This window comes from Balaenoptera physalus (assembly GCF_965194825.1).
Source record: "Balaenoptera physalus genome assembly, chromosome: 1".
Lineage (NCBI taxonomy): Eukaryota > Metazoa > Chordata > Mammalia > Artiodactyla > Balaenopteridae > Balaenoptera > Balaenoptera physalus.
Window position 1 is genome coordinate 128,171,471 of NC_138882.1, and position 72,089 is coordinate 128,243,559.

At 38.6% G+C, this 72,089-nt stretch overlaps 2 protein-coding genes across 2 annotated transcripts in view; both read right to left on the reverse strand.

Annotated features, from left to right (window-relative positions):
- Nucleotides 1–10,926: 10,926 nt before the first annotated feature.
- On the reverse strand, nucleotides 10,927–52,302 carry LOC309641369 (uncharacterized protein). The gene is made up of 4 exons (XM_082421301.1): nucleotides 49,300–52,302; nucleotides 30,311–30,519; nucleotides 21,806–21,875; nucleotides 10,927–13,173 (listed from the first exon to the last, which is right to left on the reverse strand). The coding sequence occupies exons 1-4, from the start codon at nucleotides 49,418–49,420 to the stop codon at nucleotides 13,130–13,132; spliced, it is 444 nt and encodes a 147-aa protein (XP_082277427.1). The 5' UTR covers nucleotides 49,421–52,302; the 3' UTR covers nucleotides 10,927–13,129.
- A 5,575-nt stretch (nucleotides 52,303–57,877) lies between these two features.
- GIPC2 (GIPC PDZ domain containing family member 2) overlaps nucleotides 57,878–72,089 on the reverse strand; it is a 93,601-nt gene continuing 79,389 nt past the window's right edge. The window contains exon 6 of the mRNA XM_082421100.1: nucleotides 57,878–59,392. Within this exon, the coding sequence (XP_082277226.1) occupies nucleotides 59,247–59,392 (146 nt within the window). The 3' untranslated portion in view covers nucleotides 57,878–59,246. The remainder of the gene's footprint in view (nucleotides 59,393–72,089) is intronic.

A 72,089-nucleotide genomic window follows, 5' to 3' on the forward strand; every position in this document is an offset into this window, starting at 1 on the left:
TGGCATGTGACATCCATTTCTACCATCTTTCAGGGGAGTTTTGCATCAATGGGCAGAGCCCTCCCAGGGAAACACCGAGTCAAGGGTAAAAATCATCTCTTGTCTCCAACATTGTTACCCACTGTTACCCTGAGGAAATCAGTGTAAAATGAACATTCAGGGCAGCCTTAAAAAGTTGCCTCAGAGACTCCCAGGGTAAAATGGCAAAATGAAGCCAGAGCCCAGGCCCTTGCCCACTCCGAACCTAACAAAATGAACAGCAGATGAATGTTGAGAACCAGCGGCGCTCAAAGGAGGGAACGCCACTTCAAGGCAACGTTTGAAATAGTGACTGGACAAAGAGAAATAGAAGATTCCAGGGATCAGGGTATGTCTCCTCCCCCTGCACGCCCTCTCACCCTCACCCATCCCCCGCCCCGCACTCCTCAAGCAACCTATGGGACAAAAGGTGAGGTGACAGAGTCCTGGAGAAAGTTCACTACTGTCTTCAATGAGGCAAGAAGTAAATGGAGAGGGAAAATAGCAGCCAGAGAAATACCAGGGGCCCCGTTGGTATGAGAATCTTCTTCCCCACAAGCTCACCATTTTCTTCTTTCTAGCCAAAAGCAAGCAAGCAAGCAAATGAGGATTCTACTCAAAATAGATAAATAACATTGAAAAAGCTTTAAGAAAGATAAATAATCCAGTAGAAAGATGGATAATATTCACAAACAAATGTCTCAAAAGAGAGGGAACAAAAATTATAAATATGTAAAAACGATGTTCAGCCTCATTAGTAATCAGTAAAGGCATTAACACCACAGTGAGGTTTTATTTTACACCCAACAGATTGGTAAACACTAAAACGCATGGCAATAACAAGCATGGGTAAGGGTGTGAATAACAAGCATGGGTAAGGGTGGAAAGGAATGGGGATTTTCATAAACTGCCAGGGTGGGTAGAAATTATAAGCCCTGGAAAGCAATTCAGCTTTGTTTTGGACTGGAACTAATACCACATCTGGGTGTGCTGCTCTGATCATTTTACCGAATAACCCTTAGGCTGCTAGTTTTGAGCGGAGCCCAGAATTAAAGCAGTCTCTGCAGCAACCACTACAGAAAACAGTATGGAGTTTCATCAAAAATTTAAAAACAGAACTATCATATGATCCAGTAATTCCACTTCTGAGTATTTATCCAAAGGAACAAAAACACTCATCAAAAAGATTTATGCACCCCATGTTCAATGAAGCATTATTCACAATAGCCAAGATATGGAAGCAACCTAAGTGCTTATAGAAAGATGAATGGATAAAGAAGATGTGCAATATATATATATATATATATATATATATATTACTCAGCCATAAAAAGAAAATGAAATCTTGCTGTTTGTGACAACATGAATGGACTTTGAGTGCATTATGCTAAGTGAAATAAATCAGAAAAAAAAAAGACAAATACCACATGATCTCACTTATATGTAGAATCTAAAAAAAATTTTTTTAATTTAAAAGAAACGAACTATAGATTAGATACAAACAGGTGCCAGAGACAGGAGAAGTTGTGGACAAAAGGTATAAACTTTCAGTTATAAGTGAGTCTTGGGAATGTAATGTACAGCATGGTGACTACAGTTAAACAAAAAGGAAAAAAGTCTCTGCAGGAGGTCCAAGTTTTGATGCACTCCCTCCTTCTATTTACTGCTCATCACCAGTAAATCCAGGGAACTCCAAGTGTCTGTGGTTAATAAAGGCACAGTATGAAGTTGCTGGCAAGCCCTAATAAAAGAGTCACGACAAAGACCCCTAGGACCCTCCTCTGCTGGTAACTACTCACCTTTTAAGAAACAGTCCCTTTGGGATCAGCAGATACACACTAGTATATATAAAATAAACAACGAGGTCCTACTGTATAGCATAGGCAACTATATTCAATATCTTGTAATAGACTATAATAGAAAAGAATCTGAAAAATAATAGATATAGATATAGATACATATGTATAACTGAATCACTTTGCTATACACCAGAAATTAACATAACATTGTAAATCAACTAAACTTCAATTTTTTTTAAATTAAGAAAAAAAAAAAAAAAAAGAAACAGCTCTTAACTATTGGGCCAGTTGAGAATAAGTGCTCAACAAGACACCAGCTGCCCATCATGAACTATTTGATCCAGTTTCAGTTATCTATTGCTGCATAACAAATCATCCCAAAACAGTGGATTAAATCAACAATCCAGATAACAGAGTTTACTATGCAACAATCAGAAAGGTGAGAGATGCTCAAATGGTGATTTTTTTAAATAAATAAATAAATGTATTTAAAGAAAAAAAAAGAAAGGAATCAAGGCATGTCACTACAAAAAAAATCAATTAAAGAAGGCAGCAAACGAAGAAAAGGAGGACAAAATAATTACAAGATATACAGAAAACATTTTTAATGGCAATAGTATGTCCTTCCCTATCAATAATTACTGAAAATATAAATGAATTCCCCATTCAAAAGACATAGAGTGGCTGAGTTGATTAAAAAACAAAACAAACAAAAAACAAAAACAAGATCCATCTATATGCTGTCTATTGCTGTCTATAGGAGTCTCACTTTATTTATTTATTTTTTGCATGCTTTTCTTTTTTATTTTTTTTCACACACACACACTGTATTTTATTTTTACAAGAGATAAAATAGACTGACACCAAGCATTATAAATGGATGACCACAACAAAAGCAACAATGATTGCAACTACCAAACACGAAACACACTCATACTATGTCATAATATTGACATTCAGTCCAGTAATCCTCCACTGTAACAGCTCCTTTACTTTGCAGTGAAAATTGATTTGTATATTCTTTGCCTCTGAGCAAATCCCCTGATGATTTTTAAATTATGTTCACAGGTTTGAGTAATTAAATTTAATAATTTTAATAATTATTAAAATTAAAAGTGAGTACCTTCTGCCTCACTCTGCAAATAATTTCCAGATTTTTACTGACTTAAATAGTTCTGTCTGTGAACTGTAGGAATGGGAAACTGTATGAATTATAGGAATAAACTGTAGTACAAAATCAGTGAAGTATTACCTATATAAATCCTCACTTTCCCAGAATTACAATACTTGAGAACATTTTGGAACACAGTTATTCTGAAATCATAATGTCAACACAAGTTAGCGTTGCTGCTTATTCTCAACTGAATCCTTACTAGGAAACCAACCTGACAAATCTTGGCTGCAGAGAAAGATGGTAAATACCTCTAGTCTCTCCAGCATAACTCTCCCAGCTGCATCTTCCCCCAGACAGTCACAGAAATGGGCCTTCTGAGAGTGCATTTTAAAGGAAAGGAGATGAATAGAATGCCACAACCAGAACTGAACAAATGACCATTTCCCAGCTCCCACAGATGAGCGATGTGCTCTCTGACATATCAGCATCTGGAGGCACATTCATGCTACCTCTGTACAGCCAGACACTGTCAGACAAGGTGAACAGAACAGCCCAGTTTATATAACCTCTGAACCCTCACAACCACCAAAACAAAATTTTTGGTGAGATTTCCAGTTAAGATTTAGAATACTTAGCCAAGTTTCAAAACTATTCCCAAGCACAGCGGTCCACTAGAATTTCCAGGGTAAAAAAAGTAAGAGGTTCACTGCCGTTTCTCCTATCCCATAAAATCAGCAGAAATTTTGATTACTCTCTAGGTAAATCTTATCCTGCTCTGGGCTACATCCAACAGAAATTACGTAGGAACTACTTCAAGTCACTAGAATCGTTTGAATCATTTGTGCTTCAAGTTAATGAAAGCAAGGTCAAGTTCTCAGCCCCCTGTTGGATCAGGCAGCACCTCTCTGCTCTTTGAGCAGTGTTCAACCCTCCAGGGAGCATCCCCCAAGTACTGTCAGAACAAACCTCAGCATCTCACTTCTTTGGTTCCTTGTGTGGTCCCTTTAAGTACCAGAAACATCAATTCGGAACCCGTTCTTCACCATTTGACCCACAACTTACCTTCCCATCCTTGTTATTGTTAAACTACTGATTTCATTCTTGGCTCAGATGTAGGTTTCTTAAACTCTTTGTCTCCCATCCCTCTTCTGGAAGTATAACTGGTCCTATCTCCTTCAAACTCCCAGACCCCTGTACCCTTTCCCCGCTCAGCACCACTATGACAGCACTTACCTCACTGCAGCATCATTGTGGGGCTCTACACCAGAAGCCCCATGGCACTGTGTTTTGGTCACATTGGTGAGCTCAGTGCTTAGCATAGGGCCTGACACATGGCAGTTTCTCAATCAGTGTTTTCTGAATGAATGACCTGGCTTCTTGATTATAGCCCTGGATTGCACGTTTCAATTTAGCTTCCAACCACACTTTCTTCCCCACGGTTGGAACCTTTTACTTAAACCCTGGCCTGGACTTCCCTTAGGAGCCCACCGCAGCTGCAGAGCCTTCAGACCAAGAGAGTGTGACCGTCTGCTTCTCCCTCCTGGCCACAGCCAGCCTTGTGCCACCCAGCAACTTTTCCTCTATCCCAAATGAGAAATAGATGTATCCTTGGACACAAAGGGACTAGGTAGAAGAACACAGAAGAACCAAGCAAATCTATGTCCACTATTTGTAATACAATTCTAAGTAGTCTGCCAAAGACCACATACACAGTTGTGCGCCTACCAAGTGATAGGCACTGTGCTATGCTTTACACACGTCCATTCATTTAATCCTGTCAACTCTTTGAGGAAGAGATCATTATCTCCATTCTACACATGAGAAAAGTAAGATTCAAAAGTTTATGTAACTAAAAAAAAAAAAAAAAAAGTTTATGTAACTAACCAAAGATGACATAGCTAAGTAAACAGCGGGGTTGGGATACACACCCAGGTTTGCCCAACTTCAACACTAAGGCCAATGCTATTTCCACTATACTGCTAAGCCATACTATGGTGCTCTTAAAAATTGGGCTCTACTAAGTATACCTAATGCTCTTGAAACAATGAAAAACATCTTCAGATAGAAGACACCAAGACTAAGAAAAGGGTAAAGCTTGGTACATAAAGAAAAACAAAGTCCTTCGGTCAAAGGAATTTGATGACAGTTAAGATAGACATAGCAATGCAAAATGTTGTAACTATGGATGAATTGAATTAATGATGGTACAACACGTTAATGGATCATAGTAAGATTTAAAATAATTAGGAAAATCAGACTAGACTTCATAAATGAGAATCTCTGATTTTTTTAAACAGCACTATTTGAACAAAGGGAACACTACAGAAGAGCCAAGAGTTATTTATAAAATTGTAATAGTTTTTCCCACTCTGCTTTTTCAAGCACACAAACTGTCTCATTACTTGTTGTGAATACCAAATAACCCAGGTCAGAAGTCGGCTAGCACACAGATAACCGTGCAACACAAAATGTTCTCCTACAATCAGATGACTGAGCAAGATTAATCAGAGAAAGCATTTTCACTTTCACATAATCTTCGAATACTTACCTAGAGCAAGTATTTAACTATTTCCTTGATCAGAGGACAGATAATCGTACAGACAAAATTTACATGAGGGGAAAAAATGATGTTTTAGAAAAAGCCAGAGTTTTCATATATAAATCTGGGCTCCTCAGACTAGCTCCAAGTCACCTCTGATATGCCTCCTCTCCCAGCACCCCTCCCCAACTGGCTGCCTTGATTTATTGCCACCATTAAAAAAAAAAGTTCACTTACACAAAACTTCCAGCCACACTGACCATCTTTTAGTCTGTCAAACTTGCCAGATCTTTCCCATGTCAAAGCCGTCATTCCATCTGCTTCAGTCTCCCCAATATATCCCTGGCTCAGATACCTCCACATCCTTCAGTCCCAGCCTAAGGGTGTTACTTCCTTGGAGAGGCCTTTCCTGACCACTGGACATGAAGCCATCTCTCACACCATTTTCTCTTGTGGCACCCATCTCTTTTCCCCCAAAGTACCAGCCAACCTTTAGAAAGATACATTCCCGTGTGAATTTACTTGCTTAACTCTCTCCTTCACTAACTCCATGAGGATAGGAACCTGGGGATTGTGTACATCAGTGTTTATCCAAGATCTAGCCTAGTGTCCAGTAGTTAATGGGAACTCAAAAATATTTGCTAAGTAGTGGATATACAAGTGTCAAATTCAGGGGAGGTGTTTGGGTTATAGATTTGACTTTAAAAATCATTATCATACTGATGGTATCCAAAGCCACAAGGCTTACATTACAGAAATGTTCCTGAAATGTGTATAAAATATTTGTTTTTGTACATTGTGCTCCTCCCCTCTGCTCTGAGCCCACCAGGGACCACTGATGGATCTCAGGTCCCCTAGATAGGGAAAGCTGTTGCTTCCAGGGCATCTCAGAACAGAGATGACTACGGAGCAGGCCACACATCCTTTCACTGCCCCGTCCCTTGATTCTCCACTGTGCTGATAGATCAGACTTTACTCACAGGTTAGGTGAGTAAATAGCCAAAGGGAATTACTACGTGGAGGGTGAATGCTCTTAACTATATGGTAAATAAGACTGCCTTTAATATCCAAGGGAGGGACTTCCCTGGGTGGCACAGTGGTTAAGAATCCACCTGCCAGTGCAGGGCACACAGGTTTGAGCCCTGGTCCAGGAAGATCTCACATGCCACGGAGCAACTAAGCCCATGCACCGCAACTACTGAGCCTGCGTTCAAGAGCTCGCAAGCCACAGCTACTGAGCCCGCGTGCCACAGCTATGGAAGCCCGCGCGCCTAGAGCCCGTGCTCCACAACAAGAGAAGCCACTGCAATGAGAAGACCACGCACCACAGCAAAGAGTAGGCTCCACTCGCCGCAACTAAAGAAAGCCCGGGTGCAGCAACGAAGACCCAATGCAGCCATAAATAAATAAATAAATAAATAATCCAAGGGAAAACCAGAAAAAAAGTTAAAACCCTTCACAGTGCTGTCCTGTTGGTCACGTCCCAGTTTCTAATCTTGCATCCTTGTCTTCATCGAATCTCCAGAATGGGACTCTCCACCCCCCTTTAGGATAACCTCACCCTCTACCCACCGGGAATTTGTCTTACTCTAGAGTTCATCCTCCAATTCTCTACCTACCCCAGCTCTGAGTAATCTGTAGGATACAGTAACCACTCAACAGAATAGTTCCCTAAATCTGAGTTATTCAAACTAGAATATCATCACCGGAGGCTACTTTAAGGCAGTTCAAGGTAGGCTTTGGCCTGGACTTCTGGAGTCTTGTGACCACTGTCAGAGACAACTGTGCCTACTTGATCATCCAGTGATTAACTACTGGCTCCGACATTTACACATTCACCTTCTGATGACAAATGTTAAGCCTCAGAGTCAATATAGTCCAAGTCTAGAAAAAAGAAGACTCATGCTTTTCCCAATGTATACAATCTGCACCTCTGTCTGTCCACAACAGAGATAGCAACTTGCATTATTGTGCAAAGTAGTAGGAATTCCCTTTGCTCATCCTCTCACTTTCATCCTATGCCCTGATCTTACCAATGAACAAGAGACATCTAAGAAACAAAAGCCCTTGTAGGTACTCCTTGGCTAAACAACTCTCTAGCTGGAATCATGAAAATAAAATTTTTTAATTTAATTTGTGGATCAAATTTTTGTGACAGGGACTTCTCGGGTGGCTCAGTGGTTAAGAATCCACCTGCCAATGCAGGGGACACGGGTCCAAGCCCTGGTCTGGAAGATTCCACATGCTGTGGAGCAACTAAGCCCCTGCACCACAACTACTGAGCCTGCACTCTAGAGCCCGCGAGACACAACTACTGAGCCTGCACTCTAGAGCCCACGCACCACCACTCCTGAGCCCGTGCACCACAACTACTGAAGCCCGTGCACCTAGAGCCCGTACTCTGCAACAAGAGAAGCATCTGCAATGAGAAGCCTGCATACCGCAGCAGAGTAGCCCCCACTCGCCGCAACTAGAGAAACCCTGCACGCAGCAACGAAGACCCAACCCAGCCATAAATAGATAAATAAATAAATAAATTTATTAAAAAAAAAGAAGTCCCTATGTAATTGTCCTTAAGTACTCTGTCTCTTCTCTCTGGAAGACTTTAAGATTTTTCTTTGTCTTTGATCTACAGGTTTTCCACAATGTTTCTAGATATAAATTTGACTTTATTTATCTTGACCCAGACTGATAGTCACCTTTAATCTGAAGACTTATGTCTTTTATTTTAATTCTAAAAATTGTCAGCCATTTCTTTTCAGATATTGCCTCTTCCCCATTCTATTCTGTTCTTTTTGATCCTATTAGATATATGTAGAAACTTTTCAGTTTAATCCGTCTCTCAGATTCAGTATCTCTTCTCTGTATACTGTACTGAGTGATTTTCTCAAATCTATCTTCCAGTTTACTAATGTTATATTCTACTATTCCTAATCTACTATTTAACCTAACTATTGAGTTTTCATTCCAATGCTTATTCCCCAAAAGTTCTTAGTTCTTTTTCTAATCTCTCAGTTCATTTTTCATACTCTCCTGTTGTTCTGTGGGCTTTTTCCTTTTTTCTTCTCCTTAAGAACATTAAATATAATAAGTATTAAGTCTATTTTAGCTAGTTCTACTATCTTCAGTTCTTGTGGTGTTACTTCTCCTCCTAGTTGCATCTGCTGCCTCCCTCTCATGATGATTCCGTTCCTTGTCTGATTTGCAATTTTTTATCTTCAGCAGAGTTGTTTCTCTGGGAGTCCCATGTATGATCTCTGGTTATCTCTGGAGAACAATTTCCATTTGTCTCTACCGGACTATAGGTTCTATATCAGTGTATATATAAATTTTTTATTTGGCATCCCACAAGAATGATAAATCAGGATGCTACCTCCAGCATTCCTGGGCTGGTGAGCCACATTTTTCTAATTCCTATTCTATGTATTGGGCAGTCTTACAAGGCTTCTGCTTCTATTCATTTGTCTCAGTTCCAGAGCCCTACCTTACACAGTCCTGAGGCCTCATCTCCTGACTTTGTGTGAGTGTTAAAATTCCAGAAAAATTACATACCTCTACCCTTTACTGTACATAACGTTTGTACGTGTGCACACACACACATGAGCCAGCCTTCTACCACCCCCCCCTCAACTCCCCAACTATACAATAAACCCTAGGGAGAAAACGCTTTTCCAATCCATTTGTTTAATACCTGGCATAGAGCCTATAACAGGTACTCAATAAATATATGATGGACAAATGAATGGATGGATGGAGAGATGAAAGAATGAATAATACGAATTAATAACAGAATATACAGTCAGACCACCAAGGATAGATTCACCACATCTGCTTAAGTGGATATTATTTCTATTTCTAATTTTTTTTAATTTCCTTAAAATAGTGCAGTTTCTATTATGGTAGGGATTTTTCTCTACATTATTACTAAGCTGTCTTTTAATCTTACTCTCAATCTTTTAACAAAGATATCTAATTATATAGAAGTATTCGAGTTTCCCAGAATCTGTGCTTTTACTGCTAAGGGCCCCCACAACCAAAAGAAAGAAAGTTTTATTTAGTCTGTAGAAGGTACTCAATAAATATTTATTTATTGAACTTTTTTTTAAAAGATTTTATTTATTTATTTATTTATTTGTTTGTTTGTTTATTTATTTATTTATTTTTGGCTGCGTTGGGTCTTCGTTGCTGTGCACGAGCTTTCTCTAGTTGCAGTGAGTGGGGGCTACTCTTCGTTGCGGTGTGCAGGCTTCTCATTGTGGTGGCTTCTCTTATTGCAGAGCACGGGCTCTAGGTGCACGGGCTTCAGTAGTTGTGGGACGTGGGCTCAGTAGTTGTGGCATGTGGGCTCTAGAGCGCAGGCTCAGTAGTTGTTGTTCCGTGGCATGTGGGATCTTCCCGGACCAGGGTTCAAACCCATGTCCCCTGCATTGGCAGGTAGATTCTTAACCACTGTGCCACCAGGGAAGTCCACAAGACACAAATTATTATCTTCTCTTCCTATTCCTTTCCACAATCTCCCTGGACAAAAAATATTTGTGTATGGGGGGAGGAGGGTCTATGTATTTCTTACATCATATCCTCCTGCTTTTTGATGTTAATCCTGTTAAGCCCTAACTGTGTACAAGGTGCCTTCTCTATATGATGGGGAGCCCTTTATGATCTGAGCTTTCTGGGCTCAGCTAGTGATGTGTGAAATGGGAAATAAAGTAATTAGCAAACGCTCTATCTCTGTAACAACTGGCTAAGAGGTCAAGAGCTCACCTTCTCCTTCTCTAGGACAATAAACCTCATGGCTCCCCATTAGAGGTCTGCCCTTTGCAATAAAATATGACATAAGAGAGAAATTTAAATGCATCCATTTAACATTTGCAAAAATATTAAGCCAACAACATTTGACAGGTTGGTTTTGAGTTTTGGTTTTTAGGTTCCTTCCCTTTCACCAATCCCACCTTTTCCTTTTACAATTAATTCTTGAGTACATACACTATCCAAAGCAATCAGAAAGAGAGCCTGCACATGAGTATTCAGAGATGCATTTAGCTTGATTCCAAATCTCCTATCTGAATCCTAGTTCTGTGTCTTTCCCTGAATGGTCCATTAGGTCCTCAGACTCAGCAATAACCAAAATTGAATCCATTCACCTTTCCCCAAAACTAGTTTTGCTTCTTGACTTTCTTCTTTTATCAGCAGTTTAAAAAACAGAAAAGAAAAAAGAAAAAATGAGTTTAGAGCAGCAGTTCCCAACCTTTCCTGGTTCACGGCATCCTTAGTGTCTAGTTAATTTTATCACAGTGCCCCTAGACCAAAAGAAATACTTAATAGTTCCATTCATTAAGTAGCTAGGTCCAAACAAATTTGTAAGTTGTATGTACTCACAACTTAATTATATTTGAAAAGTAATACACATAAAATTTTAAATGATATCTTATTTCTTAACCACATTTACTTAATAATGGTATATATGCACACATTAGGCACCACACAACCTCTGCAATCTTGGAACCGAATTGGACACCACTACCCTCACTTCCTGCTTCACAATCATTTTCATGCGGTACTTGCTTTCCATCACAGCAACCACCAAAAATCCAGCTTTGCAAAGATACAACAGCACCAAAAGGAATGTATCATCATGATACTGACATTGTGACCTACATCAAGCTAGTAGTTCTTGTGATGTCCAGTAGTCACAGAATAAAATTATGTTTCCCTCAAAATTGTAAAATATCCTGCAACAGTCCCTGCGAATTCACTCTGGTGTCCCAGGGCACCTGAGCCACAGTTTGGGGACTGAAGGGTTAGAGTGATAGTTTGGTACGTGCTTTGATAGATCATTGCAGTGATGACTCCCATGAATCATGCCTCCTGTATCCATGCTCTCAAGCCAATATGACTTGCTTTGGCCAATGGGACATTAGTAAATGTGACACAGGCTGAGGCTTGAAAAATATATGTACTTTGGGGTTTTCCCTCTCTTGCTGCTGGAAACCCTTCTGCTGCCATATGACACACTCAGGCTATCCCCCGGGGGATAAAAGACCTGGTGGAGAGAGGGCCTAGTCATCCCAGCCATCCCAGACATGTGGGTGAGGCCAACCTAGACCATTCAACTCAAGCCAAGATGACCCAGACTGAAAGAGCTGCCCACTGACCCACAGAATCATAGAACATAGTGAAACTTTTTTTGTTTTAAACCATTATGTTTTGGGTGTTTTTTAGGCAGCCAAACTAAATGATAGGATGTTAAAACAATTGCACTTTATACTTTAGGCAATGGAAAATCAATGAGAATTTCTTAATTAAGTTGAGTAGAGTTATTAAATACATGAATGCTTGATCATTCAATTATCCCCTTAAAATTCTTTTAGAAAAAACTCGTGATTTCCAGTCATAGCCTCAGGAACAGATCCTGAAGTTCATAAACATTTCATTGCCAATGAGATTAGAAAATTGACTTCATTTGTTTGAACCACAGTTCCTAAAATTATAATATAAGTGATCACTAATCTATAAGGAAGCCTGATTGTAAAGGAAAATGTGAATTTTAACTTGGTTGTCAAAAAGGTGACTAGAAACCTTGATGCAAAGTATAAGAATAGCCCCTTCAACAAGAGGTCAGACCACTGACTACTATAACTAAGTGGCCAAAACCCAGCTGCAAACTCAGAACCAATGGAAATGGCCTCACAGTGGCAGAAATGTCTGCCACAAGATACTGAGTCTTGCTTCTAATCAGAGCCATTCCCAACCAAATGCTATTTCAATATAGCAGGGTCTCAACCAGAACGCACAGATTGTCAGATGGAACAGCTGTCAGCAGGGAAAGTAGGCCAATCATCTAAAAAAACACAGGCATGGCCTTGAAAGTACAACCAGGAGCTGCTCTTTGGGACTACATGTTTCAATGTGCTCAGAGAACATCACCATTCAACAGCACAATAAAACATGTTCTTTATAAGAATGAGACCGCATCATCAAGAAAATATTGAATGCTTGTGGAAATAAATTGAAAGCCCTTCAGTAAGATTTCCACTAAAAATGATGAAGAAGGAGGCTTCCCTGGTGGCGCAGTGGTTGAGAATCTGCCTGCCAATGCAGGGCACATGAGTTCGAGCCCTGGTCTGGGAAGATCCCACATGCTGCGGAGCAACTGGGCCCGTGAGCCACAACTACTGAGCCTGCGCGCCTGGAGCCTGTGCTCCGCAACAAGAGAGGCCGCGATAGTGAGAGGCCCGCGCACCGCGATGAAGAGTGGCCCCCGCTTTCCGCAACTAGAGAAAGCCCTCGCACAGAAACGAAGACCCAACGCAGCCAAAAATATAAATAAATAAATTTTTTTAAAAAATGATGAAGAAAAATAGTATAAGTTCTTAAGGTAGTAAATGCTAGTTATCTAGAAACTTCACTTGTGTGGAAAATTCCATTCCCCAGGAGCCATTGCGAATGATGCTTTTGGCATCTCCATGAATTAGAGGTAACTCTGTGTACCAGCTCACCCCGAGCTTGTTAGTATCTACGGTTTTATTCTCTTGAGTGGGAGAATTCTCCCAACCCTCAATGGCCCCAGGATGGTTGAGGCACTGCCTCTCCTCACACATCAATCCTGCTTCCTGGGAAGAAGACCACGTGGGACACTGGAGGAAGAGGATGACCATCGCCTCATTTGGGCCCACAGGTGAGCTCCTTTCTGACCAGGCGAGGCTCTGCAGAAAAGAGAGAGGGATGGAGTCAGTAGCCACAGATCACAAGGGGGCCGGTCCTGTGCAAGAATCCATGTAAAGAGGTGTCCAGCAGAGAAAAGCTGACCCAATTCCAGGTGTACTGCCTGTGGCCAAGACCCTGCTCCCCCCACCAAGGAAACAGACAAAAGAAGAAGGGAAAGCACACACCAGCCTCCATGAGCACCGGAAACACAGCGGTGAAAACAGCCTATACAGAAGCAAACACGTATTTAACCTATTTTGTGTAGTTACGGAAGCTTTAGAAAATATGGATGAGGAAAGAAAGAGAGAGGAAAAGAACAGACTATGTACATATATAATAAGTGTGTTCATACGCAGAATGCTATATTAGAATCTTTTCTACAGGTATCAATATGTGCATCAATGAATTGTTTTGAATTGCTGCATCATATCCAATTTTGTTGACACATCTTTCTAATCAATCCCATGTTTTTGAATATCCAAATTCTATTTTGCCGTTGTTGTTATTCTTGGGGGTGTCAGGAAGCCCCAGTTCAAGGCTAACTGAGCCATAGAGAGGAGACTGACAAGTGGAAATCAAAACGTCAGCCTTATTTCTGATAAAAGTTGGATAGAGGACATGGATCAGTTATGCAGCCCACTGAGATTCCTAACGCGGTAGCTGGAATTAAACAGAATTTCCCAAACATGCACAGACAGACCTGGAAAACCGCGGGCCTCCCCAGTGGAGGGAGGCCTTTCCCATAAAAGCTCCACCTGCAGGAAGCTGATGAGAGCGCATGCTCTCCACAGGCAGACATCCCAAATCGCCTAAAAGTAGTCAACGCTACTATTGAATTGCAGAGAAAGACGATATACACTCCCAATAGCGATGGATCAAAGTGCTCTTTCTTCACATCCTTTTCTACTGTGACAGGTTCAAATGGTATCTCACTGTTGTTTGGTTTGCATTTCTCCATATGCAAATTTTTCTATATATATATTGACCATTTTTATTTCTTCTTTACTGACTGCTTTGATATGCCCTTTGCCCACTTCTCTAGTGAGATCTTCATATTCTTATTCATTTGTAAGATGCAAAAATATTTAAGCAAGTCACTCTTCTTAATCTTAGAATCGTGATGCATTGGGTAGCAGTTAGAATCATAAGCCTGACAAAGCACGACATTGATGTTGAGAGTGATCGTTTCCATATTTATTAAAACTTTTACTTATGCCAAAACAGGAACCTATTTGAAGAAAAGATGGGTTTTTGGAAAAGGTCAAGGTCTATTGCCCACAGAAGTGCTTAGATTTAATATCTTCTGATATTAAGTCCATGCACTGACATTTTTATTCCAAATTTTAAGAAACTTGATTATTGATCCAGAAATTTCTAATGTGAAAAAATCCTTATGGATGTACCTTATTTCATCACATATTCAATACATGGAAATTTGAAATTTTGGAGAAAAATGTAACTACTTGTTCTCTTTATTAAAAGTGCCATCAGAAACTTCAGGTGTAAACTACTGACTGAGGCAAGGTGCGGTGTCAAAATGATTGAACTCATACAGACGTTATAGAACAAACTGATAGTTCCAAGATTTTGATCCATAACTTGCCAAGAATAGCTACTTTATATTTTTAGGTATTACCATTGACCACTGACAAACAGAATACTCTTCAAAGAACTTTTATAGATTATTCAATAATATTTTTATAAAAGGTCTTAAAGCAATGGATATTGAACAACTGCTAGTAAACAATGCTTTCACCAAAATGTCTTTAGCTATTCTTTCTATTAAGAGAATAACCAAATCACTAAATTTCAGAATTCTAGAATTCCTGCTATTATGCTTTGTCCCAAAATCTTCCCTCCATCATCCTTATATTTCTCCATGAAGTATAAAAATGCCTGTTAGAGCCCTTATCGTTCATCACCATTCATTAATTCAACAGACATTTTTAAGAACCTGCTAACAAACATTCTTAAGAACTTAGCTATATTTGGAGCTAAGGATAAAGACAGGTAAAACAGTTTCTACCCTCAAGGAAAACATGGTCTATAGCTTACATAATGGGGGAGATAGGCAAGTAACAGAAAAAGAGAATTCACTGTGGTATAATCAAGCACTGACTGCTGAGACAGCCCAATGGAGCAGCTACTAATCAAGTCTGAGGGAAGCAGAGGAGACTTCCAGGAGGAAGTGATGAGTCACTGAGTCCTGGAGAATGAGCAGATTCTATCCAGGGGAAGAAAACGAGAGTAATTCAGGGGGCTGGTATAAAGGCACAGAGGCAGGATGGGTCACAACGTGGAGAACTTCTATAAGGAGTTTAGCTGAAGCATAGAGTTGGGGTAGGGACAGACAATGGTGAGAGACTGCACTACAGAAGGAATATTCCATCTTTACCTCTCAATGGATGCTGACAGAAATTGATGACAAAAAGAGTATTCATACCCTCCTCCTCCATTTCACAGTTAAAGAAACAAGCCCAGTGAGATTAAGTGACTTGCCCAAGGTCATATATTTCTCAAATTACTAAGATAAAATTCCAATTTAGAAATTCTGATTCCAGAGCTTAGACTCATCAGCTAGTCATGAATGGATTTTATGCTATGCTAAGGAATTAAAATTTTACCTTGAGAAGGTCACGGGAGGCCAAGGATTTTAGGCAGGAGAATGACATGGTCAGCTGTACCTTTTAAAAGGAAGGCCCAGGTTACTGGCGGGGAATAAACGGGGCTACATGTGATATGGAACTACTGCATACAGTTCTGCAAGTTGTATCCTCTACAACCTAGGGAGGGTCATGAAATGTGGTCTGTGAATGGCACCCCAGAGTGGTGCAGTGCTCGACCTACATGGCCAGATTGAGTGTAATTGCAAGTAAGGAGGCTAATACAGTACTTCAGACATGAAACGTAGGAAGCGTTGCGCTAAAGAAGGGTAATAGCAGAGAAAGGAAGGGGTCATAATGCAGAAATAATGATGTAGAATCAACAGGAGTTGGTGGCTGGTTGGATGAAGATGGTGATACAGAGAGAGCAGTCAAAGAGAAAAGGGTTTTATCTTGTGTGCATCTGGCTAAGTCGGAACCACATTTTAGAATCACCTTCCCTATTTGGTTTGGGGTTAGATTTGGTTCTAGGTTAGAAACTTGCACAAGATTTGGGAAGTGAAAGGAAGCAACAGCCCTTATGCTCTGAAGATCGTCACGGTTAGAGGTAAGATGAGGCAGACACAGAGAAATGACAGATGCCAGCCTGTCCTCACCCTCCTTCTCCACTCTGCAGCCTCTTCCAGCTCCAGGGCCAGCAGCTCTACCCGTCTGCCTGCCCCGCTGACCAACAGCAACCAGTGACCAGAGACTGGAATGCAAATTCACAGAGGCAGTTGCTAGGACCAGGTCACAGCCTTGCACAGACCTCTACACCTGCCCCCTTACGTGTCCCTCTCAGCAGACTCCCCTCAAGCTCTGACTTGCCCACTGTGCCAGTGCTTCAGGAGGACTATTTAGTGACTTCCCTGATTCACCAACTCTCCTTTCTGGACCCCTCCTTCTCCAGGTTCAGTTCCTGATCCCAGCAGTTTCTTCTGCAGCAATTTGAAAAAATGAATCTAAAATTCATATAGATCTGCAAAAGATGTGTAATAGTCAAAACAGCTTTGAAAACTAACAAAATTGGAGGACTTACACCAGCTGATCTCAACACTTATTATAAAGGAATCTATAACAGAGCTGTAAAGATGGACACCCAAATTTTACAGGGGCAAAATATTTGGTAAAATTGTTGTCTGAGATGACTTGGAAAGCAGGCCACATGCCTCGTGAGGCCGTAGCTCTGGGCAAAGTGATTGGCAAGAGAATAACCGGGCTCACTTTCTTTGTACTGCAACAAAGCATTATAAGAAATGAGCTCAGGAAATAAGTGGCCAGTTTGCAAGCAGAAATTGAGGGTCCAGAAATTGGACGCCTGACTAGAAAAGCTGTATGATAACTGTTAGACCCCGAACACAAAAGCCTATTAAAATCCAGCTTTGCTGCTGCCATTGGGCTAACCAAAGTTACTTGTGGTGGAGTTTGAGGGTGATGGCCCTGACTGAAGGGGTATGACAGCATCTCCCGCTGTCCCTGACACCACTGTGAGGCCTCTGTCCACTCAACATCATGAGAGGAAACACAGTCCTGATGCAAAGAAATTTGGATCAGAGAAAACATATTCCAGGGCCACACCAGTCCTCCAGGAACTGCAGGCAGTGAGGCTGCCTCAGCCTCCCAAAATGCCCGAGCAACAAGATGGACGGGAGAAGGGCCTTGCCTTCATTCTGGAGATGTTCACATCCGGATAAACTCCATGCCTAAAGGATGTGCTGAAAATCCAAGCTCCAGAAATATGTGGAATGTTTCTTGGAACTGGGCTTCTAACAACTTTCAACGGTGCAATCAAAAGCATTGTAAATCAGGCTTTTCTGTGAAAAAGGTGCTCAAAGATTCAGTAAGCTTGGTTACTAGTATTCTTAGCAGGATTTTCTGTTCTTTCATTCTCAGTCACTTTATTACAACTTAATCTTTTTAAATCCTACTTTGGATCATTCAAGCTTCTCAGAAGTACTTTGGATTATTAGAATTACAGACTTCATTTTGAAATTGCTTTTCATAGGCTCAAAAAATTTTATTATAGTAGTGCCTTCTTTCATCCTGCTTTTTAAATCCAAGGGTTACTGGTGTATGCTCTTAGAAGAATTATGTCAGTTTTACTGAATTTTGTTCCCATATCAGTTTTGGTTTCATTACCTTATTTGCTTCAGGGAGTTTAATAATATAATTAGCTAGATTCTTGGGATATTACTATCTTTATTCTACCTCATTTTATAGCTTTTGGGTATTTTTGGAAATCTGAGAACTTTCAGGTAGGTTTTGTGAGTACTTTTTACACAGCCAAGTTACAGAGTGACTTATTTAGATGTGGATGATATTTGTTCAGTATATCAAGATGAATTTCAGAAAATTATTCTTCCCATCAGTCAGCATGTTTTTCTGAAGAGTGCATTCATTGCCTTATGGTTTTACAGAGAGAATATATGTCCAATGTGCAGAACTGTGATTTCAGACCATAGAAACAGATGGAAAGATGGGGCTGCCTCATCAAACCTTCAAATACAATTAAGTCCTATGAACTATTAAAACCACAAAAAACTAATTTCATTTGGTTACAATGACTATTAGTAAATCCATTCAGATGGATTTCAGTACTAAAAATTAAGAAAAATGTTTCCAAACACTTTTAGAACAGCAGAACAAGATTTAAGCATGTTTTAATTCTTTTAATTTAAATGAGTGAAAGAACACTGTTTTTGAAAATATAATAGTCAACCTAATGTATATGTCAACAATATTTCTTCAATCCTAATTACTTGACATATGATTGAGACATAAAATTGTAAATGTGTTTTCTTGTTAATTTTACCAAAAACAGCAACTGGATAACTAGCTATAACTAGTTGTTTTAGAGGAATTTGGGTATTCTTTTCTGACATTGTTTCAGAATAAAGAATATTTTTCATAGTATTTTAAGATATATCTTTATCCAAAGTCTCAAAAATTTCTTAATTTTCATAAAATTTGTATTTTTAAATGAAAGTTCCATATGCTATATTTTACCTGTAACCATTAGATTTTCTAAGTGCATATTAATTTACTGAGGATGATATATTTTAATATCGTATTACTCTTTGTAATATGATTAACAATCAATAAGAATTAATCATTTAAATTATTCCAAAAACCTCAGTGTTGTTACAAAGTTACATTAATGGTGTGGCCACCACCCAAACCTATTGTCCTCAAGGTAACCACCATTAAACTGAGAAAGAAGGGCATGGGAGCAAAGAAGCAAATAAGACTTGAGAACAACATCTAGGCAAAACTTTGAATATATTTACTGGCACATGGAACTGACTAGAAGCTAACAGATCAAAAACCTTCTAAATTTCTGGGTGAACTGTACTGCCAAATAAACATGATCTCAACCTGAAAAAGCCTTTGCCTGTTTGAACATTAAAACAATCTCAGGACCTCATGTTTGCACAAGCAGAAAGCAGGCTGTGAAATTTGTACAGCCCTCATGAAGAATAAACTCCCAAATGTCCTCTTCAGGTGCAGCCATGGAATATAGGACATGGAAGACCCACCCAGAGGATGGACCAAGTAGACAAGGGAGTTCCAAGAGGAAAGCAGAATCAGAATCTAAACAAGCACCTTCCCCGCCCACAGGGCAGGAGACCTTCCTGAACCTGCCCAGCAGGATATCATGTGTACCAGCAACTAATAACTGTCTTCCATTCTTTTGTTTTCCAAGAGAGCTTTTATTGCAGTTATCCCTTCTCTGATCCACCGTACATTGAGCGGGAGAAGGGATGAACAACTTATCTTTTTATTCACAGATCTCCACAAAGAGCCCCATCCAGACACCACAGACATCATCTGAAGATCCTAAACTTTGTACTGCTACATTGACTTCATGTGCCTTGGGGTTGCCTCCTGTGGAAAAAGAAGGTGTTCTACAAAAGGAAGAAAGAATAGAATAGGAAATTTGTGACCAGAAGGAAAGACTGTGGAGGATACTGGTTAGTAAGTCACCAAAAACTATTTCCTTTTTCTACTGGGCACACTGCTAGATTACGCTTCCCAGTCTCCCTTATGGCTAGACATGGCCCTGTGTCAGTTCTGACCAATGAAACGTGACATCTGTTGCTTCAGGCCTGGTCCATTTAGCTCTTGACTCATGACCCTACATGGCCTTTCCCTTCCAGCTGGCTAGACTGGAGATGACTAGGACAACCTTGAGAGTCATGACGTGAAGATGGAGCAGCCACAGGATAGAGGAAACCTATCTCCCTGAAACATGTGGAGAAAGGCCACCCTCCAGGAGTGATTGTATTGTACTATTATCTGAGCAAAACATAAATATTCTTTAATCATACTAAATCCCTGAGGTTTAGGAGTTTATCTGTTACAGTCACTAATGTATGCATAGCAGAAGGAACAGCACAGGCAAAGATAGGATTGAAACAGATGACATAGCCTGAGGAGGGTGAGGAGTTCCCTCTGGCTGAAATGTAGACACCAGTGGGTGAGCTGCAGAAGGTGAGCTTAAAAGGGTTGGCTAGAGTAAATGCTGCCAGTAATCTGCCTTTTCTGAGGCAATTCAGAATCCAAATCTTTTACACACTGTTGCCCCCCAAAATTGAGAACATGAAATGTGATCACCAAGCTGACAACAGCTTTTGTAGTCTGTTAAAGCTACAACTCATACCAAAATGGATCCTGCTGAATTCAGTAAGAAAATCAAGAATCAATAACCTTGAGAGGAAAAAGTCAATTTTTAAATCTTTATGAAACTGTGTGTGTGTGCTCACACATGCACACGCACACACACACATGCACGTGTGTGGTGTGTTTTCAGGTAATGAATGATATTCATGCAACAAAACTTGAGGTTGGCTTCAATTAATGCCACATTTTCCAAGCTCCTTCCATGTGGCAAGTGTCCTACTAGGTGTCTATGATAGGAAGATAAATAAATGACTTACCAGGACTTGGAATCACTCCCAGACTAATACAATTGGTAGGCACGTAAACAGATTAACCAGGATACATGAGGACACATGCTATTATAAAAATAGGACCCACTAGAACTACAAGGGTTAGGGAAGAATCATGGGCAACTGAACTTCCTTAGCCTGATACTGAAGATGCTTCCTGATCGGACCCAAACTACCTTTGCAGCCTGAAATATCACTACGTTTCTTCACACAATTAGTTGCTCTCATACCCATCCTCCACTTTTCCACCTCCATGCCTTGCCTTCTGCCTCAAATTCTCTCTGACCCATTGCTGGCCACTGTTTAAGGTGTTAATAAGATTCCACTCATGAAATCTTCCCTGGTCCCAGTGGGATGGACTCTCCCTTCTCCCATCAGCTCTCTCTGCCTCTCAGTAAGTTACCACTCTCTGCTGTGCATAATAGCTATTTTCTGACTTCCTGGTCTTGTCTGTGGAAACTAAACTGTAAACCCCCTGAGGACCGGGAATGTTTCTATTCCTTTTTTAAATTCCCAGTACCAGGTATAGCACTTTGTATGTACCTAGTGAATGTTCAATAGGTATTTTCTGAATATTAAAATTTTAAACCCAAAACTCACTCCCTGCTGACTCTACACACACCAGTAGTCACTGTACTCTTTGGTCCAGAGCTTAAATGTTGGGTGATATATGATGTTTTCTCTTGGGAGGAGGGCAATTTTGTAAGAGGATTCAGTGATAATGAACAAGAAAATAAAAATAGTGCCTCCTTATTTCACAAAAATTAAGACAGTTCAATAGACAATAGCTTACTGATTAGAAAGATTGAAAGTAAACTTTACTGCAAAAAAAATCTTTTCTGGAAGAATCTCTATTAACTTGTAAAATATCATGTTCAGGAGGAGCTTCAAGATGGCAGAAGAGTAACACGTGGAGATCACCTTCCTCCCCACAAATACATCAGAAATACATTTACATGTGGAACAACTCCTACAGAACAGCTACTGAACGCTGGCAGAAGACCTCAGACCTCCCAAAAGGCAAGAAACTCCCCACGTACCTGGGGAACAGACACCCTCAGGCGACCTACACGCAGAGGTGGGGCCAAATCCAAAGCTGAAACCCAGGAGCTGTGCGAACAAAGAAGAGAAAGTGAAATTTCTCCCAGCAGCCTCAGGAGCAACAGATTAAATTTCCACAGTCAACTTGATGTACCCTGCATCTGTGGAATACCTGAATACACAACAAATCATCCCAAAGTGAGGAGGTGGACTTTGAGAGCACTGATAGATTTTTTTTTTCCCTTTTTCTCTTTTTGTGAGTGTGTATGTGTATGCTTCTGTGTGTGATTTTGTATGTATAGCTTTGCTTTTACCAATTGTCCTAGGGGTCTGTCTGTTTTTTGTTGTTGTTGTTTGTTTGTTTGTTTGTTTTAGTATAGTTTTTAGCTCTTGTTAACATTGGTGGATTTGTTTTTTGGCTTGGTTGCTCTCTTCTTTCCTTTTTTTTATTACTTTTTAAATTTTTTTAATAATTATTTTTTATTTTAATAACTTTATTTTATCTTATTTTATTCTATTTTATTTTGTTTTATCTTCTTTCTTTCTTTCTTTCTTTCTCCCTTTTATTCTGAGCCATGAGGATGACAGGCTCTTGGTGCTCCAGCCAGGTATCAGGGCTGTGCCTCTGAGGTGGGAGAGCCAAGTTCAGGACACCGGTCCACCAGAGACCTCCCAGCTCCACGTAATATCAAATGGTGAAAATCTCCCAGAGAGCTCCATCTCAACGCCAAGACCCAGCTTCACTCAACTACCAGCAAGCTACAGTGATGGACACCCTATGCCAAACAACTAGCAAGACAGGAACACAACCCCACCCACTAGCAGAAAAACTGCCTAAAATCATAATAAGGCCACAGATACCCCAAAACACACCACTGGACACGGACCTGCCCACCAGAAAGACAAGATCCAGCCTCATCCACCATAACACAGGCACTAGTCCCCTCCACCAGGAAGCCTACACAAACCACTGAACCAACCTTACCCACTGGAGGCAGACACCAAAAACAATGGGAACTACGAACCTGCAGCATGCTAAAAGGAGACCCTAAACACAGTAAGTTAAGCAAAATGAGAAGACAGAGAAACACACAGCAGATGAAGGAGCAAGGTAAAAAACCATGAGACATAACAAATGAAGAGAAAATAGGCAGTCTACCTGAAAAAGAATTCAGAATAATGACAGTAAGGATGATCCAAAATCTTGGAAATGGAATGGAGAAAATACAAGAAATGTTTAACAAGAACCTAGAAGAACTAAACAGCAATCAAACAGTGATGAAGAACACAATAAATGAAATTTAAAATTCTCTAGAAGGGATCAATAGCAGAATAACTGAGGCAGAAGAACGGATAAGTGACCTGGAAGATAAAATAGTGGAAATAACTACTGCAGAGCAGAATAAAGAAAAAAGAATGAAAAGAATTGAGGACAGTCTCAGAGACCTCTGGGACAACATTAAACGCACCAACATTTAAATTATAGGGGTCCCAGAAGAAGAAGAGAAAAAGAAAGGGACTGAGAAAATATTTGAAAAGATTGTAGTTGAAAACTTCCCTAATATGGGAAAGGAAATAGTTAATCAAGTCCAGGAAGCACAGAGAGTCCAATACAGGACAAATCCAAGGAGAAACATGCCAAGACACATATTAATCAAACTATCAAAAATTAAATACAAAGAAAAAATATTAAAAGCAGTAAGGGAAAAGCAACAAATAACATACAAGGGAATCCCCATAAGGTTAACAGCTGATCTTTCAGCAGAAACTTTGCAAGCCAGAAGGCAGTGGCAGGACATATTTAAAGTGATGAAAGGGGAAAACCTACAACCAAGATTACTCTACACAGCAAGGATCTCATTCAGATTTGATGGAGAAATTAAAACCTTTACAGACAAGCAAAAGCTAAGAGAATTCAGCGCCACCAAACCACCTTTACAACAAATGCTAAAGGAACTTCTCTAGGCAGGAAACACAAGAGAAGGAAAAGACCTACAATAACAAACCCAAAACAATTAAGAAAATGGTAATAGGAACATACATATCGATAATTACCTTAAATGTAAATGGATTAAATTCTCCAACAAAAGATATAGACTGGCTGAATGGATACAAAAACAAGACATGTATGTATGCTGCTACAAGAAACCCAATTCAGACATAGGGACACATACAGACTGAAAGTGAGGGGATGGAAAAAGATATTCCATGCAAATGGAAATCAAAAGAAAGCTGGAGGAGCAATTCTCATATCAGACAAAATAGACTTTAAAATAAAGACTATTACAAGAGACAAAGAAGGACACTACATAATGATCAAGGGATCGATCCAAGAAGAAGATATAACAATTGTAAATATTTATCCATCCAACATAGGAGCACCTCAATACATAAGGCAAATACTAACAGCCATAAAAGGGGAAATCGACAGTAACACAATCAGAGTAGGGGACTTTAACACCCCACTTTCACCAATGGACAGATCATCCAAAATGAAAATAAATAAGGAAACACAAGCTTTAAATAATACATTAAATAAGATGAACTTAATTGATATTTATAGGACATTCCATCCAAAAACAACACAATACACTTTCTTCTCAAGTGCTCATGGAACACTCTCCTGGAGAGAGCATATCTTGGGTCACAAATCAAGCCTTAGTAAATTTAAGAAAATTGAAATCATATTAAGTATCTTTTCTGACCACAACGTTATGAGACTAGATATCAATTACAGGAAAAAACTGTAAAAAATACAAACACATGGAGGCTAAACAATACACTACTTAATAACCAAGAAGTCACTGAAGAAATCAAAGAGGAAATCAAAAAATACCTAGAAACAAATGACAATGAAAACACGATGACCCAAAACCTATGGGATGCAGGAAAAGCGGTTCTAAGAGGGAAGTTTATAGCAATACAATCCTACCTTAAGAAACAAGAACATCTCAAATAAAAAACCTAACCTTACACCTAATGCAATTAGAGAAAGAAGAACAAAAAAAACCCAAATTTAGCAGAAGGAAGGAAATCATAAAGATCAGATCAGAAACAAATGAAAAAGAAACGAAGGAAACAATAGCAAAGATCAATAAAACTAAAAGCTGGTTCTTTGAGAAGATAAACAAAATTGATAAACCATTAGCCAGACCCATCAAGAAAAAAAGGGAGAAGGCTCAAATCAATAGAATTAGAAATGAAAAAGGAGAAGTAAAAACTGACACTGCAGAAATACAAAGGATGATGAGACATTACTACAAACAACTATATGCCAATAAAATGGACAACCTGGAAGAAATGGACAAATTCTAAGAAATGCACAACATTCTGAGACTGAACCAGGAAGAAATAGAAACCATGAACAGACCAATCACAAGCACTGAAGTGGAAACTGTGATTAAATATCTTCCAACAAACAAAAGCCCAGGACCAGATGGCTTCACAGGTGAATTCTATCAAACATTTAGAGAAGAGCTAACACCTATCTTTCTCAAACTCTTCCAAACTATAGCAGAGGGAGGAACACTCCCAAACTCATTCTACGAGGCCACCATCACCTGATACTAAAACCAGACAAAGATGTCACAAAGAAAGAAAACTACAGACCAATATCACTGATGAACATAGATGCAAAACTCCTCTACAAAATACTAGCAAACAGAATCCAACAGCACATTAAAAGGATCATATATCATGATTAAGTGGGGTTTATCCCAGGAATACAAGTGTTCTTCAATATATGCAAATCAATCAATGTGATACACCATATTAACAAAGTGAAGGAGGAAAACCATATGATCATCCCAATAGATGCAGAGAAAGCTTTCAACAAGATTCAACACCAATTTATGGTAAAAACCCTCCAGAAAGTAGGGATACAGGGAACTTACCTCAACATAATAAGGCCATATATGACAAACCCACAGCCAACATCATCCTCAATGGTGAAAAACTGAAACCATTTCCACTAAGATCAGGAACAAGACAATGTTGCCCACTCTCACCACTATTATTCAACATAGTTTAGGAAGTCTTAGCCACAGCAATCAGAGAAGAAACATAAATAAAAGGAATCCAAATCGGAAAAGAAGAAGTAAAGCTGTCACTGTTTGCAGATGACATGATACTATACATAGAGAATCCTAAAGATGCTACCAGAAAACTACTAGAGTTAATCAATGAATTTGGTAAAGTAGCAGGATACAAAATTAATGCACAGAAATCTCTTGCATTCCTATACACTAATGATGGAAAATCTGAAAGTGAAATTAAGAAAACACTCCCATTTACCACTGCAACAAAAAGAATAAAATACCTAGGAGTAAACCTACCTAAGGAGACAAAAGACCTGTATGCAGAAAATTATAAGACACTGATGAAAGAAATTAAAGATGATACAAATAGATGGAGAGATATACCATGTTCTTGGATTGGAAGTATCAACATTGTGAAAATGACTATACTACCCAAAGCAATTTATAGATTCAATGCAATTCCTATCAAATTACCAATGGCATTTTTCACAGAACTAGAACAAAAAATTTCACAATTTGTTTGGAAACACAAAAGACCCCAAATAGCCAAAGCAATCTTGAGAAAGAAAAACGGAGCTGGAGGAATCAGGCTCCCTGACTTCAGACTATACTACTAAGCTACAGTAATCAAGACAGTATGGCCCTGGCACAAAAACAGAAATATAGATCAATGGAACAGGATAGAAAGCCCAGAGATAAACCCACGCACATATGGTCACCTTATCTTTGATAAAGGAGGCAAGAATATACAATGGAGAAAAGACAGCCTATTCAATAAGTGGTGCTGGGAAAACTGGACAGGTACATGTAAAAGTATGAAATTAGAACACTCCCTAACACCATACAAAAAAATAAACTCAGAATGGATTAAAGACCTAAATGTAAGGCCAGACACTATCAAACTCTTAGAGGAAAACATAGGCAGAACACTATGACATAAATCACAGCAAGATCCTTTTTGACCCACCTCCAAGAGAAATGGAAATAAAAACAAAAATAAACAAATGGGACCTAATGAAACTTAAAAGCTTTTGCACAGCAAATGAAACCATAAACAAGACCAAAAGACAACCCTCAGAATGGGAGAAAATATTTGCAAATGAAGCAACTGACAAAGGATTAACCTCCAAAATTTACAAGCAGCTCATGCAGCTCAATATCATAAAAACAAACAACCCAATCCAAAAATGGGCAGAAGACCTAAATAGACATTTCTCCAAAGAAGATATACAGATTGCCAACAAACACATGAAAGAATGCTCAACATCATTAATCATTAGAGAAATGCAAATCAAAACTACAATGAGATATCATCTCACACCAGTCAGAATGGCCATCATCAAAAAATCAAACAATTTTTTGATTTTTTGAAACAATCAAAAAATCAAACATTTACAAACAATAAATGCTGGAGAGGGTGTGGAGAAAAGGAAACCCTCTTGCACTGTTGGTGGGAATGTAAATTGATACAGCCACTATGCAGAACAGTATGGAGGTTCCTTGAAAAACTAAAAATAGAACTACCATACGACACAGCAATCCCACTACTGGGCATATACCCTGAGAAAAACATAATTCAAAAAGAGTCATGTACCACAATGTTCATTGCAGCTCTATTTACAATAGCCAGGACTTGGAAGCAACCTAAGTGTCCATTGACAGATGAATAGATAAAGAAGATGTGGCACATATATACAATAGAATATTACTCAGCCATAAAAAGAAACGAAATTGAGTTATTTGTAGTGACGTGGATGGACCTAGAGTCTGTCATACAGAGTGAAGTAAGTCAGAAAGAGAAAAACAAATACCGTATGCTAACACATATATATGGAATCTAAAAGAAAAAAGAAAAAAAAATTGGTCATGAAGAACCTAGGGGCAAGACGGGAACAAAGACGCAGACCTACTAGAGAATGGACTTGAGGATACGGGGAGGGGGAAGGGTAAGCTGGGACGAAGTGAGAGAGTGTCATGGACATATATACACTAACAAATGTAAAACCGATAGCTAGTGGGAAGCAGCCGCATAGCACAGGGAGATCATATCGGTGCTTTGTGACCATCTAGAGGGGTGGGATAGGGAGGGTGGGATGGAGGGAGACGCAAGAGGGAAGAGATATGGGGATATATGTATATGTATAACTGATTCACTTTGTTATAAAGCAGAAACTAACACATCATTGTAAAGCAATTATACTCCAGTAAAGATGTTAAAAAATATATATATATATATCATGTTCAGCATTTGCCCTCAAGCAATCAGAAAGGAGAAAATGGGCAGCCGCCTCCCTTGCTAATATCAGTACCATTAGCAAATGATATTGACATGAGGGCAGGTGGGTGAGGAGAAAATATTGACTATAAGCTTCCCACATTGGTGGCATAAGAGAGCTGGAAGCTAAAACATGGGGCCAAATCAGTGTTATTCAGTATGGAATGTTCAAAGTCAAAAGTAGAAAAGATCAATATCTATAAAATATTGATGTATACTGAATGTGTTTACTAAGATCTGGAATATAATAAAGGAGATGTATGCTTAAAGCTTAAGTGGGGACCAATTTAGGATAAAGGGAAATATGTATGTAAAGAAGTTTTTTTTAACTGGGGTAAACTTTAGGTTTTTGTTAACAAGAGCAGACAAGCATGAAAATATAAATAAATCCATGGATAACACTTCCACAAAGTTAATTAATAGTAGAGAGATTTTTGTGGAAGTAGTCCCCAATCTGCTGGGTTCTGGAGCCCCTTGACTTAAAGACCTTGCTTGTGGATATGCCTAACACATACATACTACCATCTGACACAAACACGTAGATATTTTGCTGATGAGTAACAGAATGTAAGACAGGATGGAGAAGCCAGGCAGGCTGATCTAGCTCTCGCATGGGAAGAGCTGTCAGAAGGACAGAGAGGACTCTACTGATCGGGGGTGCACATGATCAATGGGAGGGATCATGGCAGGAGCACGGGCTTTGAAAAGCCCTGAGCAGAAAAGAGAGGTGGATAGAGTCAGCATGCTGGCATAGGCTGCATGGTGAACAATGGGACCTCTCAGATCTTCAGAAAATTACCACATTCATAAAATGCTGTGTACGGTTAATTTTTTGTGGGAAATGGTTAAGGGGCTGAGCTTCTAGATTTGACCCAGGGCTCATCCGAAACAGCAAAAAAAAAAAAAGTGGGAGTAAAGGGAAGCGTGAGGAATTAAAGAGTGGGAAACTCAAGGAAACATGAGTACTGGGACTTCCCTGGTGGCGCAGTGGTTAAGAATCCGTGTGCCAATGCAGGGCACACAGGTTTGATCCCTGGTCTGGGAAGATCCCACACGCTGTGGAGCAACTAAGCCCATGTGCCACAAATACTGAGCTTGCCCTCTAGAGCCTGCGAGACACAACTACTGAAGCCCACTCACCCTAGAGCCCACGCACCACAACTACTGAGCCCACGCACCACAACTGGTGAAGCCCGCCTGCCTAGAGCCTATACTCCACAACAAGAGAAGCCACCGCAATGAGAAGCCCGTGCACTGCAACGAAGAGTAGCCCCCGCTTGCCGCATCTAGAGAGAAAGCCCGCGTGCAGCAACGAAGACCCAACGCAGCCCCAAAAAAAAGGAAACATGAGTAGCACTTTGCCTGTTACAGGCCCTGGAAATGGAGCTCAAGCCTAATTTAATCTGATCTTCAGGGGACCTTGGGCAGTATCTGAGTTTCTTATATAAATTCAGTTAAAAGTGTTCCTGAATACTTAGAAGCTTTTTGTCATTGTGAGTTTCAATTAATGGAATAATGCAGGGGAAAAAAAGTTTTATATTAAAAAAAAATCAATCTTCATACTACAAGAGTTCAGAACCACTATTTTCAGAGCAGTTATGACTGGTGTCAACATGAACATGAATTTGTTAGCTTCATCAGAGAGGAAAGGCTGAACTGGATCCACTGCAGACTGTGAAATGCCACGGAGGCCATGGTCTTTTCTGAAAGCATGTACAGAGTGACCACATGCCGGCCCCATGCGCTATGGACAAATAGAAATATTGGTCACAAGGAAGGCCCTGAATGGATATAAATGATCAGAGCTTTCATCGAAGCTTCTGCTTTCCTTTTCTGCCTTTATCTCATTTAATCCTCACAACAACCCTACATGGAAGTTAATATTATCTTGATATTAAATATGGAGAAACTGAGCCACAGAACTGACCAAGTTCACACAGCTAGTAAATAGCAGAGGCAGAGTCCAAAACTATTTATTTGACTGTGAAGCCTATGTGCATAATGATTAATAAATCAATTAATCAACTACTTTTTGAGCATCTACACTGTGCAAAGATTAAAATAAGTGTATTGTTAGCAAATGTTACATACATTATTGTATTAGTCAGCATTCTCCAAAGAAACAGAACCAATAGGATGTGTGTGTGTGTGTGTGTATGTATATAAAGAGATTTATTATAGGAGTTGCTCACATGAGTACGGAGGCTGGTAAGTCCAAATCTGCAGTGTAGACTGGCAGGCTTGAGACCCAGGAGAAATGATGCTGCAGCTGTAGTCTGAAGACCAGCAAGCACAGGCCCAGGAAAGCTGATGGTACAGGTGAAGTCCGAAGACAGTCTGCTGATGACTTTTCCTCTTACTTGGTTGAGGGTTGGTCTTTTTGTTCTGTTCATGCCTTCCACTGATTGGATGATGCCCTATCACATTATAGAGGGCAATATGCTTCACTCAACCCATTAAAATGTTAATCTCATCCAAAAACACCCTCACGGAAATGCCCAAAATAATGTTTGACCAAATATTTGGGCACCCTATGGCCCAGTCAAGTTGACACATAAAATTAACCATCACAATTACATTTAAAATGAGTCTCTCTCTCAACCCTTTCTTACAGTAACTTTATAATTTATATACTTCACTAGTCTGGGATTTCATACAAGTACTTTTCAGTCTCAAATACTTAAGAACCCACAATTCCCTTTATAGCAATTAGGGATATCATTTACATTTGTATCTCTTATTTTTAAACTTTAAATTAGATTTTAAATGAAGATTTTCAATTACTGTGTCCTCAGGGAACTCGTAAACGTACTAAGACATAAATTTGAAATTAACACTTTCAGGATTAAGCTCCTATCCGATAAAAATTTTACTTAAGTAAAGTGTATTTTTTTTCACATTTACCATATAAATAAAGACAAGAAAAAAATGTCTGAGTCAGGGAAATGAGTACTGAGGAGGCAGAATAGAACAACTTAAATCAGGTGGCAAGAAATATTAACAAAATTACAAACAGCAGTTAATAGAATGTCTGGTGAAAAAGAAAGCAAATCTTAGAGCTATGAGAATGATATCTAGAATAGACAATGAGGTCCTGCCCTCCTGTCTAGAGAGAAGAGTTAGTGTAAGAGTTAGGACTAGGTCTCCCTGAGGGCAGGAATCACATCTTTATGTCTCCAACATGTGGTATAATACAGGCCTTACATAATAGGTGTTCAATAATTTTTTTAAGTTAAAAAAAATGGATATTTGGAGAAAAGTAATCTGGCAGAAGGGAACAGAAGAAAAAAGAAAGGCATGTGATATGGCTCAGTTACAGCCCTATTAGGTACAGAGGCTGAGACTCCAAGACCTCCATGAATCACCAAAGGGGTAGTGTTTACACGAAGACAAGTTCCAAGGCCTGATACGCTTGCTCAGTTCAAGAGATACTTTCTTCCCTATGGCAATAGAACATATCAAAAATTAGTTATTTAGTGGGAGGGAGGGAGACGCAAGAGGGAAGAGATATGGGAACATATGTATATGTATAGCTGATTCACTTTGTTATAAAGCAGAAACTAACACACCATTGTGAAGCAATTATACTCCAATAAAGATGTTAAAAAAAAAATTAGTGGGCTTCCCTGGTGGCGCAGTGGTTGAGAGTCTGCCTGCTAATGCAGGGGACACGGGTTCGAGCCCTGGTCTGGGAGGATCCCACGTGCCGCGGAGCAGCTGGGCCCGTGAGCCACAACTGCTGAGCCTGAGCGTCTGGAGCCTGTGCTCCTCAACAAGAGAGGCCGCGATGGTGAGAGGCCCGCGCACCGCGATGAAGAGTGGCCCCCTCTTGCCACAGCTGGAGGAAGCCCTCGCACAGAAAGGAAGACCCAACACAGCCAAAAATAAATTATTAATTAATTTTTAAAAAAGAAAAAAGATATTTTAAAAAAAAATTAGTTATTTAAGAGCCCCACTGCCTCATCCACCCACTTGGCTTTTTTTCTGAAAAGCTAGTAACTTTTCTAGGTTAATTAAGGAGAATGTTCACTTCCAATTTTTCTTTTCTAATCTTTCTTTCTACCACCTTCAAATATTTGCACTCTGTTTTACAGCTTGAAAAGTCTTTTTTAAAACACGCATATCTAATCTCAGTGCCGATTAGAAATGCAAGGTCAGCTCCACTTCATGTGTAGCATTATGGGAATTCTGATGCAATGAGAAGTCTGACACTCCTTCAAAGCCATAAGAATTCTCCCACAGATATATATATAGCATATATACAAATATATATACAGCAAACCAGACACCTTCACACTTCATAGGGTACATTTTTTCTAGGAAGAAACCCAAAGTTTTATAATCAATATACGTAAAGCACCAATTAAATAAAGCTATCATTTCAAAGCTTTCAGAGCAAGAGCAGAACTTCTGGCCTAGGACTTGGGGTCCAGACCCTTACATCTGAGAAAAATGCCTTGAGATCCTTCAAATTCCAATATCCCGTCTGCAAGAATAAACACAGACAATTGTGTGGACACACAGTCAACTCACTAGAAAGCACATATAGAAGGAGAGATTTCATTAGGATTGAGATGTGGTCAGGGAAGAATGGAAATCATTAACCCCAGGGTTAGAACTCACCTAGTAATTTTCTAACCACTCTCACTAGTGAAATCACAAAGTCATAGACTCTTAGGCTTGAAGGAAGTGTTAACATATCAAGATTCTAGAGCAAAACACTGCATCAGACACAGGACTATCCATATTTTGTTAATTCATTTCTCATGTTTAATAAAATGTATTTGGGAGAAAGCAGGGGGAAAGAGCCTGAAGTTAGCATTTTTTTAAGTTACTGGCAATTTTACTTCCAGTTTGACAGGAAAAAAAAAAAAAAGACAACAAAAACCAACGAAGTACAGTATGAAACATTTAGGAAGATAGTTATTTGGAAACTTCTGTTAAGCGTTTTTTAATGTTTAGGCACGTATTTTGAGACTGCTTTTAGACAACAGAGAAAAAGACAGGATTAACAATCAGGAGGAAGGGAAAATTCCCTGGCGGTCCAGTGGTTAGGACTCTGCACTTTCACCGCCTAGGGTGCGGGTTCAATCCCTGATTGGGGGACTAAGATCCCGCAAGCTGCGGGGCGCACTCGCAGCTAAAAAAAAATCAGGAGAAAGGCTGAAAAAGATCCTATGGACACATGGATACTACTTCTCTATCAAATGTGAACACCATGTCACAACACGTCTCTGCTGGTTCTGGTGCCCACAATGGGGTCTCTGTCCCACTGACATAGGGCAGCTGCCTGATCCCTCAAGCTCTACTAACGCCAACAGAGGCAGGTATTTTATTATAACAGTTCTCTATTTCTTTGTATCAGCTACATTTCAAAAGATGACTTACTTTTTCCCTGGAGTCCGAGACTTTGCTTAAAGAAGGAAGTCATAGATGCTTTGCACTTTAATACTTCCCAAGCTTATTTCCACTAGTCAGCTACTTGGTTACCATCTAAGCCCTTTCATTTAACACTGGACAGATATGGTCCTGATGAGATTTTCCGGAGAATAATGTGCTCTTTGCCTGGGAAAACTGGCTTTAAAAATTATGTCCTCCTTGGGGACTTCCCTGGCAGTCCAGTGGTTAAGAATCCACCTTCCAATGCAGGGGGTGCAGGTTTTATCCCTGGTCGGGCAACTAAGCCCATGTGCCACAACTACAGAGCCCACGTGCCACAACTAGAGAGAAGCCTGCGCACTGCAACAAAGAGCCCACGCGCCACAACAAAAGATCCCGCATGCTGCAACTAAGACCCAATGCAGCCAAAAATAAGTAAATAATTTTTTTAATTATGTCCTCCTTTAGCTCTGAAAATTTATCACTTATGTCTGTGAGATAAAGCAAAGCGTGAAACAAAACACAAATGCCATCCAGGTAACCTTGATTTTCTGGGATAGTCCAAATTTCATGCATTAAAATATAGTATTAAGTGTCAAACAATAGACATTTTGTTAAATAAATTGTAATATATTACACAATGGGCAACTATACAGCCATGTAAAAGATGGATAGAAGAATATGAAATGTAAGATGTAGTATGTGTTTAGGTTAGAAGCCAAGTTATAAAATACTATTAGAGAATAATTCCGATTTTGTAGAGAAAGAGAAAGGACTGAAAAATGTGTATCAAAATAATAATTGTAGTTATATTTGGGTGGTAAGGTTATACATGATTTTTATTTTTTCTTTGAACTTTTCCATTTGCTAACTTTTCTATAGAAGTGTTTAAAAAGATTTAAAATAATTGTAAAAGGAAAACACAGTCGCTATCATACATTTAGCAAAAGATACCTAAAAAAGTAAAAGTTGCTATGTTTCCTATTATCTTCAGTATAAGCCTCTTTTCCATGGTCTTTGAACTCATTCTTGCCCCTTCTTTCTAGTCAAATATACTATTTCCTATTTCTGTAAGACAATTTACCCCAAAACTCAGCAACTGAAAACAACGCACAATTTTATCTCACAGTCTCCATAGGTCATGAGTCTGGGCACAGCTTATCCGGACCCTCTGCTTCATGGTCTCTCAGTCAAGGAGTTAGTCCAGGATCTACAGGTTCAGCTCGGTAAGGATCAACTTCCCAAGCTCACTCCGTGGTTGTTGGCAGCATTCAGTTTCTCACAGGCTGTTGGGCTAAAGACCTCAATTCCTTGCTGGCTGTGGGCCAGAGGTTTCTCTCATCTCCTTGCCACGTGTGCCTCTCCCACTCAGCAGCTTGCTTCACCAAAGCATGCAAGCTAAGAAGACGACAGACAGGATCTGCTCTTAACACGGAAGTCACAGTATTTTTTAACTCAATCACAGAAGTCCCAGCCATAGTCTACTGTCTAGAATTTAGTCATTAAGTCCAGCCCACACTCAAGGGGAGAAGATTGCACCAGGGCACGAATACCAACAGGTGGGAACACTGGGTACCATCCAAGAAGTCTGCCTACCACATCATCCTTTCCAATTAGTCTTTCTGTGATTTCTCTGCTATACCTTTGAATCAGTTCTCTTTTCTATCCCTCAACTCTTTTCCTTCACAGTCTATAAGTTTATAAAAATAAATAACAAAGGTCAAGTTTTCTGTTTTACCCTTTAAGTTTTTAGATAAACTAAATAATTTTAAAATCATATTTTTCTGATGATAAATTGATGGATTTTTTGGTATGTGTATGTCTTTAAGGGATTTTGTATTCCTTTAATGGGAAATAGAAAAACTCTATCACCACGTTATTTATAATACCAGCAAGCTATTTTAAAAATCTAAATTTTCACTGTATATAAACTATGATACGGTCATCAGAGGGAATAATATTTAATCATTGAAATCATGTGGTAGAAGAACATTTAGAACTTCAGAAACACGTATATTGTTAAATTTTTAAAAAATCAAGATCTAAAGCAATATATAGAGTATGATCACTATTTGTTAAAATATACAAGTAAACAAACAGGAATACTACTGGAAGTATGCACACCAAAATATTAACAGTATTTATCTTTGGGTATTAAAATCTCAAGTGTTTTTCTCCCCCTTCACAATACTTACAGAATCTGAATATTTTATTAATACATTATTATTATATTTATTAAATGTTTATTATTTATAAATAATAAGTGTTTTCTTCTTTCCTCTCAACAAAGCAATATCTAGAATTAATATATTTATTGCCTATATTTAATTTATACATGTGACCAATATTATCCACAAATTTCTAGTGGAATCTTTAAATAATCCTTATAGTGCCAAACAATTTTGAAATTCAAGTAATATAAATGGATTTTAAAAGATGTAGACATTCAGAAAGTTACAATGATCTTACATAGTAAGAGAATATTATGTTAAGACTAAAAACAAGAGGGAGAATGAATACTCTAGGATCCTTCCAGATAAAATCTCTTTGGAGAATGAGATGAGTGGAGTATAATAAAGTTTTCAAAGAAATTTTTTTTTTCATGTACTATTTGAGAATCTATTATGTGCAGTGAGATACTTCTATGGCTTTAAATTCAATTAGTTTGGAAACATAAAATCCAAGTTAGCATATAAATTTTCTTGTTTGCTATATTAAATCATTTTTATATATCTAACAGTATTTTCTAATTAATTTATTGAATTTATCTGTAAAACAAACTTTTGATAAAAGTTATTTGCTATTGAATTTTTGGTAAAACAGCCTTTTTTCATTTTTGTCACATTATGGAAAGCAGAAAAAAAATTAAAAGAGAAAGCCCCTCAACATTAAAACATCACCTAGAGAATACTGCTATATTCCAAATTAGGACCCTCCAAAGATTCTGGCAGATAAAATTCATCTGCTTAAAAAAAATTTTTTTTTAATTTTTAAGGGACAAAATAGAAAATGAAGAAAAGAAAAATTAAAGGAGAAATCTCCCAAAGCTTTGCAAGGACAAAGTTGGTCATGTGAAAGTATCTAACAAATATTCTTTCATAAACATTATCAATTTTATTATATCCTACATGACTGTATTTTTATGTAGTCAGTCTTCTTTTAGAATAACATTCATTTTCTAAGTACAGAAATAATATATAATCATTGTAGCGATTTGGACAATAGACAAAGGCACAGGGAAGAAAACAGAAGTCACCCACAATTGTTCTACCCAGATTTTACCATTTTTAATATTTATATTATTACCTTTCTTTCATATTTTTTGCTACCAAAACGGATCCGGAATATAATGTGCCTTTTCTTTTCACTGAACATTATACATTTTCTCATGATATTAAATGTCTCTGAATAAAGTATTTTAATGACATTCCATCATGGTGATGATCTTTGTATCCAATGCTCTGTTCAAGTATTCAAAAATTTTATCAAGTTTTATATCAATATTATGCTACTCTTCTAAATTCATTGATAAAATGTTAGCATGATGTCTTTATGCTCTGCAACAGTTTCTATAAAATAGGAGTTATCTTTTTACAAAACTTAAAAAACTCACCTTGGACTTCCCTGGTAGGGCAGTGGTTAAGAATCCACCTGCCAATGCAGGGGACACGGGTTCGAGCCCTGGTCCGGGAAGATCCCACATGCAACGGAGCAACTAAGCCCATGCGCCACAACTACTGAGCCTGTGCTCTAGAGCCCGCAAGCCACAACTGCTGAAGCCCGCGAGCCACAACTACTGAAGTCCATGTGCCTAGAGCCCATGCTCCACAACAAGAGAAGCCACTGCAATTAGAAACCCGTGCACCGCAAGGAAGAGTAGCTCCAGCTCGCCTCAACGAGATAAAGCCCGCGTGCAGCAACAAAGACCCAATGGAGCCAAAAATAATAAATAAATTAAATAAATAAATTTATTTTTTTAAATTCCTGTAATAAACTATAATGGAAAAGAATATATATATGTACAACTGAATCACTTTGCTGTCCAGCAGAAATCAATACAACATTGTAAATCAACTATACTTCAATAAATTTTTTTAAAAACTCAATGTCTGCCTGGAAGTTTATCAACAATAATAATACATAAATTTATTAAATATTTACTATGTTCCAGATAATATGCTAAGTGCTTTAGGTATATAATCTAATCTAATCCTTACAACAACCTCACAACAAGTAGGTATTATTATTCCCATTTAAGAGATGAGGAAATGGACTATTGGAGAAGTAATTTATCTAATCTGTAGGTGGTGGAACTAGCCTAGCACTCAAGTCTATGTGACTCCAACTCATTTCCTTAACGATTTTGCAATATTCTCTCCCATTGTGAGCCATTTTTCTCTGTTGTTCATTAATGTATTACTTATTTTGATATGTTTACACATATTAACTATTTCTCTCACCCACTGCAGATGAAAGAATCTAACTGAAAAACAAGGAAAAGGAATTTAACGCTATTAGATATAAAAGACTTTACCACCATGTGGTAAGAGGGATAGGCATAGAAAATCCCAGACTTTTCCAAAAATTGAAAATTTATACATTCTAAGATATTTTCTTGCCAAAACAGAATTTTTTTTGAAAATATTTTCTCTTTATAATGGTAACCTCATTATGTTGACATCATTATGGTACCTATGATTCCTATTTTTTTAAAAATGATTAACAGACTATTTTTTAGTACAGTTTTAGATTAACAGAATTGGGCAGATAGTACATAGAGTTCCATACACCCATCCCCCCACCCCTGTAGCCCCTCACACAGTTTCTACTATTATTAACATCTTCTTTTAGTGTGGTTACAATGAATGAACCAATATTAATATATTTTTATTAATTAAAGTCCATAGTTTACATAAAGGTCCAAATTTGTGTTATACACTGGGTTGTACAGTTTATGGATTTTGACATTTATATAATGATGAGTACACTACTATAATATCATACAGAGCAGTCTCACTGCCCTAAAAATCCTCTGTGTTCTGCCTATACATCCATCGCTCCTCCTAACCCCTGGCAACCACTGATCTTTTTTTACTGTCTCCATAGTTTTCCCTTTTACAGAATGTCGTAGAGTTAGAGTCACAGAGTATGTAGCCTGGCTTCTCTCATTTAGCAATATATAGTTCAGATTCCTCTATGTCTTTTCATGGATTGATAGCTCATTTCTTTTTTTTTTTTAACATCTTTATTGGCATATAGTTGCTTTACAATGTCGTGTTAGTTTCTGCTGCATAACAAAGTGAATCAGCTATACATATACATATATCCCCATATACCCTCCCTCTTGTGTCTCCCTCCCATCCTCCTTATCCCACCCCTCTAGGTCGTCATAAAGCACCAAACTGATCTCCCTGTGCCATGCAGCTGCTTGCCACTAGCTATCTATCTTACATTTGGTAGTGTATATATGTCCAATCCACTCTCTCATTTTGTCCCAGCTTCCCCTTCCCGCTCCCCAGGTCCTCAAGTGCATTCTCTACATCTGCGTCTTTATTCCTGTCCTGCCCCTAGGTTCATCAGAACAATTTTTTTTTTTTTAGATTCCATATATATGTGTTAGCATACGGTATTTGTTTTTCTCTTACTGACTTACTTCACTTTCTATGACAGACTCTAGGTCCATCCACCTCACTACAAATAACTCAATTTCGTTTCTTTTTATGGCTGAGTAATATTCCATTGTACATATGTGCCACATCTTCTTTATCCATTTATCTGTTGATGGACACTTAGGTTGCTTCCATGTCCTGGCTATTCTAAATAGTGCTGCAATGAACATTGGGGTACATGACGGTTTTTGAATTATGGTTTTCTCAGGGTATAGGCCTAGTACTGGGATTGCTGGGTCATATGGTACTTCTATTTTTAGTTTTTTAAGGAACCTCCATACTGTTCTCCATAGTGGCTGTATCAGTTTACATTCCCACCAACAGAGCAGGAGGGCTCCCTTTTCTCCACACCCTCTCCAGCATTTATTGTTTGTAGATTTTTTGATGATGGCCATTCTGACTGGTGTGAGGTGATACCACATTGTAGTTTTGATTTGCATTTCTCTAATGATTAGTGATGTTGAGTATCCTTTCATGTGTTTGTTGGCAATCTGTATATCTTCTTTGGAGAAATGTCTATTTAGGTCTTCTGCCCATTTTTGGATTGGGTTATTTGTTTTTTTGATATTGAGCTGCATGAGAAGCTTGTATATTTTGAAGATTAATCCTTTGTCCATTGATTAGTTTGCAAATATTTTCTCCCATTGTGAGGGTTGTCTTTTCATCTTGTTTATGGTTTCCTTCACTCTGCAAAAGCTTTTAAGTTTCATTAGGTTCCATTTATTTATTTTTGTTTTTATTTCCATTTCTCTAGGAGGTGGGTCAAAGAGGATCTTGCTGTGATTTATGTCATAGAGTGTTCTGCCTATGTTTTCCTCTAAGAGTTTTATAGTGTGTGGCCTTATATTTAGGTCTTTAATACATTTTGAGTTTATTTTTTTGTATGGTGTTAGGAAGTGTTCTAATTTCATTCTCTTACATGTACCTGTCCAGTTTTCCCAGCACCACTTATGGAAGAGGCTGTCTTTTCTCCATTGTATATTCCTGCCTCCTTTTTCAAAGAAAAGGTGACCATATGTGCGTGGGTTTATCTCTGGGCTTTCTATCCTATTCCATTGATCTATATTTCTGTTTCTGTGCTAGTACCATACTGTCTTGATTACTGTGGCTTTGTAGTATAGTCTGAAGTCAGGGAGCCTGGTTCCTCCAGCTCCGTTTTTCTATCTCAAGATTGCTTTGGTTTGCGGGGTCTTTTGTGTTTCCATACAAATTGTGAAATTTTTTGTTCTAGTTCTGTGAAAAATGCCATTAGTAGTTTGAAAGGGATTGCACTGAGTCTGTAGATTGTTTTGGGTAGTATAGTCATTTTCACAATGTTGATTCTTCCAATCCAAGAACATGGTATATCTCTCCATCTGTTTGTATCATCTTTAATTTTTTTCATCAGTGTCTTATAGTTTACTGCATACAGGTCTTCTGTCTCCTTAGGTAGGTTTATTCCTAGGTATTTTATTCTTTTTGTTGCAGTGGTAAATGGGAGTATTTCCTTAATTTCTCTTTCAGATTTTTCATCATTTGTGTATAGGAATGCAAGAGATTTCTGTGCATTAATTTTGTATCCTGCTACTCTACCAAATTCACTGATTAGCTCTAGTAGTTTTCTGGTAGCATCTTTAGGATTCTCTATGTATAGTATCACGTCATCTGCAAACAGTGAAAGCTTTACTTCTTCTTTTCTAATTTGGATTCCTTTTATTTCTTTTTCTTCTCTGACTGCTGTGGCTAAAACTTCCTAAAACTATGTTGAATAATAGTGGTGAGAGTGGACATCCTTGTCTTGTTCCTGATCTTAGAGGAAATGGTTTCAGTGTTTCACCATTGAGGATGATGTTGGCTGTGGGTTTGCCATATATGGTCTTTATTATGTTGAGGTAGGTTCCCTCTATGCCTACTTTCTGGAGAGTTTTTATCATAAATTGGCGTCGAATTTTGTCAAAAGCTTTTTCTGCATCTATTGAGATGATCATATGGTTTCTCCTTCAATTTGTAAATATGGTGTATCACATTGATTGATTTGCATATATTGAAAAATCCTTGCATTCCTGGGATAAACCCCACTTGATCATGAGGTATGATCCTTTTAATGTGCTGTTGGATTCTGTTTGCTATTATTTTGTTGAGGAGTTTTGCATCTATGTTTATCAGTGATATTGGCCTGTAGTTTTCTTTATTTGTGACATCTTTGTCTGGGTTTAGTATCAGGGTGATTGTGGCCTCATAGAATGAGTTTGGGAGTGTTCCTCCCTCTGCTATATTTTGGAAGAGTTTGAGAAGGTAGGTGTTACCTCTTCTTTAAATGTTTGAAAGAATTTGCCTGTGAAGCCATCTGATCCTGGGCTTTTGTTTGTTGGAAGATTTTTAATCACAGTCTCAATTTCAGTGCTGTGATTGGTCTGTTTATATTTTCTATTTCTTCCTGGTTCAGTCTCAGAAGGTTGTGCTTTCCTAAGAATTTGTCCATTTCTCCCACATTGTCCATTTTATTGACATATACTTGTTTGTAGTTATCTCTCATGATCCATTGTATTTCTGCAGTGTCAGTTTTTACTTCTCCTTTTTCATTTCTAGTTCTGTTGATTTGAGACTTCTCCCTTTTTTTCTTGATGGGTCTGGCTAATGGTTTAACAATTTTGTTTTTCATCTTCTCAAAGAACCAGCTTTTAGTTTTATTGATCTTTGCTATTGTTTCCTTCATTTCTTTTTCATTTATTTCTGACCTGATCTTTATGATTTCTTTCCTTCTGCTAAATTTGGGGGTGGGGGGGGTTTGTTCTTCTTTCTCTAATTGCTTTAGGTATAAGGTTAGGTTGTTCATTTGAGATTTTTCTTGTTGTTTGAGGTAGGCTTGTATTGCTATAAACTTCCCTCTTAGAAATGCTTTTACTGTATCCCATAAGTTTTGGGCCATCGTGTTTTCATTGTCATTTGTTTTTAGGTAATTTTTTATTTCCTCTTTGATTTCTTCAGTGATCTCTTGGTTATTTAGTAGCATATTGTTTAGCCTCCATGTGTTTGTATTTTTTACAGTTTTTTTCCTGTAATTGATATCTAGTCTCATAGTGCTGTGGTCAGAAGAGATACTTGATACAATTTCAATTTTCTTAAATTTACCAAGGCTTTAATTTGTAACCCAAGATATGGTCTATCCTGGAGAATGTTCCATGATCACTTGAGAAGAAAGTGTAATCTCTTGTTTTGGATGGAAGGTCCTATAAATATCAATTAAGACCATCTTGTTTAATTTGTCATTTAAAGCTTGTGGTTCCTTATTTATTTTCATTTTGGATGATCTGTCCATTGGTGCAAGTGGGATGCTAAAGTCCCCTACTATGATTGTGTTACTGTCGATTTCCCCTTTTATGGCTGTTAGCATTTGCCTTATGTACTGAGGTGCTCCTATGTCGGGTGCATAAATATTTACAATTGTTATATCTTCTTGGATTGATCCCTTGATCATTATGTAGTGTCCTTCTTTGTCTCTTGTAATAGTCTTTATTTTAGTCTATTTTGTCTGATATGAGAATTGCTACTCCAGCTTTCTTTTGATTTCCATTTGCATGGAATATCTTTTTCCATCCCCTTTCAGTCTGTATGTGTCCCTGGGTCTGAAGTGGGTCTCTTGTAGACAGCATATATATGGGTCCTGTTTTTGTATCCATTCGGCATTCAGCCAGTCTATGTCTTTTGGTTGGAGCATTTAATCCATTCACATTTAAGGTAATTATCGATATGTATGTTCCTATTACCATTTTCTTCATTGTTTTGGGTTTGTTTTCGTAGGTCTTTTCCTTCTCTTATGTGTCCTGCCCAGAGACGTTCCTTTAACATTTGTTGTAAAGCTGGTTTGGTGGTGCTGAATTCTCTTAGCTTTTGCTTGTCTGTAAATGTTTTAATTTCTCCATTGCATTTGCATGAGATCCTTGCAAGCATAGAGTAATCTTGGTTGTAGGTTTTTCCCTTTCATCACTTTAAATATGTCCTGCCACTCCCTTCTGGTTTGAAGAGTTTCTGCTGAAAGATCAGCTGTTAACCTTATGGGGATTCCCTTGTATGTTATTTGTTGCTTTTCCCTTGTTGCTTTTAATATTTTTTTCTTTGTATTTAATTTTTGATAGTTTGATTAATATGTGTCTTGGTGTGTTTCTCCTTGGGTTTATCCTGTGTGGTACTCTGTGCTTCCTGGACTTGACTATTTCCTTTCCCATGTTAGGGAAGTATTCAACTATAATCTCTTCAAATATTTTCACAGTCCCTTTCTTTTTCTCTTCTTCTTCTAGGACCCCTATAATTCGAATGTTGGTGCCTTTAATATTGTCCCAGAGGTCTCTGAGACTGTCCTCAATTCTTTTCATTCTTTTTTCTTTATTCTGCCCCCTGGCAGTTATTTCCACCATTTTATCTTCCAGCTCACTTATCTGTTCTTCTGCCTCAGTTATTCTGCTATTGATTCCTTCTAGAGTATTTTTAATTTCAGTAATTGTGTTGTTCAACACTGTTTGCTCTTTAGTTCTTCTAGATCCTTGTTAAATGTTTCTTTTATTTTCTCCATTCTGTTTCCGAGATTTTGGATCATCTTTACTATCGTTACTCTGAATTCTTTTTCAGGTACATTGCCTATTTTGTCTTCATTTATTTGGTCTTGTAGGTTTTTACCTTGCTCCTTTGTCTGTAACATATTTTTTTGTCCTTTCTATTTTTTTTTTTTTTTTAATGGGTGGTGCTGTATTCCTGTCTTACTGGTTGTTTAGCCTGAGACATCCAGCACTGGAGTTTGCAGGCAGCTGGATAGAGACAGGTCTTGGTGCTGAGGTAAGGACCTCTGGGAGGCCTCACTCCAATTAATATTCCCTGGGGTCTGAGGTTCTCTGTTAGTCCAGCAGTTTGGACTCGGAGCTCCCACCACAGGAGCTCAAGCCCGACCTCCGGCCTGGGAAACAAGATCCCACAAGCTTCGTGGTGTGGTTAAAAAAAAAAGAAGAAGAAAGAAAGAAAAAAAGGAGCAGTACAATATCAAAGAATAAAACACAAAATAAAATTAGAAAGATAAAAAATATATTAGGAAAAATAAAACTATAATTGGAACAACTGCAACAAGGTAAAATAAAACCACAACAGAAAAAAGAAAAAAAAGGGTGTGGGGGGGGAACAGGTCAAAAGGAGAGAACAATAACAAAGTATAAAGAATAAAAGAAAATTAGAAAAATAAAGATTTATTAGGAAAAATAAAAATATAAAAGAATCAACAACAATGAATCAACAAGGTAAAACAGAGCCCCAATCTAAAAGAGGAAAACAAAATAAAAAAACCTTAGCTATGGAGACAGAGTTTAGGTGGGGGTGGAACTTAGGCAGGGGCGGGGTTTAGGGTGGGGTGAGACCTAGGCGGGTGTGGAGGTGACGTTTGAGCGTGGGGTGGGGCCTAGGCTAAGGATCCACAGAGTCCGAAAATTCCCTGGGGGCAGGCCCAGGGCAGGGCAACGTTCAAGTGTGGGGCAGAGCCTCTACTTAGGACCTGTGCCCAAGGGGAGAGGCAGCATGTGGAAAGGAGGGCCTCTGAAGTGTGGGGTTCTGGAGTTTGGAGATAAGGCCCTGAGGGAGGGTGTGTGGGTGGGGTTTAGGCCCAGGGCGTTGGAGGGGGGTCTCCTAGTGTAGAGGTGGGGTCCTGGGTGGGGGTGTAGGGGCGAGGCTTGGGCTCTGCATGTCAGGAGGGAGGCTCCGAGGGCAGAGGATTAGGCCTAGGAGCCCAACGGGCTCCCCGGTGCCTAAGTAGACAGGAAACGCACCGGCCATGTTCCGTTCGTTCCTTCGTGCCCCTCCGCCACCATCTCCTCCAGGGTCTCCCGTCCCCACTGGACTCCTAACCGTGGGTGGGTCCCACTGGGTGTAGGAACTCCTCCCCTCCCCCAGCCATCCCTCAGGGTGCCGGTCCTGGAGGTCTGGCCTTTACTTTGCTCCCCCTTCCCTCCCACTCCCTCAGAACCCACGAGGCTGGAGGGGGTGGGCAGAGGATCAGGCCTGGGATCTCAGCAGGGTCCTGGGGGCCCAAGTGGGCAGGGGAAACCTGGCCACGCCCCCTTTTGATCCTCTGCCCTCCCAGTGGTCCTCCAATTCCCCCCTTCGGGGGTGGGATCCCTTCCCCTCCCCCAGTGGTCCCTCAGGGGCACCAGTGCCGTCCCACCTCCACTTCTCCTTCCCCTTCACTCCCCCCCCACACACCACGTCCTACCCTGTCGCTGGGGGTTCCTCCCATCCCCTTAGGTGTCCATGGTCCCCCACCAGTGCCTGGTAGGTGCCCTAGTTGTGTGGAGACACAAATTTCCCGTCCTCCTAGTATGCCACCTTGACTCCGCCTGCAAAATGGAATTCGAAGGGCAATGCTTGTTCTGTAGTACATTAAATTATATAGCAATGATATTATCACTCACCTTTATATCTTAGATCCAAGAGATTTGCAGCAGCATGAATTTCTCAGTGTATGGGACATTTAAAACATAAATTATCTACAATTTTTTAAAGCAAAAGTCAAAATACCGGGCTTCCCTGGTGGCGCAGTGGTTGAGAATCTGCCTGCCAATGCAGGGGACACGGGTTCAAGCCCTGGTCTGGGAAGATCCCACGTGCTGCAGAGCAACTGGGCCCTTGAGCCACAACTACTGAGCCTGCGCGTCTGGAGCCTGTGCTCCGCAACAAGAGAGGTCGCGGTAGTGAGAGGTCCGCGCACCGCGATGAAGAGTGGCCCCCACTCGCCGCAACTAGAGAAAGCTCTCGCACAGAAACGAAGACCCAACACAGCCAAAAATAAAAAATAAATAAATAAATAAATTTATTTTTTTTAAAAAAAGTCAAAATAACTATTATGAGAATGGCTGAACTAGTACCTCAACAATCAAACAATCAGGGATGGAATTATACTAACCAAGAGTCAGTGACTAAAATAATTAAAAGAGAATAAGTATACACTTAGATCCGTTCTTAGCACAAATAAAGGAAAATATCACTAGCATTTAGCATTGCTTGTAAAATCCAATTTGGAAAGTAAATATGTAATTCATTGAGAAGATGCTTTAGCATGAACAACAGGGAGGCAAGAAAGCCATTTGCTCATTTAGATGAATTAGGAGCCTATAGTTCCTTAATATGATTTGTCTATATCCTTTGCACTGAGATCCTCTATAATAATGAAGTAAGCCTAATAAAAGTCCACCTTTTATATAGGAACAAGGAATTTTTTTAAAGAAAATTGGAACATTTCAATCACCCAAAAAGTAAAATACAATTGAAACAAAAACACAGTGGATGGCTGCCCACTGAGTCCCAAACTAAAAACAGCCCTGATATGTCCCATATCACCAAAGAGAAATGCAGAAAAAGGAGTATACCAGTAAGCTGCCTTCTACCACACACCTCAACAATTAATCTATGAAGCTCACTTTTGCTTCATATCTTCAAGAATAAACCCTCTAATGTAGATGATTTGTCTTAAGGCAATGGAATGTGCTTGAATGGTACTCTTTTATCCTGTGTCCAATATTTCACCAACTTTCACATAAACCTCTACAAAAGATGTTAACTATTTCTTATTCACTAAACTACTGATTTTATTTAAAAGCAGAAGTCATGGAAGCACAGATAAAGGAAAAACAGTTTACCAAGCTATGTAAATACATTCTGGCTATCTGCTTACTATGCATCATGCCAAAAAAGGCTGGACAGATTTTTACCAATTAGGGAAGTAGGTTGGGTTGACCTGACTTAAATAGTTTATTGGTGGTGGCAAATATTTTGGATTGGCATGCTCAACATCTATTCCAATAACCTTGTGTTATCCTTCTGATACTGCATTAGCCAAAAAGCTTTTATTTTCCCCAAGTTCCCTAGAGGCTACGGGTTCTGGATATGATTTAAGTTCTGCCAATCGCATGCACTTAAGACTTGAATTCAGAACCAAGTTAATTGTGAGAGAGGCAAGGCATGTGGCATCATTTGTGCCGATGCAGATACAGCAGAAGTGGTATGGCCCCAGAGTTGGTACTATTTTATCAGAAGCAGCTTTCTGACCATGGCAGCAGCTCCTTTAGCAAACCAATTGGGCAGCAAGGCTTTGGGAATTTATCCTAGTGTCTGCCTACTCAGCTCAGAGTCTTCTCTCCAATCCTTCTAACAATTCTGGGGCCTGTTTAATAATCTATAATAATCTCTTTCTGCTTAAAGCAGATACATCAGAGTCTGTTCTCTATAACTGAATCCTAATAGGATGATTTACAGAAAATTCAGCTTAGAGGGGCCCAGGGACAATGAGGTCCCAGATCATCAATCAGGAGAGGCATATTCCCTCCGGAACAATTGAGACTGATGCTCGAAATGGAGATTGTTTATGCCCTCAAGGAGATGAGCCATAACCCTCCTGATCCCAGAAAATGAGGCACAGGATGCTGACTCCTGTGACCGTCAAACAGGAGACATGGTCTCTCACAGGCTACTGAAATTCAAGTCCAGCATTTGGTTGGGATATTTGGTTCCAACAAGGAGGAACATGCCATACCTAATAAAACACTGTGAACACAGAAAACAAACAGTGATGCAAAAATAAGCCACAAATCAGCTATGTTAAGGAATCTAACAATAGTTTATTGCCCATCATTTACCACCTAATTAAGCATCCATGCTATTCCTGGAACCAATTACTAATCTCTAGAGATTATGAAATCCTTATTATCAAAACAACATGAAGAATTTGGACATTTAGGGGACTTCCCTGGTGGCTCAGTGGTTAAGAATCCGCCTGCCAATGCAGGGGACATGGCTTCCATCCCTGGTCCAGGAAGATCCCACATGCCGCGGAGCAACTAAGCCCGTGCGCCACAACTACTGAGCCTGCGCTCTAGAGCCCACAAGCCACAACTACTGAAGCCCGCGCACCTAGAGCCCGTGCTCCGCAACAAGAGAAGCCACCACAATGAGAAGCCCGCACACCGCAACGAAGACCCAACGCAGCCAAAAATAAAATAAATAAAATAAATTTAAAAAAAGAATTTGGACATTTAAAATAAGATCAGTGCTTGCAGCAGGGCTTTTCAGTAGGTCTAGTAAAGGGAAATTTTCTAGAAGCCCCTGATTTCTTTCAACTTCCCATTTGCTTTTATATCTCTGCTATTCCCTGTGAGCCTCTGTTATACCATGACCAGTTATAAAGCCCAGAGAAAACATTTTGAATTGAGGGTGTTGATTTGTGATTCAGCTGCTTCTCTCATGGGCAGCTCTACCTCATACAGCAGCAGAAAATCATTCATATATACCCTGGACCTGAATTGACAGGTATGATTGATAAGAAAGCAATTCTATATTACTATAATGATATGAAACTATTTCAATTCCAACTTTAAAAACTCTTATTTCTAACAAAGGTCACTTAACTATAGTTAATGAGTCTTTCAAGAATATCAGGTGATAATAGAGCTAATATATAATAAGTAAGAAGGAAATATCCTATGATAAGACCAAAGGACTTGATTTACCTCAAAAGTATTGGTAAATTATTTAAATGTGAAAAAATCAGAGAGAAGAAAAGTTAGTTCAAGTGATAGCTGTTGAAACAGTAACATATGAATCAATGTCTAGCCAGAATTCTATCTCAATGGAAACAAGGTTTTCAGTGATGTGAATCATCCACATATTAAGTACTAAGTCCAAAGAGGCTCAACTTGTTTTATTTATTCATGCAAAGAATAAATAAATTCACAATTAACGGTTTGCTTGAAACTTATTTAAAAATTTTGAAGCATGAATGAGGTTTTTAAAGTTTTTAATGTACCTATTTAATTTTATGCTTGGTATGAAGCCATCTATGACTTTCACAGGATATTAACCATAATTACCTCTGCAGCATTTCAGTGCTCAGTCATTTCTTTGCCTCTCAGGTCTAGAGGATCATTGGTTGGTTTTGTAGAATTAGTCATTCACTCTGAATACTCTCTGAAACCGCATGATGTAATCCCCAAGAGTCGGAGGAGAAGTTATCTGGCTATCAAAGACACTTTAGCTGTCAAGGGGCTATGCTTATTCGGATCACAGAAGAGCTCAAAAATCAGATCGTGGACAAGTCAGAATGGATACAACAAAAATATAACAAATACCTGATTTGCTATTCAGGTTCACATAAGAGGAAGATAGACTCGAGGTAGCAACCAAGGCAGGCAATGCCGCATACTGAACAGCCAAGATACATTTTTTAAGTTGCCTAGTGAATTCTGCCATATAGGACAAGGAGATAGTGGAGAGTTTTTATCAGTGAAATAAGCATTAGATCACCTGGAGCAATCTTTGTGGAAGCTAATGAATTTATATTTAAATATTAAGCCAAGGTTATTAACAATGTTTATTAAGAAAATCAAAAAGGATAGCCACAGACATACTCTTTGGAATTTTAGAATAATCACTCTTGAAAATGCCACCTGTCTCTATTTCAGTCAGTATACCTTCCCACTTCAGAATTTCCTTGGACCTCATTTCAATAAAAATTCAATAAACATATCTAAATTACACATGAATATGTAATCCCCTGGAAGGAACATGATTGATTTAATTTTTTAAATCACCACAGTTACAAATAGTCTTACTTTCAGTTTAATATTGAGGGAAGCCTCACAGATATTCCCTACTCATCAACTCATAAGTTAATATGTTGAAATTGACCACTCATGTATAGAAAAGAATTGAGTAGGGAATACGTTCAGGGAATTTATAATCATCTGTATAAACTCTCCCCTTTGGCATATAAATTGAGTTTTAGTCCAGAAATAAGCCTTCTGAAGCCATATAACTTACCAATTCATTTCTCAGAACTGAAGTATCTTAGAGTCTTAAAAATGGTTAATGATAAGATTCCATGCTCCATGAAACCTCAAATGCTAATGACATTTTCAAACAGTAAGTGGCATGCAGAGCATTTGATAACAAGCTGCTACTTTTTTTTTTAATTTGTTTCATCCTATTAAAAACAAGCTTGAAGAACACAGCAATCACCCCTTAATAGTTTACTGAAACATAAACAATAATGACTCCAGAAGCAAAATACCACAGCCCAAGTCAAAACAACTAAACCATGAAATCACTTTAACTAGAAGAAGCTTTGAAGGATTTCTAAGGCCAGTCTTTATTCTCCAAAAAATGGTCAGGACCTTTCTTTCCTTAATCTTTTTTTTTTTTTTCAGTCAAACTAGCAAGAAATTATTATGCCAGTGACTATAAAAAAATCCAGACATTACTAATTATAATTTTTAACCTAAAGAACCATTAAAATCCTTCAGCATATGGTTTCTAACCTAAAAATCTGTCACTTAGCCATTTAAGTCTACTTCTTAGCCTGACCTCTGCATAGTCGCACCCTTACTCAGGCTGACAAGAGCAGTTAACTGGATCTATAACCTTGTTCCCCAAGTTTTGATCCCCTCTACATCTTTCTTCAGTTGAGTGACTCAGAACATTGCTCTGGTAAGGTATTAACAGGATCAATTTTACAGAGAGCTCAGGACTTAAACTCAAAACTAGGTTCAAATCCTGCCACTAACCAAATATATGTCCTAGAGCAAGTTATTTAATTGCTTTAGACCTGTTTCTTCATCTTTAAAATGGGGATAATCTTTACCTACCTTGGGGGGTTGCTGAGGATTAGGTGAGGTGATCTGTTTCCTGCGGCTGGACACACAGTAGGCACTCAACACACATTTGTTGAAATTCCTCATCAATAATTACTTTTTTAGTGCTTGATATATACAAGACTCCATGATAAGTGCTGGGGATACAACTATGAGAGAGACGTTAACAATCCCACCCCCAAGAAGCTGACATTAAAGTGGGGAACATAGAATAAAAACAACCTAATAAAATAATCACAAATAATGATGTGTTGTGATGGAAACAAACAAGGGCTGAGATCAAGAATACAGAGAATAAGTGGAGGGAGAAGGTCAAAAAAGCCTTTTCCGAACAAGTGGCATTTAAACAAACAACAGAAAGATGACAAGGACATAGCTGTGCAAATAGGAGGAAGGGTGTTCAAGGCAGAGAAAATAGCAAGTGAAAAAGATCTGAGAAAGGTAAGAGCTTGGAAGTCAAAAGAAAGTTTAATGTAACCAGAGCACAGAACTAGGGGGAGTATGGCAATGGGGTGGGCAGGGCTTAGGAGGCCACCGTATGGAGCTTGAAAGGGAGTGATGTGATCCCATTAACATGTCATTTGCCGGTGTCCCAGCCAGGGGTCACATGCTAGTTCAGGTCAGCCTCCCAAGTGCAGAAGCAAGGATTCCCCCATGCATCACCAGCTGTTCAAGAGACCATCTCTCTTTTCTAAAGCTTATGTGTCCCTTTTAAAAAAGAGCCTGGGGGGACTTCCCTGGCAGTCCAGTGGTTAAGACTCCATGCTTCCACTGAAGGGGGCATGGGTTCGATCCCTGGTCGGAGAACTAATATCCAGCATGCCATGTGGTATGGCATGAAATGAAATGAAATGAAAAAAATAAAATAAAATACAATGCCTGGGAATAAGGCAGGCACAGGGATAAGCCAGAGGTTCTAGCCGATGGGGTGACATTCCTGCTAGACAACAACAGGCAAGACTGCTGACAAACAATATCCTCACCGAACATTGATGACAGAAACAAATAGGGGATGGGAAGAGCTGCTTCTGTGAAGGCTGGTGCTCTCTGGTCAACGACTCAAGCTTCCTCACAGGTCTTGGGTGTTCAAACACCACCCCTCACTATGGGTCTTACTCCCTCTGTGCCGTGATGAAAGATCAGGAATCTTTTGAAGACTTTTGTTCCTGTTGGTCTAAACACTCCATCTAACCATGATGTGCCTGCAGGAAAACAAGATACCAATCTCCTCTGTTTGGGCCTTTAAAGACATTTCTCTCTCTCTCTCTGCCCTTCCTACACACACACACACAGTTTAGCCTTCACAGCCTTTAGTCTACACCTAAGAGATTTCTTCATCTTGCCTCCTTCCTTCTATTTCTTTCACAGTAGACTCTGTGGGCCTTTTAGTAGAAGCTGAATCATCCAAAAAGTAGTGTCCCTTCCCTCAAAGACAGAAAAGAGCTTAATGTCAAACCCTTCCAGAGAAGAAAAAATGAGGCACTGACACTTTCATTTTTTTTTTTTAAGTTTAATTTTTTTTATTTATTTATGGCTGTGTTGGGTCTTCGTTCTGTGCGAGGGCTTTCTCTAGTTGTGGCAAGTGGGGTCCACTCTTCATCGCGGTACACGGGCCTCTCACTATCGCGGCCTCTCTTGTTGCGGAGCACAGGCTCCAGACGCACAGGCTCAGTAATTGTGGCTCACGGGCCTAGTTGCTCCGCGGCATGTGGGATCTTCCCAGACCAGGGCTCGAACCCGTGTCCCCTGCACTGGCAGGCAGACTCTCAACCACTGCGCCACCAGGGAAGCCCCGATACTTTCATTTTAAAGGATGCTGAACACTCATGTCCTGCAGCAAACGTTTTCAGAGCACTCTTGTTACCGGGCAGCGCAGAGCCTGTTGGAGCAGCCACTGGAGAAATGACATGTGGATGAAATAGGTGACAGTGAAACTGGAAAGAAGTGGATGTATTCAGGAGGCATTTTAGGAAATACAACAAAAAAGGACTTGCTGCTGAATTAGACACAGTAGGTAAAAGAGCAGTGAGGTGAATTATGAGCCACTCCCTGTCACAGAAATTGAGGAAAATAAGATTTCTAAGAAAAATCTAATGTTTCATGCTAGACATGTTAGAGTTTTGACACACCAAGTGGAGATGTCAAGGAAGCAGTTGAATATCTGAGTACAGAGCTCAGAAGAGAGGCCCAAACTGGTGATACAGATTTGGGGGTTGAAAATATAAAGATGTTTAAAGATACAGGATCAGATGAGTCTCCTAAGAAGAGGGTAGAATAGGGGATAGGAACCCAGGCCCGAGGCCTGAGGAACACCAGGGATGGAGGTTAGGTAGAGAAGAAAGAGCCAGGGATGGAAGGAGTGTGAAGAGGGAAGGACATTGCAGGAAGATGACTACGACGTTCCCATTATCCTGTTTTCCTAAAGTTTCCCATGGTTTTGACTCCATTCCTTAAGTTTGTTAAGATTTTATTTCTTCATTTTTCTCCAGCACCCTTGCAAAAGAGGACATTTTCCTCTTGTTTTATGGGGAAGAAAATCTTTGGTTTATCTCATTTTTATATTTCTGTTTACTTTTCTGTTAAAATAAGATGAAATTCTGATATGTGTTGCAACATGGTTGAATCTTGAAAACATTTTCCTGAGATAATCCAGACATAAAAGGATAAATATTGTATAACTCCATTTATATGAGATACCTAGAACAGGCAAATTCATAGAGACAGAAAGTAGAATAGAAGTTTCCAGGGGCTGGGCAGAGAGAGGAATGGGGAGTTGTTGTTTAATGGATATAGAGCTTCTGTTTGGATGATGAAAAAGTTCTGGAAATAGATAGAGGTAATGATTGCACAACATTGTGAATGTACCTAATACCACACTTAAAAATGGTTAAAATAGTAAATTTTGTTTTATATATATATATATATATATATACACACTATAAATATATATAACAAGTATTGTATATTATATATATGCAATAAAAATATAAATAAAAAATTTTTAAATAAATAAAACGAATCAAATTATTTTTACAAGAACTTATGTGAACAAGGGGTTAGAAATTCTAACTTCTAGAGAAAACACTTTTTCAAAACTAAATTAATTCTTTGGATCTATAACTTTTTTAATCATAAATATTATTTCCCACATATTTTTAGATGACACATAAGATAAGGAAGCATGAATTACGTTCTGCATTCTACCCTCTGCATAAAGGGACCTCAATAAGAGAAAAATCTATACAAGGAGAATTCAAGCAGCATTTTTACAAGCTTAGCTTTTCCATAATCAAAACCACAGCATCCACTGAAGTTACTCTAATTGAGAGAGGTCAGTCTTCTTATCACACATGTCAATTCCATTCTCCTAAAAGTGAAAATGTTTAGAAACCATTGTTTCAGAGGATCTTTATCTACAAAACTAGAAGAGGATTAAAAACCTAGTAAGGGTAATATAAATAGCCAATATTTACTTGTAACAACAGTAAGCATCAAACACTGCATATAAACTGAGGCAAAGCCATCACATGGGTTAACCCATAGTGTGCCACTTGGGGAGTCTATTTCTCTAAGATAACAAATTCTTCTAGCATACCAAGTAACGTTTAGAAAATTGCCCACTTAACAAAATGCCTACTGTCATTTACGGCTTTTTCGCATACTACGTCACATGCATTTGAGCAGTTATCTGATTGCATTAGAGATCTCTTTTATGCCTCTGTTTACCTTGATAGATCCTGAGTGCTCGAGTGTATCTATTGTTCCACCCTAGACTAGGCCAGCACCTTCAAAGAGCTCACAGTAAAGGTCCTTGATTCATTTCCATTTAGAACCATTTGGAAGAGGTGTCAAAATGCAGATTCCTGGGCCCCACCACCAGTACATGGAATTAGCACATTTGTAAGGATTTCTAACAGCTCTGATAAGGCCTTCAAACTATCAAGGAGATAATGAACCCAAAAGGCATAACTATCGAAGAGCTAGGGGCTGATATTTCTTTTACTTACACTATTGTTTGGAAATTACTGCCATAAAAATTGGTTGAATAAAGGAGAAAGTGTCACCCTGGGTAAACCTCCATCCTATAACAGAAACAGCTTCTGACTGTTTTGTCTTAGAGTATTGTAGCAGTGCCTATCTCGTGTATTTTTACTGAATCAAAGCAAATAATTTGAGGATTTTAAAACTAAGAGACCTTGAGGTTATACCTTGTTACAAAATATGTTGAGAAAAAAATACACCAAGGTATGTTAGAAACACAAAGGCCTGGACAATCACATGTGTTATTCCCATTATTTATTTAGACAAAACTAAAAAGTCTGACATTTAAAACCCCAAATTTTTATTGTTTTCACGATAAAAACATTCATCACTTTTTTTCCATGAAAACGATTTTTTATTTGAGGAGTTCTATTTTAAATATAAGAAATATAAATTTATGATAGCTTTACAAATAATTTACTTTTTGATCAATACATGAAGATGTATACATTATAAGCAGAAATACAGTAAATATTACATTTTTAAACAATGTATCAAAATATAATTTGTAATTTCACATATTAATAAATTTCCAAATTCAATCTCAAAAATACATTTTAAAATATAAGCTATGATTTTTATAAAAGAGAAAAAAACTTTTCTTTATGAAAAAGTAGAATATTTTACCTGTATATAGTCAATGCTATATGCATGGCACAAACAGTTCAAAATATAAAACATTTACTTAAAACTATCTTTCAGAATTTTTTTTTAATTTCTTTTTCTTCCTATAGCTTGAAAATATCTATGGCTATACATAAGTCTCATAGAAATGTAATGTCTCCAATGAAATAAAGATGTCATACTCAACTTTTGCTCGCCCTCCTAGCAGATAATAACCATGGATCATTTCTTAGAACTGGGTTTTCAGGTAATAGGTAGGGACAGGCTGTGCCAGTGGTACACTTCACAATCTTAGAAACATTTTATAACCATGATAAATTACTCTGATATCTCTTTCAGTCTGTGTCAAAAAGATAATAAATGTGCATTTTACACAGAGGACTAATACGTGGGACTGTGAGTTGAATAGCATCTCCTATCTCTCTCTATTCACTCACAGCTTGAGGAAAACACTCAACTGTCCTCTTAACCTATTACCTCCTCCAGAGTAACAGCATGCTATTGGTATCCATATGTTTTAGACGTATCACAGAGTGAAATGGTAATTATATGGTCACTCTTTTACATCTCTGGCAGATAACTGTACTCTATTTAGAAAAATCATTACTTTGAAAACACCATTTGCAGGTGAAATTCATTTTGCTACTATGCTAGGAAGGCAATGATAACTGAAGGAACCAGGAAGGCGCTCTCTGGACTTGATGGAGGTCTAGCAACATGGACCCAAATAAAGTGCACTTTACTTGGAAAATGTCTATTTGTTAAAGTTATGGGGGAAAATACTGCAAATTAAACATCGTTTGGAAAAATTATCTCTATTTAGCTAATTATCTGTCACATTATACTATTGGCTATAGCAGCCCCAAGCAGAGGTTAACTGATTACAGCTTTTATAGCTGAATTCTTTTTTTTAATTATTTATTTATTTTTGGCTGTGTTGGGTCTTCGTTGCTGCGCGCGGGCTTTCTCTAGTTGCGGTAAGCAGGGGCTACTCTTTGTTGCGGTAAGCAGGGGCTACTCTTTGTTGCGGTGTGTGGGCTTCCCATTGCAGTGGCTTCTCTTGTGGAGCACGGGCTCTAGGCATGCAGGCTCAGTAGTTGTGGCGCACAAGCTTAGTTGCTCCACAGCATGTGGGATCTTCCTGGACCAGGGCTCGAACCCGTGTCCCCTGCATTGGCAGGTGGATTCTTAACCACTGCACCACCAGGGAAGCCCTATTAGTTGAATTCTTAAAGAGTTTCACATCATATAATTATATAATTGCATTTTTGAAACATCACAGAAACCCAAAATGTACCCATTTGTAGTCATCAGAATGTGTAGACCTGCTGGGAGCCAAGCTGTGTTCAAGACCCCATTGAATCCAACCTTCAGTCATCCTTTGCGTTCTTTCCACAAAGAAAACAGAGTTTGTTCTTAGTGGCCTCTGAAGGATGCTGTTTTGCATGAAAGGAAATCAGGAATAAAATAATCAAAATCTTAAAAAGAATGAAACAATCATCCTCCACTTGGGGAAAAAAAAGTTCTTAGAGAACAAGAGAAAACAACAGAGGCCTTCTGAAAATGTTTAGTGGTGCCAATAAAATGGCACAGTTAAAAAAAAAAATGACTTCGTCTCATTGTAGCAGTAGAAGGGTAGCTCCCACTTGTAGACTGTGACATCTAAAAAGAAACCCTGTTCCTGTTGTGCACTGAGAGTTTTACCAAGAGGCACAAAGTTCACAAAGAGATATATTTTCAGGTAAGAGAACAAAATGAAGAAACTGACCTTGTTATCAGTTTATCAGTAGAGGTAACAGAGAAAGACATTTCAAGAAAAAAAAAACTGTTAGTAGTAAAACACCTGTGCCCAGCTGACACCCTTAATGCTCATTTGATGCTAACAAGGAAGTTACAGTTGCAGCTGTACATGGCCGTGGGCACCTTACACATCAAAATTCTAGAAAGACCATGGTAACCACTTTGTGAATATGAGATTCCACAAATCACAGGGAATTTGCACCGTGTCAGTGTTCATCCATATCCAAAAGGAAAGGAGAATCAGACAGCCATCAATAATAAACAACGACTCATCATTTCAAATCTAACATCTAGTGCCAACAAATTTATGTTTTGTTTAAACCGAAATATTTCTGTGGGCCTCTTAAGTCATCCAATAACTTTCCTATCCTATGAGAAGTGATATTAAGACTTAGTATGTATTTGGGGACCTCTGAAAGGAATTCACTAAACAAGTAGCAACAAATTACTACAGCCTGGGCTGAATGCTATTTCCAAATGATGGGCAAGGGCAATAAGACAATCCACATTCTATAAACTGCTTTTGTTACATGTTAATGACTGCAACAGTTTCTGTGCAGGTTTCAGATTAATGAGACAAAGAATACCAAGATTCATAGCATTAAATTTATTGAAAAAAAGAGAGTGGAAAGCAGTAAAAGTGAAGTTGCACCAGAAAACAAGAGTTATCTAAGCATCAACCCAGCATGAAAAGGGAACTACTTCTGATTTCCTAGAATACACCCCTCACAGGTTATTATTTCTGATTACCACGGCGGCATGCAGCATTTTCCATCTAACACTTTAGAAGAACGCTTGGTCACACCATGCTCTGCCTTATTAAACGATCTATGTTGAAACCATTCATTTCCATTTCTCTTACATCTGTAAAATGTCAAGTAAGAGTGATAAAACAGTCATTTACCCTCAATTTTCTCAATCATGTAAGGTTTCAGAGAGAGTGCATTAGAGCTCTAAAATAATAAGCTAATATATTTTCTCAATTTTCCCTTCCTCCTGCATTTTCACTAGGGGGAAATCGACTGCTGATAGTATCTCCTTTTAAGCTCAGGAGGCTTAAAACTGTTGCTCTTTAACCCCCAAAAATGTTCTCAAACATAGTTATTTTCTGAGTAAACATCTTTCAAAAGAAAAGTTCTACAAAGACTATAAAAACTTTCCCTGGAATGCTTATAAAGGGTAACATAACAGTAAGTATGGATGGAAAAGAAATAGTGTTGTAAGAACTGCTAAAAAAAGAAAAATCAAATATAAGTGGTTTCTACCGTATCTGCCTCTTTTTCACCTTCTTCTACACGTGCAAATACATACACAACACAATAGATTTCAACAAGTTTAAGAAGCAAGGAAGCAATTACAAAGAAGCAAAAAATAAAAGTCAATCAATCCTTGTTTTACAAAGAGAGTAAGTAAGCCATAGACATCAACAGGCTATAGGAATCTTCCTCCCCTTATTCAGTGGATTTTTTTTAAAAAATGTTTCTAGACCTCTAGTAGGCATAATTAGTATTTCATGTCACGAACATATCCTGTTCAAGCTAGTATAACAAAATGAAGATGTTATGAGGCAAATTATACTCCAATCCTCGTTTTCACTGCATTAAGATTTTGCAAAAGAACTACAAGGCGATTGCAATCAACTACTTACACGTGGAAAACAAAATATGGCTGTCAACGGGGAACAAAATAACCTATCTAGAAATACTCTCTAAAACTAACTTTAAAAAGCTTTTAAATGAGTATTAAAATTGATCACGTTTTAGGTAATTTATCTTAAGCATACTACATATGCAACTGCATTAAAAAGTGCCCAGAAATCAAAATTATATTTCAAAAGAATGTATTCATATATATAAAACAAGCCAGAGTCCATAACAGTGTCTAAAAGAAGATTTTAACTTTTTTTTTTTTTTTTAAGGAACAGTGGTTCATTCCTCCAGAGACGATCTTTCACATCATAATCATCCTTGTTTGGCATCACCAATGACTCTCCAAACATCAAAGACAAATTCATCTGGGAACGCAAAGTCTCCAAGGGTTTCATCAAGTGCCACAGCAAATTTATCTGGATTATCTTTGTCCTTTCCAGCTTCAAACATTGTAGTAGCTATCAAAAATAATTTTTAAAGATTAATGATACATGAAACAGCATCAGAAGACTGAGAAAAATGACACCAAGGCAAAGTACTTTCTAAAAGTAACGCATAAGTCTATTCCCATAGATATTCTAGAAGGAAATGCATGTCTATGTGCACCAAAATCCATGGGCAATAAGGTTCATAGGCAGTATTATTCACAACAGCCCGAACCCAGGAAGACTCCAGTTATCTATCAGTAGGAAACTGAATGAACATAGTATAATCATACAATGAACTTATACACAGCAATGAAAATGAACAAACCACAGCTAATATACCAGAACATTCTCAAATCTCCCAAATGTGACATTAAGCAAAAGAAGCCAGACACAAAGGAATCATACTATATTATTCCATTTACATAAAGATAAAAAAAACTGGCAAAACAAACTTATGGCTAAGTTGGGAAAGCGGTTACTTTTGGAGAGGAGGGAACAGGCAATAATTGGGAGAAAGCATAAAGAGGGCTTTTGAGTACTGTCAGAGTTTTATTTCTTGACATGAGTGGCGGTTAAATAAGTGTTCACATTGTGAGAATTTTGTGTTGTATACTTATAACTTGTTCATTTTTCTGTATGCATGTGTATTTAGCATTAAAGAGTTTAAATAATAAAAGTCATTCATTCATTCAAAAAAATTTTTAATAAAAGGAACATGCATAGATACATACTTCTAGTACAAATTAAAATAAGATACTCTCTATCATTACACATCAAGGTAGCAAAGATGTTTCAAACAATCTGTCTTCAGCACCCTGGTTTGCATCTTCTACCCCTGCCTTCTCCTCCATCTTGGAGCCCATCAGGTGGGAGCCTCTGGTGTCCCTGTGGGTGGAGCAAGAGCTCCTGTGGCTAAGCCTGGCGGGAGACCCAGAGTACATCCGCTCCCCACCTCCCCATAGTCACTAGCTTTCCCCGTCCCCTCTGCCACTCCCCCAACCCCAACTATAAAAAAGACAAAGGATAACAGTTTGCAACGGGGCAATCAAGGCAGGGAGAAGGGGAGGAAATCTGTCTCCTCGTGGAATCAAGGAAACTTTTTTTGAGCCCCTTTCCAGTTTGGGATAGAAAGCAAAGATGGTGCCCTTGTTCTGTTCTTCTAATAAGTTGCCTGGATCCCATATTTTATGTCTAGGGAACCAGCATCTTCAGGAGTACACATTCCCATAGGACTTGTCCCTCCTGGCTGGGAGCCCATAAGGCTCAGCTGGTTTTTTTCTCAGTCCCCTATAAGCACTAGCTACCAGGAAGAGACAGTGTGGATGTGATCTGGGACTTGGGTGAAAAATCCCCGGGTGAAAGGGAAACACCAAAGCCCAGCCTCTTTTTCCCTCCCAAGTTAAAGTTAAACAAATCAAAGGTTGTATGATTTCTCTGAATGAGCCGAGAGGTCTGGTCTTTCCAGCTAAAATCCACTAGGGCTCTGGAGGGCATTTAAGAACTGTTCCTCACCTCGAACAGCTCAGTACTAACACAGGTAGGCTGGGAGAAGGGAGGAGATGTGGCCAATAGAAGGGCACCACAATCAGAGCAGAAGTGGGATGTGGATGGGGTGACTTGGGGCAGGGGTCAAAGCCCTAGTTAAGGTGAGGAGGGCTTCCACGTGGCCGGACAGGTTGGTGTAGGGTGGAGAGTCCAGGTGTGGTAAGGAGGGCATGGCGGTGGGGGAGAAGAGGACAGCAGCCACGCTGATGAGAGATTGGTTACATACAAGGGCATGCATCACATACATGTATGTACACTGAATAATGGGAACCACGTTTTGTCACTGTCAGAGAAAGATAAATAGGAAAAGGGAGAAAACTAGAATGATTGCTGCTAAATTAGCATTGTAGAGATCAGTGAAATTTTTTTTTTTTTTTTCAAAAGAGAGATTAAAAACTGTAGAGGTAAAGACATGAACACAGGGCTTCCGTGGTGGCACAGTGGTTAAGAATCTGCCTGTCAATGCAGGGGACACAGGTTCAAGCCCTGGTCCAGGAAGATCCCACATGCTGCAGAACAACTGAGCCCGTGCACCACAACTACCGAGCCCGTGTACTGAGCTGCAACTACTGAAGCCCATGCGCCTAGAGCCCATGCTCCACAACAAGAGAAGCCACCACCATGAGAAGCCTGCGCACCACAATGAGGAGTAGCCCCCACTCGTCGCAACTAGAGAAAGCCGGCATGCAGCAACGAAGACTCAACGCAGCCAAAAATAAATAATAAAATAATAAAATAAAATAAAAAGACATGAATACACACATTCCTCAATCCACTGTGGGGACCTGGGAGCAGTGACACCCCAATAGCAATGAGCACACAAAACACCCAGATCTTGGTTCCCAAATATTATTTTCCACTAAAAAGAATCAGAGTTCCTCAGAGAAATGGCTGATTCCAGGGCTGGAGCAGGAAAAGTACAATATGAACTAAGAATAACTTCTGCCAGAAAGTAAGAAAGTCTCAAAAAAAAAAAAAAAAAAAAAAAAAGGTGGGAACATGTGAAAAGACATAGAAGTCAGAGTGGAGTAATGCCCACTGACCCAATGAGGGACAATCTGAGCATCAGAATAAGTAGTGACGGTCATAGATTATAATCCTATTGAACAAAACAGCAAACCATGAATCCATAATGAAATGATTGGTTGATTGACAAACCGATGGATGAAAGGTTGGTTGGTTGATTCATGAGGAACAGGATATTTACATAGCTTCAAAATATCTCCTCACCAAATACTTATTATGAAGAGAATAACTTTACAGTGGAGAAGCTTAGTAAGTACCACCTATACAAGTCATCAATAAACAATATCATAAACAGAACAAATCAAAATCCCGTGCCTCCAGATAAGATGTAATGAAAAGAACACAGCACCACATTTCTGATATCTCTGCCAGAGGTGTAGCCTGAATGTTATTATGGAAAAATAATCCAAAAATGAGGAACATTCTGCAAAATAACTGGCTTGTACCCTCCAAAAGTGTCAAGGTCATGAAAATCAGGAGTGGAAAATGCTCCAAATTGACACAAGTAAAAGTAACACATGATTTTGAACATGCTCTTTTGCTGTAATGGATATTAAGGCACTTGGTGAAACGAAAACAGGATATGATTAGATGTTAGTAATGTATCAATGTTGATTTCATGATTTGGATGATTATATTAGGGTTACACAAGAGAATACCTTTGTTTATAGGAAATATGTACTAAAGTATTTGGGGGCAATTGTATATCATTAATTTATTCTCAAATGGTTCAAGAGAAAAAAATTTTGTACTGTATAACTTTTCTCTAAGTTAGAGATTGCCTAAAAAAAATATTTTAAGCAGTAAAAAGTGAGGAAAATTGAAACTCTTCATTATCATCTCCCTGTCTCCCACGTTGCCCCAGGCTTCAGCCATGACCCAAAAGCTTCCCGATTTACCATTAACCTAGAAGCAAACACTTCAAAAGCGAGGAAGGTCCAGCTGCAGCTGGACCTTCTCCAGCCCAAGGGCCTGCCAAGTTTACTAAAACTTTTATATATATATATATTTTTTAATGATATGCCAAGGCTGGCCAGGATATAGTGAAGCAAACACTCAAATATACTGGTGTGGACTTTGTAAATTTGGCTTTTGAAAAACAATTTGACAACAAGTACCAATCTATAAAAATGTTCACATCCTTTGATCTACTAATATTTCCACTTCTGTGAATCTATACATTTTTTTCTCCCAGCTTTATTAAGATAAAATTGATATACATCACTGCATAGGTTTAAGGTACACAGCATGATGATTTGACTTATATACATCATGAAATGATTACCACAATAAGTTTAGTGAACATACATCATTCACAAAGACACCAAAAAGTATTTTTTTTCCTTGTAATGAGCTCTTAGAATTTACTCTCTTAACTTTCATATACACCATATGGCAGTGTTAGCTAGAGTCATCATGTGTACATTACATCCCTAGTACTTATTTATCTTATATCTGAAAGTTTGTATCTTTTGACCACCCTAATCCAATTCCCCTCCCTCTCACCCCCTACTTCTGGTAACCACAAATCTGATCTTTTTCTATGAGTTTGGTTTTTTGGTGTTCTATTCTTAGATTCCACATATAAGTGAGATCATACCATATTTGTCTTTCTCAGACTTTATTTCACTTAGCATAATGCCCTCAAGTCTCATCCATGTTGTCACAAATGGCAGGATTTCCTTTTTATGGCTGAATAATATTCCATTGTATATATATCTCAACTTCTGTATTCATTCATCTGCCAGTAGATACTTAGGTTATTTCTTAAGTCTATTTTCTTAGGCTATTGTGAATATGCTGCTATGAACAGAGGGGTGCAGATACCTCTTCAACATAGTGTCTTCTTTCCTTCACACAAGAGAATCTACACTTTTTTTAAAAATCTTAAAATCAGAAAAGAATTTAGGAGAACATTTTTATTTTAAAAAAACCTAAGATGCAGGATCATTTTTTTTATTGAATAAGACACAGGATCATTAAGTCACCTCTAGTGTGATGAAATATATTAGATGAAATATTTGATGAAATATTTTGAAGTAATTTTAAACAATGTTTATAACTTTGTAATAACTTGAGAAAATCTTTTTAATATTTACTGAAAAAGCAGTACATAAATTTTATATTACAATCACACTATGTTTTTACAAAAATCTCTACATAGGATGAGTAAAGGGAGTGTATGTTAAAGCAATTATAATCAAATATTAATGGTAGAATCTAGGTGACAGGTATGAAGTACTAAAAAGTCTTTCAACCATACTGTATGTTTGAAAATCACCATAATAAAATATTAGGGAGAGAAACTTCTACACAGACAATTAAAGAAAATTTTAAATACAGTAGATACATTCAAATTGGAGAGAAAGTTTTTGTTCTGGTTTTTTTAGCTAGGGCCTGTTCAATGCAGTAAAACTATGGCTGACTTACAAACTCTGTGCCCTCATGGGTACCAGCTATATTTTGGAAATTATTTCCTAAGCCATTGAGAAACACTCTAATGTCTATAAGTAATGCCTCTCTTTCAACAGCCATAGTATCATAGTCAAGAAAGGAGGAAAGAGGCCCTCAAAGCGCATTTCCACACAGTGAGATAAGAAACCAAGTGTTCAGGAAATGGGACTCTACCGATGTTCTGTGTCCCTCCTGTCCTTAGGTGGTCTTGCCTTGGAGGTCTTAGCCACAACCCCAGCTTAAACATGGCTTGCTGCAGAGAAGTCCCAAACCTTCACTTCCATCCCTGACTTCTCTCACGAGTTCCAAATACCCCTTTCTGAACAAGGGGTGCACACGTCTCCCAGCTTGTATCCCGTTAGCATCTCAACCAGCATGTCCAGAAACCAAACATCATCTCCCCTTCCGAAAAAACCGCTACTCCTTCTCCCGTTGCCACCACTGTCGTTAGTAGTGCAATCATTGTCCCTGTTACTTTCTCTTCTTGCCTATGTACCAAACACTGCCTCCCCTTGATTCTACCCCTGCAACCTCTCTAGCCTTCATTTCACTCGCACTGCCACCATGCTATTTCCTTAATCTCCAAGTCTAGTCAGCGAACCATCTCCCATAGGTACGTTAGATTTCTCTTCCTAAAGCACAGCTCTGATCCTATTAGGTAATAAGACAAAAGGACCAGGAAGCTCCTTTCCACCTCTGAGACTGTCTGTGTCACTCGCATATATGAAAATATTCCTTTGATCGCCAACGCATATCTTAAAAACTCTAAACCCTGTTTGGCATTCTGATCCGAAGTACCCCTGGTTCCCATATGGCTTACTCCTGCACTAACGCTGTACCCTTAGAAATCTGACAACTCAAAAAGCCGTCTTTCCTCCTTCCTACCTTCGCCCAGGATAGCCTCCTCCTAATCACCAGCTCCACCGTCAAAATCCTTTCTCTCCTTCAAGGCTCCTCCCTCCATGAAATCCTGTGTCCCCAGCTGGAAGTGACATCTGCATTCCCTAAAGCCTTCTACCCGTGCTCTTCAGACTTGAGTATGCAAACATATTGGCTGAGATCTCGGCAAAGTGCAGATTATGGTTCAGTAGCTCTGCAGCAAAGCCTGAGATTCTGCATTTCCAACAACCCCCAGGTAATGCCAGTCCCCAGGCCACACTTTGAGGAATAAGGCCTTAGAGTGTACGTTTAACATTGTTCTGTGCTGTCATTATTTTCATCTACATATTGCCTCTATCAGAGAATAAACTCCCAACAGAACTTGAATAGCTTACTCAGTCTTTTATGCCCAGGGAAAACTAGTTCAGTGTCTTATGTACAGTAAATGCTGGTAGCTGGGTAGGTACAGAAAGAGTCCTTGTAATTACACTTAAATAATTTTTGTACCCACACAGTTAGCATGCACTCACGAAAGTGAAGCCCAGAACTCTGATCCTGTAGCCAGGATGTGAAAGAAGAGCAGCCAAAACTTTTGCAAAAGTAGGACTCAAGTTCAGAATTTTGCTTAGACTACAATTCTAACTATTTCTCATAGGGCCTACAGACAGCATTTACTGAGACAGTTACCTAAAGATCATACTGACATGAGGGTGATATACAATCTCTTTGAGGAAGAAATAAGATGCACACAGATAAAAGATATAAGAAAATCTACAGACCCTTCAGAAGCAGAAATTAACAGTGCAGATGACTGACGCTCTTAAATGCTGGAGGAAACGATGACCAGGATCAGATATTCAGTGATGGACACTGAATCAACCAACCTCCCTCCCTCCCTCCCTCCCTCTCTCTCTCTCTCTCTCTCTTTCTCTCACACACACACACACACACATTGGCTGAAAGAAACAACTTGGTGCATGTTTTTTGGCACCTCAGGAAGCTCAGCAGTACTGGCTAGCGCCCTGAGCCCAGGAACAACATATCCTGGACCTGGCCGACTCTGACTCGCAATCTCTGGTTTGGGTTGCTTAGTCACAAAATGAGAAAAATGATGGCTTAAGATGCCCAGACAATAACCTTACAGTCCAAACAATATAATCTCACTCATGCTGGCACAGCAGAGAAGAAAACCTCCCATACACTAAACACAGCCCCAGAACTGCTCAGACCTCGTATATGTTTCTACCTCTACTACACCACTACCATTATTACTGGCAATAATTGTGAGTAATCATTGCTAAGAATGATAATAGCTATACCTATTATTTATGATGTGATAGAAACTTTATACATATTTAATTTAATGCCTTGCCAACCCAGTAAGGTTGCTTTTTATCATACCCTTTTACAAAGATACAGAAATTATGACTCAAAGTTAAATAATTTGCCCAAGGGCTAAAGCTTCAAAAATGATACTAGGACTCCATACTGCCTGTGAAGTCACTGTTTTTGTGCCTCTTAACAGACATTCGGTCAATAAACATTTACCAAGGATTTACTCTGGGAGAGGCACTGTCGTAGGAGCTGGGATTAAAAGCTGAGTAAGTTATCTCCCTTCAAGGAACCACCGGTCTTGTAGAAGCAACAGAAGTACCAATTAGGCAGCTTCAGAGTTATGCTGGAAATACTGTATGTAATACAGTGCTCCAGAGATCTTTCCAAAACCCATAATTTGCTTATGTATTTTAAAAGAAATTAAGAATGGAGCATGCTCTGACCATGTTATGAACTGCTAACTCATAAAGTATAAACATAGATTTTAAATATTTTTTACAGGAGAAATAAATGGTATTATTTTATCCGTTTTGGTAAAAGACTGAATCTCTGATTTAAGAGAAAAGCAAAAGAGGGCTTCCCTGGTGGCTCAGTGGTTAAGAATCCGCCTGCCAATGCAGGGGACACGGGTTCAAGCCCTGGTCCGGGAAGATCCCACATGCCACAGAGCAACTAAGCCCGTGTGCCACAACTACTGAGCCTGTGCTCTAGAGCCCACGAGCCACAACTACTGAGCCCGTATGCCACAGCTACTGAAACCCGCACGCTCAGAGCCCGTGCTCCGCAACAAGAGAAGCCACGGCAATGAGAAGCCCACGGACCACAAGGAAGAGTAGCCCCTGCTCACCGCAACTAGAGAAAGCCCGTGCGCAGCAACAAAGACCCAACGCAGCCAAAAATAATAAATAAATTTATGAAAAAAAAGAGAAAAGCAAAAGAAACTGTAGCAAAAGGAAATACTTTTTTAAAAGTTTTATTACATTAACATAGTGACAGCCACTAAAATGCTTTTAAGATGTTAACTATAATAGATTTGCAATATGCCGCAATAATATTTAGCACCTGAATACAACCTGGCAAAAAATATTCCACTAAAATGTAGAATTGTTGCACCATATATAGCAGCTAAGTGCTGACATCTAGTGGCCATACTGAGAATATCTTTATATTATTACCACTACTAAACAACTTTCACATCATTATTAATGACAAACTTATATTGGTGATACAGGTCAATCTGTATTTTCCACTAAGTTTTTAAATACTTAAACATAACTTTTAGCTATAAGACACTACTGAAGGTGAAAAATCTTGGTATCAAAGTCCCAGAATTAAATCTCAGTCCTTGTTAGCTGACTTTGGACAAGTTACCAAACATCTCTGAATCTGTTTGTTCTCAAATCTATAAAATGGCACATAGCAGGGTTTAGATAAAGGTTAGTGACCACCATTGTTAATTTAACCATTAAATCTGTAACTGTACCTCTTTCTATGTAAAGTCTTTAGCACCTACTTTCCCTAAGACTTTTCATAAATATCGACCCATTTCAAGCAACTCACACATTAGTCAAACATCAAAAAATACAGGCAATACAGAATGTTTAAGAAAAATCTATTTCCAAAATTTCATTGGCTTTATCTGAGAAGGATGACTTTCCATAGTGTTCAATGTTTTGAATTCAGTGAAAAAAGATATCATCCTAGGAAAAAATGTAATTATCTCTAAATAACATTATCATATACATTTAAAAGACCTATAAAAGATTTTACAGGAAAACATTACTGAGAAACTATCATTCAAATTTCCTTTCCACATATTTCGGGATCTCTTTTTTTTTTAAGGATTTTCATTTTTACTTTTATAATGACAAACTTCATTAGCAATAACATTAATTTTTTAACATCTTTATTGGAATATAATTGCTTTACAATGTTGTGTTAGTTTCTGCTGTATAACAAAGTGAATCAGCTATATCTATACATATATCCCCATATCCCCTCCCTCTTATGCCTCCCTCCCACTCTCCCTATCCCACCCCTCTAGGTGGTCACAAAGGACCGAGCTGATCTCCCTGTGCTATGTAGCTACTTCCCACTACCTATCAATTTTACATTTGGTAGTGTATATATGTCAATGCTACTATCTCCCTTGGTCCCAGCTTACCCTTCCCCCTCCCCATGCCCTCAAGTCCATTCTCTACGTCTGCATCTTTATTCCTGTCCTGTCCCTAGGTTCTTAAGAACCTTTTTCTTTTTTTTTAGATTCCATATATACGTGTAGGCATACGGTATTTTCTCTTTCTGGCTTAACTTCACTCTGTATGACAGACTCTAGGTCCATCCACCTCACTACAAATAACTCAATTTCATTTCTTTTTATGGCTGAGTAATATTCCATTGTATATATGTGCCACATCTTCTTTATCCATTCATCTGTTGATGAACACTTAGGTTGCTTCCATGTCCCGGTTATTCTAAATAGTGCTGCAATGAACATTGTGGTACATGACTCTTTTTGAATTATGGTTTTCTCAGGGTATATGCCCAGTAGTGGGATTGCTGGGTCATAGGGTAGTTCTATTTTTAGTTTTTTAAGGAATCTCCATACCGTTCTCCATAGTGACTGTATCAATTTACATTACCACCAACAGTGCAAGAGGGTTCCCTTTTCTCCACACCCTCTCCAGCAGTTATTGTTTGTAGATTTTTTCATGATGGCCATTCTGACTGGTGTGAGGTGATATCTCATTGTAGTTTTGATTTTCATTTCTCTAATGATTAGTGATGTTGAGCATCCTTTCATGTGTTAGTTGGTAATCTGTATATCTTCTTTGGAGAAATGTCTATTTACGTCTTCTGCCCATTTTCGGATTGGTTTTTTATTTCGATATTGAGCTGCATGAGCTTCCTGTATATTTTGGAGATTAATCCTTTGTCAGTTGCTTCATTTGCAAATATTTTCCCCATTCTGAGGGTTGTCTTTTCGTCTTGTTTATGGTTTACTTTGCTGTGCAAAAGCTTTTAAGTTTCATTAGGTTGCATTTATTTATTTTTGTTTTTATTTCCATTTCTCTAGGAGGTGGGTCAAAAAGGACCTTGCTGTGACTTATGTCATAGAGCATTCTGCCTACGTTTTCCTCTAAGAGTTTTATAGTGTCTGGCCTTACATTTAGGTCTTTAATCCATTTTGAGTTTATTTTTGTGTATGGTGTTAGGGAGGGTTCTAATTTCATTCTTTTACATGTACCTGTCCAGTTTTCCCAGCACCACTTAAGAGGCTGTCTTTTCTCCGTTGTATATTCTTGCCTCCTTTATCAAAAATAAGGTGACCATGTGTGCGTGGGTTTATCTCTGTGCTTTCTATCCTGTTCCATTGATCTATATTTCTGTTTCGGTGCAAGTACCATACTGTCTTGATTACTGTAGCTTTCTAGTATAGTCTGAAGTCCAGGAGCCTAATTCCTCCAGCTCCGTTATTCTTTCTCAAGATTGCTTTGGCTATTCAGGGTCTTTTGTGTTTCCATACAAATTGTGAAATTTTTTGTCCTAGTTCTGTGAAAAATGCCATTGGTAGTTTGATAGGGATTGCATTGAATCTGTAGATTGCTTTGGGTAGTATAGTCATTTTCACAATGTTGATACTTCCAATCCAAGAACATGGTATATCTCTCCATCTGTTGGTATCATCTTTAATTTCTTTCATCAGTGTCTCATAGTTTTCTGCATACAGGTCTTTTGTCTCCTTAGGTAGGTTTATTCCTAGGTATTTTATTCTTTTTGTTGCAGTGGTAAATGGGAGTGTTTCCTTAATTTCTCTTTCAGATTTTTCCTCATTAGTGTATAGGAATGCATGAGATTTCTGTGCATTAATTCTGTATCCTACTACTTTACCAAATTCATTGATTAGCTCTAGTAGTTTTCTGGTAGCATCTTTAGGATTCTCTGTGTATAGTATCATGTCATCTTCAAACACTGACAGCTTTAATTCTTTTCCGATTTGGATTCCTTTTATTTCTTTTTCTTTTCTGATTGCTGTGGCTAAAACTTCCAAAACTATGTTGAATAACAGTGGTGAGAGTGGGCAACCTTGTCTTGTTCCTGATTTTAGAGGAAATGGTTTCAGGTTTTCGCCACTCAGAACAATGTTGGCTGTGGGTTTCTCACATATGGTCTTTATTATGTTCAGGTAAGTTCCCTCTATGCCTACTTTCTGGAGGGTTTTTATCATAAACAGCTGTTGAATTTTGTCAAAAGCTTTTTATGCATCTATTTAGATGATCATATGGTTTTTATCCTTCAGTTTGTTAATATGGTATACCACATTGATTGATTTGGGTATATTGAAGAATCCTTGCATTCCTGGGATAAACCCCACTTGATCATGGTGTATGATCCTTTTAATGTGCTCTTGGGTTCTGTTTGCTAGTATTTTGTTGAGGAGTTTTGCATCTATGTTCATCAGTGATATTGGCCTGTAGTTTTCTTTCTTTGTGACATCTTTGTCTGGTTTTGGTATCAGGGTGATGGTGGCCTCGTAGAATGAGTTTGGGAGTGTTCCTCCCTCTGCTATATTTTGGAAGAGTTTGAGAAGGATAGGTGTTAGCTCTTATCTAAATATTTGAAAGTATTCCCCTGTGAAGCCATCTGGTCCTGGCCTTTTGTTTGTTTGAAGAGTTTTAATCACAGTTTCAATTTCAGTGCTTGTGATTGGTCTGTTTATATTTTCTATATCTTCTTGGTTCAGTCTCAGAAGGTTGTGCTTTTCTAAGAATTTGTCCATTTCTTCCAGGTTGCCCATTTTATTGGCATATAGTTGCTTCTAGTAATCCCTCATGATCCTTTGTATTTCTGCAGTGTCAGTTGTTACTTCTCCTTTTTCATTTCTAATCCTGTTGATTTGAGTCTTCTGCCTTTTTTTCTTGATGAGTCTGGCTAATGGTTTATCAATTTTGTTTATCTTCTCAAAGAACCAGCTTTTAGCTTTACTGATCTTTGATACTGTTTCCTTCATTTCTTTTTCATTTATTTCTTTTCTGATCTTTATGATTTCTTTCCTTCTGCTACATTTGGGGTATTTTTGTTCTTCTTTCTCTAATTGTTCTTCTTTCTCTAATTGCTTTAGGTGTAAGGTTAGGTTGTTTATTTGAGATATTTCTTGAGGTAGGATTGTATTGCTATAAACGTCCCTTTTAGAACTGCTTTTCTTACTTCCCATAGGCTTTGGGTCATCGTGTTTTCACTGTAATTTTTTCTAGGTATTTTTTTATTTCCTCTTTGATATCTTCAGTGACCTTTTGGTTATTTAGTAGCGTATTGTTTAGCCTCCATGTGTTTGTATTTTTTACAGTTTTTTCCTGTAATTGATATCTAGTCTCATAGCGTTGCTGTCAGAAGAGATACTTGATACAATTTCAATTTTCTTAAATTTATCAAGGCTTGATTTGTGACCCAAGATATGATCCTGGAGAATGTTCCATGAGCACTTGAG

What these genes read in the sequence shown, in the direction of transcription:
- LOC309641369 (XM_082421301.1), bottom strand. Translation starts at nt 49,420, where the DNA reads ATGGCAGAATTCACTAGGCAACTTAAAAAATGTATCTTGGCTGTTCAG. An exon ending in GAACCTGAATAGCAAATCAG is followed by an intron (nt 30,520 to 49,299) that starts GTATTTGTTATA and finishes TCATCCAATCAG; the next exon opens with TGGAAGGCATGAACAGAACA. An exon ending in TGAGGGTGTCTGTTCCCCAG is followed by an intron (nt 13,174 to 21,805) that starts GTACGTGGGGAG and finishes TCTTTTCTGCAG; the next exon opens with AGCCTCGCCTGGTCAGAAAG.